This window comes from Larus michahellis, chromosome 5 (assembly GCF_964199755.1).
Source record: "Larus michahellis chromosome 5, bLarMic1.1, whole genome shotgun sequence".
Taxonomy (NCBI): domain Eukaryota; kingdom Metazoa; phylum Chordata; class Aves; order Charadriiformes; family Laridae; genus Larus; species Larus michahellis.
Genome location: NC_133900.1, coordinates 37,918,907 through 37,979,854, shown reverse-complemented (window position 1 = coordinate 37,979,854; position 60,948 = coordinate 37,918,907). Strand labels below are relative to the sequence as shown.

The 60,948-nt window shown below is 50.7% G+C and overlaps 4 protein-coding genes and 1 non-coding gene across 6 annotated transcripts; 2 read left to right on the top strand and 3 right to left on the bottom strand.

Annotated features, from left to right (window-relative positions):
* Window positions 1–2,316: 2,316 nt before the first annotated feature.
* Window positions 2,317–6,501, bottom strand: RPS3A (ribosomal protein S3A). Its single transcript, XM_074589650.1, has 6 exons — window positions 6,368–6,501; window positions 5,526–5,629; window positions 4,175–4,362; window positions 3,791–3,999; window positions 3,082–3,191; window positions 2,317–2,479 (listed from the first exon to the last, which is right to left on the bottom strand). Exons 1-6 carry the CDS (start codon window positions 6,427–6,429, stop codon window positions 2,358–2,360), a joined length of 795 nt encoding a protein of 264 aa, XP_074445751.1. The 5' UTR covers window positions 6,430–6,501; the 3' UTR covers window positions 2,317–2,357.
* Window positions 2,756–2,825, bottom strand: LOC141744276 (small nucleolar RNA SNORD73). Its single transcript, XR_012587387.1, has one exon. It is a non-coding gene; the product is annotated as a small nucleolar RNA SNORD73 (small nucleolar RNA).
* A 56-nt stretch (window positions 6,502–6,557) lies between the features above and the next one.
* On the top strand, window positions 6,558–10,519 carry LOC141744211 (ribonuclease CL2-like). Of its 2 annotated transcripts, none has more exons than XM_074589653.1 (2): window positions 6,558–6,830; window positions 10,002–10,519. In XM_074589653.1, the coding sequence occupies exons 1-2, from the start codon at window positions 6,816–6,818 to the stop codon at window positions 10,437–10,439; spliced, it is 453 nt and encodes a 150-aa protein (XP_074445754.1). In that variant the 5' UTR covers window positions 6,558–6,815; the 3' UTR covers window positions 10,440–10,519. The 2 variants fall into 2 exon arrangements, with proteins under 2 accessions (XP_074445754.1, XP_074445752.1); XM_074589651.1 differs by lacking the exon at window positions 6,558–6,830 and adding an exon at window positions 9,608–9,695.
* A 5,450-nt stretch (window positions 10,520–15,969) lies between these two features.
* Window positions 15,970–18,805, top strand: MBOAT4 (membrane bound ghrelin O-acyltransferase MBOAT4). The gene is made up of 3 exons (XM_074589367.1): window positions 15,970–16,085; window positions 16,638–16,853; window positions 17,140–18,805. Exons 1-3 carry the CDS (start codon window positions 15,970–15,972, stop codon window positions 18,050–18,052), a joined length of 1,245 nt encoding a protein of 414 aa, XP_074445468.1. The 3' UTR covers window positions 18,053–18,805.
* Window positions 18,806–21,134: 2,329 nt separating this feature from the next.
* Window positions 21,135–45,147, bottom strand: PRAG1 (PEAK1 related, kinase-activating pseudokinase 1). Its single transcript, XM_074589643.1, has 6 exons — window positions 45,067–45,147; window positions 42,183–42,577; window positions 38,964–40,798; window positions 29,909–30,066; window positions 25,936–26,654; window positions 21,135–22,468 (listed from the first exon to the last, which is right to left on the bottom strand). The coding sequence occupies exons 2-6, from the start codon at window positions 42,537–42,539 to the stop codon at window positions 21,431–21,433; spliced, it is 4,107 nt and encodes a 1,368-aa protein (XP_074445744.1). The 5' UTR covers window positions 42,540–42,577; window positions 45,067–45,147; the 3' UTR covers window positions 21,135–21,430.
* Window positions 45,148–60,948: the final 15,801 nt, after the last annotated feature.

Here is a 60,948-nt window from a genome sequence, read left to right as displayed (position 1 = left end):
AGAATTGTCCCTGGCTCTCATGCAAGATGGTGATGCTCTGCTGTTGCCACAGCAGGGTTACTTGTGATGCAGACATGGGCCGAGCCTGAGCCAATTAGCAATTCCACACATACTTTCAGCGTGCTCTGCTGATTGCTGCTACTCATACATCATGATTTTCCAGCTGATGCTTGTATAGAGAATACAGAGGATGCACAAAATTTTCCTTCCTGCTTACTTCACCCCCCCGAAATAATTTTGTAAAGCACACATTTGCCCAGAACCCCTATGTGGTAATGCCAGCAGGCTACTGTTCCAAAACATACATGAAAAAAACCTGAAAAAAAGCAAATTCTTGTTCTTTCCCCAAATCCTCTTGGACTAGCCTTTTTGCAACATATACTCCTCAGACCTACAGCTGAAGGAAAAAGTAACAGAATAAAAGACATGCAGGTTTTCAGAAATGAGCTGAGAAACGCCACCGTAGTATTTCTAACTCTCCTAGTCTGCAGGGTACAGACCAGTTGCACGTCCCTTAGGATTTGTTTGATGGAACTATTGCAAAGCAGAAAAAATACAGCCAACACACATCCATTACTAGAAAGCTCTGAAAAATCTTACTCTAATGGAGGGCTTGAATATATGCACGCACACATATATATGTGTGTGTGTGTGTATACGTACACGCCTGTTTTAAGACTTACTGTAGTAGGTTCAAGGATTTGCAGCCTCACCACGTGGTCATGGTTTGTTTTTCTAACTCCAGTGAACAGTTCTCATTTTTGTTAAGAGAAGTGAAGGGCATTTGTTGCAATTTATGTCTCAAAAATATGACTGTCTGTGACTCTTGGAGAATGACACGTGCCTCAGCAGTACAGATGAGAAGAGCAGAAGGTTAAAAGCAGCACTATTCCTTTCTCCTGCTTCAGCAGCATGGAAGTTCTGAGCACTCACTATCCCTCCACTACACAACCTGGAAAAAGCAGAACAAGTAGGCCTATATTTATGATCCAATAAAGATAGTTACCTCAATATTAAGTCACGGGCTATTCTAAATATCATCATTAAAGTAGTAACTTGAAATTACAACATGAAATTGCATCACTTGCAGTCTCCTAAATAAAGGGCTAGAGAACAACCCCTTCATTTTGCATATTATTTGCTCCAAACCAGAATTATCAATTAGGAAAAGGTGAAAATCCCTGACTGTGAAGAGCACAGCCCTCACGGGTAGTGTCCCTCTACTTTTCCCCTACTGTCTTTGTTGCAACAGTAACGTTTCATTACTTTCCTCCATTTCTTGTCCTAAGTGCTTTCCCAGCTGACTGCAAGAGCCACCAGGCTCTCTGTGACCTCCCCTAACAGGCCAGTACTATTCATTGTGTTCTCAGGTTATAAATCACAAACTTGCCAAAAATTTAGTAGCACAAACTTCAGGTTTGTTGCCCAGTTCTAAACAAAACATGCTGATAGTGCAAAATACTGCTCGTATCAGCCAGAGAGAAATTTTCTAAATTGGCATAAGCCAAACAAGTAGCAAAACCAATACGTGTTACTGTTATCGGATAATGGAAAAAGCACTCAAGTAATATGCTGGGTAATTTTAAGTGCTTTATTTTCAGAACATAGACCATTGCCCTTCTGTGGTAGAATTTCTGTCCCCCTGAAGTTCCACCAGTTTTTCAACTGGGATTATGGTTACCCCTGTCTGTTCTGATAGAGGTTATAAAACTACATACAGCCCTACTCAAGCATATTCTGCACTTCTGCACTCCTCAAAACTAGCAGTGCTTCCATAATCAAAATTACAACTTAAAACTTTTAACACCTTTTGAGTACCAGAGACTAAATCTGTCCCATGACAGGCTGTTTCAAATAAATTACCACCAAGGAGTTTGAACACACTTCTCAAGTAAATAGTGCGACAAATCCCTAAGACGTCCTTATAATAAAAAAATTCTGAAATACTAAGCTTCCCTGTGTGGCACCGCATTTGCCTTGTACAACGCTCCTCTTGGAAGCACCTTTCACCGATACAACACAAGCTACAACCTCTGCACACATCCACAAGATTTCTTTTGTGAGGACAAAAACTACTGGGAAAAACCAACATACAGAATCCTTGCTGTTGTACTTTCCACCTTTCAAGAAGGACAGCCCACCTTCTTCCACCCATCTCACAACATCAATCATGAAAAAATGGATCTCCAAAACAATTAGGTTTTTTCTTTTTCCTTCTTTTTTTAAGCCAAGACAATAGGTTTACCTTATTAAAAACCCATCCACATATCCAGTACCAATATTGTCCAGTAGCAATACAGGCAACAAAACATTAGGTCTGTATATTAAAACTTTTATTCTCCAATCAATTTTTAGTTTCAGACAGACTCTTGCACGGGCGGCTCGTATCCATCAGCTCGCTCTACTTTGGTGCCTGCCTCATCCCCAGAAGGTTTTCCAGCACCACCGCCTTCACCATGCAGTTCCATCAGCTTGCCCACTAAAAAGAAAAAGTATTGTAAACAGTGAGAGATGCACCTATTTAAAACAGTTTTACATTACTGAATTGCTCATCAAATACGAATTAAACCACCAGAACATCTAATGTAGATACAATTGAGTCCATTCCAGAAAGCTCATGCAAGGAGATGCTGCTGCATTAACTGACAGTCAGACAAAAACAAGCAGTGAAATAAGCTCTACATAATGAAACGGCAAATTGAACCTTTTTTTTGAAAAAGAGGTAAGTCAAGAACCTGCTACTGTGTTATATGGGAATGTCAGAAAATGGGAAAATGGAATCATTCCATGTCATCTGGGACCGAAACATTTTGTCATCATTCATTCCCAAGACAAAGCCTTTAAACGTTCAGCAGCAGTTTTAGGCAAGAATTCAAAAAAGCTCCAAACTGAATGATCATTGTTTTGCTTTCAAGCCCAAAAGCCAAGTGTCAGACTAGACGGACAAGCCTTTTTACTACTACAGCTACTTAAGCTTATGATGCTGCTTTAGTATCTTTATCCAAAAGCAAACACATTTTAAAGTAACAGCTTCCCATATCCTTCTCTAAGAACGCTAAATGCTTGCAATAATTGACTTACATTCAAACTTGGGCTTCTTCAGCATCTTAACCTTGCGGACATAGACATCGTGAAGAGGGTAAATGGACTGACACGCCTTCTCTATGTCTTTGCCAATGCTGTCTGGGATCCTGCAATATGAGAGGACAGATTAGTACCAGATCATTAAAAATTTTGCCTGCTTCTTCATCAGCAACACATGCTTAAAATAATTTTTAAGAATACATAACATTCTATGGAACTTTGCTTCAGTACTACCTTCACACTCTAACAATTTATTTTTTTTTAGATTCTAGTACATTTTCCTTGCAATGTTAGAAGGGCTGCAGTGCAAGTGTGCTCATTTTGAGAGCAAATTTGCAATCAAACGTTTGGAAGTAAAGGCCATACTTTGGAAAACTTCCTTCTGTCAGAAGAACCCAGACCAGTCACAGCCCCAGCTGATCAGAATTACAATTTTAGCCCGTAGAAACTTGAATCAAAAATCTCTGGAGAGCCTGATTTTACATTTATGCAAACATGATGGCTGATGGAAGTCAAATATGATGCAGAGACTGAGAGAGTATTCAAAAAACCGGCACGTTAGCTTTTCAACACGAGAGGCACCTTGCGTGGTCTCTGTCAAACAGTAAATGAAGCACCAGCATTCCCTAAGTACTCGGTAACAACTAACCAACCAACAACTATTTAAACCGTGGGGGAGAAAAAAGAAAACACAGCCAAAGCTTACAGCTTATTGACAACTTCTTTCAGGTCATTGGTTTGGACCTCTCGGGTCATGATTTCCATCATCTTCTTGCGAATCTGTCGAACCTGCTGATGCTGGGCATATGAGGTCTTGCGGATTTGGTTGTTACGCTTCTTCGTAAAACCCACGCAGAAGAGGCGCAGTAGGTAACCATCGGTAGTTTTGACATCTACATGGGCTTCGATCATCGTCTAAAAAAGAAACGGTCATTCATCATCAACATGACAGACAAGTTTCTCAAAACCACACACCTGACATTCATTTAAGATCTGCTGATGCCACTTCAAGCATCGGTTTACAACGCGTCAGTGGTTACCTCCTTTCCTAAAGGCACACGCAACAATGCAGACCTTGTTCTTTACGTACCTGCCATTTTTTGACCATGGAGCACATTTTATCCCGGGTGAGGTCCATTCCATGGAAATTGGTCAGACAATTTTTGCCCTGAACATCCTCAGTTATCAGTTTAAATTTACGGAAGGCCACCTCATCATTCTGCAGGTCAGCCAGACTCACTTCAAATACACGACCCTTCAGTCCATCAGAGGCAATTTCTGTATTATGAAACAAAATAAACCACCTTTTATTAACATTAGAAAAGTATTATTCAAAACAGATACTGAATTTCCATTTGACGTTTTCTAACAGTACGTGATGCGAAATCAACTCATAGAACCAAATACCATATTCTGTTAACTTTGTGAGGAACCTTTTTAAGATTATTGTATCAGATGTTGAACACAAGTAACAGTATACTGCAGATTCCAGCACGTGTAATAGTTTTTTGTTGATTTTTTTAAAGGGAGGGGTTAGAAAGTATTTGGAAGTTATGAACGATAATGAAAAAATAAAAAGTCACATTTGCTCAGCAGAGGTAAAGCAGCAACAAACACCTAAGTACAGGTATTTCACAGCTCTACCTCTAACAACCATTTTAACACTGGCTGGGTCATAGTTGGTTTAGAGTGACCCTTATTACACTTGTTTCACATGTATACAGCTCAAAATAACGATCACCTTTGTAACTTTTAAGTGCAACCAGAAGAGTGTAATGCAACTATTTAGCCACTGTACACAGCTAACCGTCCAAAAATACTGTTACCTCTAGCCGGATCACCCTGTGTTTTTAACAGAGGCTTCCTTTCCCTAAGGTGTGACAGATAACGTAAAAAACCTTTACCATTCACTGATACATGTACATATGCTTGCATTAAGTTAGCCATTCTAGCTCTCAACAGAGAGATCCCGTTACCTAAAAGCTTCAGATTTCAGTCTCTTAACACGATGGTCTTTATGACCCTCTTATGAGCAAGGTCTCCTGTAACACTGTCTCCATGTCTCCTTCTGTGATAATCAGAATGACTCCTTAATTCTAACTTTGATCAAACTTGTCAGGTTACCACAACAACAGTTCATTAGAAACTTCAGGCATATCCTGAATCTATCATATCCATGGTTTCATGCTCTTGTACAAACAAGGACCGCACCACATTAACTTCCCTGCAACTAAGCTCACTTATTTAAACAACTCTGTCAACTGAAGAAAACTCACCTCAAAGCAAGCAATTAAGTTAAAGCAGCCTTTTTTTTTTAAACTTCAGATTCATAATATTACAAGCACAAACTATTTGTCACTGGTTCTTTAATCTAGTCTCATTTGGAGCTAGTATATGAAACAAATACATCTCCCTCTACTGCATAAAACCCCACTACTCACTAGTTCCTTGAGTCCTGGTGACAAGTGTCTTCCCGATGTTTCGGATATTAAACATCGCTGGTGCTTTGACATCATACCAGTCCTTTTTGGAGAAAGGATCGACCCTTAATTTAAATAAAGCAGAAAAAAGTTTTAATTATTTTCTCAGATTAAACCAGGCTGAAGTAAGACACCTTCCCTCCCCATGCGTTTTGTGAAATAAAAATGCAAACGTCAACATTTTGTGCTTTCGAGTTTAACGTGGGCAGGTTGGCGAGTATGCGAACACAGAGAGTTATCATTTCCCACCACAGTGAGGCAGGCATTCATTCCAATTTATTTCAGAAAGAGAGAAATCAACCGCAAAAACATCATTAAGTTGACAAAAAAAACACTATACGCCGCTGCAGTCCCGGCTAACTCGCAGGAGCGATAGAAGCCGTGCATCTTAACTTCCCCATGAAAGCCACGTTTTAGTTCTTGATTTCTGCGACTAAAACGCACCAGACCCAATGAAGCCTGCACCCCCGCTCCTACCCTACAGTGAGCTACGGCCTCGGCCCGCGCCCCACAGGACGGCAGCCAGGGCCGGGGCTCTCCCCGCCACGAGGCCCTTCCCGGCGCCGGGGCAGCGGGAAGCCCAGCTGGGCCGGGACCCGCGCCCTCACAGCGGCAGGGCCCACCGCCGCCCCGGGCCCTCCGCCACGCCGTTCACCCCCGGGCCCGGCCGCCGCCATGACAGCAGCGGCCCGCTCCCACCGGCCGCCCGGCCGCCATCCGCCCCGCATCCGCGCCATCCTGCCGCCTCGGCGCCCCGCCCGGCACCTCCGGACCCCGTCCCCTCCCCCGCCGGCCGCCCTTACACTTTCTTCTTGGCGCCTTTCTTGCCGCCCTTGGTGAGGCGCTTGTTCTTGCCCACCGCCATGGTCCCGCCCGGGCGACGAAAAGGCCGGAAGCCGCCCCTCGCGCGAGATTATACGAGAGCGGGGCTGGCGCGAGAACTGTGGCAGCGCTCTCGCGAGAGCTAGGCCGCTGCCGCCGGCCGGGAGGGGCTGGGCCGGGGCGGGGCGGGACCGGGGGACGGACAGATTCTCCTTCAGTCTTTTGGGGCTCTCCAGTGGTCCCCGTGCACCTCTCGGGAGCCTCCGGCACCCGCCTTGCACCGCTGGGTGCTCCCTGCGGCCGGGGAGCCCTGCGGGAGAGACTGCGCTGGAGGAGCCGGTGAACCGGAAGAAGCCGCGGCGGCTCTGCTGGGCCCCACCCCGCGGCCTGCACAGGCCCCGCTGTCCGCACCTTCGTCTGTAACCTGCAATGGCTTTGGGAAAGGTGAGCTGCCGGTGGGTCCAGGGGTGAGATCTCTTGATCCTGACCGTTGAGACCGCTGGAATTTTAGCAGGACGTGAGACACGTCACCGTCAGCCTGGGCTGGCACAGGCCTGCGGCGTAAGGTTTACTTGAGACGTTCAAGTTTACGCACTATCTACATGCTGCTGCTTATTATTCTACCTTATTAAAGCTTTTCTCTCTTCTTAAGCCGTTTGTTGTCAGGCCTTCCTTACAGAATGAGCCCTGCACTGCCTCTCTCGCTTTCGGCCTCGCCCCACCACACACACCTCATGAGCTTCTTTATGAGGCACCCCAACCTCCTCCGCGGGCCTTACAATGCACCCCTGAGTCCCTAGGGAGCCAGTAAGGCGCATGGCACCCGGAGTGCACATAGTCCTTGCTCTGTGGCCGTTTGGACAAACACATCAGTACTTGGTGGCAGCACAGCACTGGGGATGGGGACACTGGTTATCAAACTTGTGCAGATGTGGAGCAGAGCCCCCCAGGGTTTCATGCTCTGTCACTGTACGAACAGAGCAAGAGCCCAAAAGGCAGGTGCTGTCTCCTGCAGGTTCTGTGCAGCCAGTAGCCCGCAGCGCACAGGTTAAATCTGGACGGGATTTTCCTCTGGAGGCCTCAGGTTGAGGATGGTCTGTGTTGCCATGGCAGAGGCCAAGGGTGTTCGTTCTCCAAGGGCTGCAGGGTTGAGATAGAAAGAGAGTGGAGATCAAACCCCTGTGTCTGCAGAGGCCCCAGGCATCTCTCCAGACAGCGCTAGCCCTCCCAGTGCTTCCCATGCAATGAGGAAGCTGGAGCCACAGGGACAGCTAGACGTTGCTGGTCTGGGTTGCCTCAAGCGCTTCAACTGATTCCTTCTCTCCCTGCTGCGCAGGGGTGCAGAGCCCACCTTGCCTGGGGCAGGGCACGCTGCCCTCGCTAACCCATGCAGACAGTCTGCAGCTTCTTACCCAATGCCTCGTGTGCTGCACAGTGAGCTGCAGGCACAGGCAGCCCATGACCCCTGTGCTCCCCAGCAGCACAGCCCCACCAGGCCATGACAGCCTGACCATCCTGCAGGCCTCCCTGCAGGCAGGGCTGGCCCTGGGGCTGTGCAGGACAGCAGCCGAGGGGAGTGCATGGGGCAGGAGGAGGCTCCCATCAGCTCTCCTGCATGGGCAAGGGTGGGAGAGGGAGATGCAGTGCCCAGGCCAGCGCTGGGCAGTCAGGACTCCCCTGTGCAAGAGGGGACCACAGGCTGTGGCTCACCAATGGACCTCACAGCAACCTCTGGCAAGGATGCCTGAGGGTCCTCCAGGTAGAGTAAGCGCTGGCACAGGTAGTCCTTGCTCCTGTACCATGCCAGCTAGAGACAGCACTGGGATGCAGGGCTGATGCGGACCCTTGCCAGGCATCCAGGCTTGTTCCTCCTCTTCCTGGGGACACCATTCCCTTCCCACCCACACTGGGACAGTGGAAGGCAGACTGTGTCTGGGGGTTGGTAATGAGAGCTCCCATCCTGCTTCCATGACCAGCAGGAGCAGGGTCTTGTCAGCCTCAGAGAGTCAGCAAGGGGGCTGTGCTGATCTTCTGTGTCTGCGAGGTTTTGGCCAGGTGCCTGGGCTGTTCCCACTGCAGGGGCTATGCAACTTTGAGGAGGATTTCTTGAGAGGCCTACAGAGCCGTAGAGATGGGGAGATGCCACCACAGCCTCAGGGCAGGGCACTCTCCACCTTCGTCGTGGCCAGTCTTAGAGCTTTTCCAGCTCTTCTGGGGAAGGTGGTGCCCAGGACCAAGCCTATCTCAGACTGAAGGATATGGTTGGCCCGGGGCAGACAGGGGGGCAGCTCTGTGCTGTCCTTGGGGACAAGTGGGTCAGGTCTGACAGTGACACACACCCAAAGGGTGCATCTCTCAGCAGCCCATGGCCCTAGTGCTGAGGCCCACCCATGAAGTGTCAGCATCTGGTGTCATTGTCCTCCATGAATCACTGGTGGGGTCAAGCTTAGTTGCTCACATGGAGGAGGAGCACCTGAGGACTCCTGTTCACTTTCTTCCTCATCCTCCATTTGCCACTTCCCATCACAGTCTCTGTCATGTCTTTGACGAGGAGGATGGAGACCACTTGCACCCGGTGGTGACAGCCTTTCCTGGGCAATGTGTGCCTCTCCCTCTGGAGGGGACACATTCCCCTTGGGGTTCCACCAGGTTCTGATGGTCGAGGCAAAAGGGTGTGAGCTATTGATGGGCTTAGGCCAGCTCCTGGCTCTTTGCTTATCTCTGCTCAGCAGAACAGCCAGGAACACGTGAGGTAACGGTGGGACAAAACGCATCCTGGCACTTCCCGGAGGTATGACCTTGCATGCCAGGAGGCCCAGGGGAAGGGACACATAGCTCCTGAAGCAATGCGAGGCAGCTGTGGGCTTACCACATCATCCAAGAGGGGCAGGAGTGTCTGTCAGCTGCCCCAGAGGTGATGCTGACATCCTGTCCCCTCACCAGGGAACTACGTATCTTGCCCTGCCACCCCAGGGGACCTAGGTGTCCTGCCCCCATGGGACAGGTGGCCCAGGCCAGAATGCATGGTTTAAGGCAACATGGCAAGGGGCACCCGAGGGGATGTGCATAGCCAGTTACATGGTTTGTTAATGACTACCTAATGACCTTGGGGGGCCTGCGAGGGGGAGTGGGGCCTCCTGAATGCCTGGCTTCTGCCTGCACATCTGCTGGACCTTGCTCTTTGCCCTGCCCCTCCTCCTGGATCCTTGCCCATTGGGCCCAGCTGGGTCCAGTATAAAAGCGGCGCGGGGATGTGGGAGGGATCCCAGAGACCTCGAGGCCGTAAGGGAAACTGAGGCACACACAGAGGTGCGGATGAGGGATATGTAGGGTGTCTGCGGGAGGGGACTCTGAGGAACCCCAGCATCCAGTGTGGGAGGGAGGGTATGTGGGGCACCCAGGTGTCAGGGCAGGGGGTGGATCTGTAGGGGACCCAGGTGTCCAAGGGGGTTGCTGTAGTGGACCCAGGAGTCCAAGGAGGGGGGTCTCTGTGCATTTAGAGGGGTTTTGTAAGGGTGTATGGGAGGGGGAATTTGTAGCGGAATCGAGCGTCCAGGGTGGGATTTCCAACTGGGGTCCCAGAACTCCAGATGGCCCTGACCCCACTTTCCACAGGTGCTCATGGCGGGCTGGGCCCTATGCATGGCCCTTCTGCTGGCCACACTGGCAGGGGCGGTGGGCGAGACCCGCTACGACAAGTTCCTGCGGCAGCATGTGGACTACCCCCGGACATTCACGCTGGCTGCCCACCGCTACTGCGAGACCATGCTGGCGCGCCGGCGGGTGACGGCCCCGGGGCGGCCCTGCAAGCCCACCAACACCTTCGTCCATGCACCGGCCAGAGACCTGGTGGCCGCCTGCAGCCAGATGCCTGACGCAGAGGGGTTCCACAGCACCCCGACAGCCATGGGCCTCACCGCCTGCCGCCTGCGGGGGGGGAACACCCGCCCCCCTTGCACCTACCAGGCTCGGCAGCTCCAGCATCACGTGCGGGTCTCCTGCGTGGGCGGGCTGCCAGTGCACCTCGCTGGCACCTACGCACCCCTCCAGTGAGGCTTGACATCGGGGGGACTTGGATTCTTCCTCCCTCTGGGGGCTCCATCAGGGGCCTGCAATAAAGGAGGTGCCACAGTCCTGGGCTTCGGCATCAGCTTCTGGGGGAACCCTGCGATCCTACCCTTCCCTGGGTGCCCCTGAGCCCCCTTGGGTGCCCCCAACCCTGTCCGAGGTGGACTTGGCCTGCCCGTGTGCCTCATAAAACCCCGGGTTTTCCCAACCTCCTGGGTGTCCCGTAGCCCCCCTGGGGTGCCTCTGACCTCTTCTGTGCCCCATAGACTCCCCCTTCCTGGGTGCTCCATAGCCCCCCCAGGGCCCCCCAATCCCCTGGATGTGGACCCAAATCTCTCCTCCAGTATCCTGACCCTTTGGGTGTCACATTGCTTTCCCAGATGCCCCATAGCTCCCACAGGGTCTCCTAACCTCCCATGTGCCTCATAACCCCCGGAGTACCTCCAACTTTCCCCATGCTTGCCCCATAAACCCTCACATGCCCCACGGTTCCCTCTCCCACATGCCTCTGACCCCATCTGGGGTCTCTCTGGGGCTGAGGCTGCTCTTGGGCCCCCTTGGTACCCCCATGGAGCCGAGCACCGGCTGGGGCCATACGCAGCCCTGAACCACCACCCCACACACACATGCACCCAGAACACGCACAAAAGCACAACACATGCACACAGGCAAACACACACTGCACTCAAAGCATGCACTGTGCACACAGCATACAACCACACACCATACCTGCAACACCAAACATGCACGCAACACTTAAGCACGCACACACAACACAAACGCTACATGCACACTTATACACAAACTAATATTTTCTTGGGTTTGGGTGAGATTTCATATGTTTCAGCTTCTGTTCGTCACCCCTGGTCCTGTCAGTGGGCGCCACTAAGAAGAGCGCAGCTCCTTTGTCTTCATTCCTCCCCATCAGTACACTCATAAGCTCCACCTGCCTGAGCCTTGTCTTCTCCAGGCTGAACAGTCCCAGGTCTCTCAGCCTTCATTCTTGCCAGAGATGCCCCACTCCCTCCATCATCAGCAGCCCTTTCTGGACTCTCTCCCGTATGTCCATGTCTCTCTTGTACGGGGGAATCCATCACTGGATCCAGCACTCAGCTAGTGCTGAGCAGGGGAGCAGGATCGCCTCCCTTGACCTGCTGGCAACACTCTGCCTACTGCAGCCCAGAAGGCTGGTGGTCCTCTTTGCTCTGGTCCTGTTACCGAGGGAGCCCTGATGACTCCGGTGGAAGTGCTGACACCCAGGCGCTGTGTTGCTGCAAAAAGGCAGCCCAAAACGCACTCAGAAATTGTAGCTGAGGAGGAAAAGAAACGCAGCACGTGGTCTTCCTGATCCTTTTCAATTACTCCCTGCCCAAGTTGTCTCTTCCTTGTGTGTCTTGAGTAACTCAGGTGCTCCTTTTCTGGAATTCAGCAGAAGGGGCTCTACACAGACTGGTGAGCTCCAGCTCTCAGCCCTGCCCCAGTGAGGAGGGCTCCACTCCCTCTACGCTGGAGAGGAACTGGGGTATTTCAAAGACATTTGGGGCATTCCTGGCCTGGCAGCTTCCAGCAGATTCACCTCTCCACCCTGCTCCCTTTTGGCCATAGGAGGAGCTGGATGGGCTGACCCTCTCAGGAGGGAATGCCTGGAGTCTCTGCAAGAGCAAAGATTTGATCTCTGCTCTGTGTCTTTCTACCTTGGTTCTTCACATCCTGGGGGAGGACTCCAGCCTCTCCATCTGTTCTCTGGCAGCTCAGATCGTCCTGACATTGAGAGAGAAAAATATCATGGCTCCGATTTACCTCATGAACCTTGCACTACAGGTTCTGAAGAGCATGGGGGAGGTGGCACCCATCTTGGGGACACAGCTCTGAGCAGCAGTCCCAGAGCACCGGCTGAGGCCCCAGAGCAGCAATCCCAGTTCTGGGATGCCCTGCATGCTGGGGCTATCTGAGTGTGCTGGGAAGTCTGGGTTGTTCCTGACATCTCCCCATTTCCTGCAGAGCAGCTCCACCCCTCCGGCACATCCAATCCCATTATTGCGCTGTTGGTTCACCCCTCTGCTGTGTTTTTCGCTAAGAAGCAACTCTGACTTTTCAGCATATGTTGGTGTTTGTTCTTTGTGAAGCCTAAAGGGAAACCACCTCAGCCACAAAGGGATTGGGATCATCCTGAGGGTGTTAGGACATCCACTCTTCCCGGCGGCCAGTGGCAATGCGGATCATACTTTATCTCTGAGGCAAAGTACCAGTTGATATTCTGGCTTCATAACAAGGATCAGAAAAGCTGTAGCTGCTCCTGCCACCTCCAAAAGGAGATGCCAGGGCAAGAACTAGCTCTCTGCAGGGCTTGCATATCATGTGAAAGGGGAGGGAAGGGGGATGGCATGCAGCCCGAGACCTTTTTTCCCCTTCACTATCTACTGTGCGTGATCCTTGGAGCTGCGTACCTCTTGTCTCAGGAGCTCTGTGGTGAGATTGAGGAGAACCAGCGTGGGGATGGTCTCCAGTGCTGTCAGTCCTTGTTCTAAATGTCCAAAAACCTAAGAGTACAGGTGGATCTGTCCCCATCTGGCCTTGGTCTCAACACCAAAAGAGACAAAGGAGTTCCTAATAGGATTCTGCCTTGAAAATAAATTACCTCTTTTGCCACCACTGGCGCAGGGAAGGGCACAGGGATGGTCCCTCACCTGCACCAAGTTCAGCTGATGTGGCTGAGCTCAAGAGTTGCAAGGCCATACTGCAGGCAAAAAACGTCACTTGCAGAAATTTCACTTAATTTAATTTACTGCCAATTACTATACCTTTTTAATTACTGATCTGGGTATCGAGAAGCACAGAAGATACAAAAAATTACACAAGCACTTATGGAAATGCCTTTCCTCCCCCTTCCCCGGCACAACTTCAGCCCTCCTTGAGTGGGGTCCCGGCTGCAATACGAGACTTCTGCACTGTCCTTAAACTACTGGGATGCAGCCCTTTACTCAGGGAGACAAAAAGGCCTTTTCCACAAGCGGCAGTGGGCCATCTACAGGCAGCGGTCAGCAAATCTGTACTGGCAACAAGCAGCAAAAAACCAGGGTGGGACAGGTGCCTGAAAATACGGGAAGGATTTTTGCATTTCAGTGTTTTAATAAACCGTTGCATTTATTTCTTAATTCCTTTCTCATTTAGGTACTTTAACGTCCTGCCTATCACAGCCAAATGTAAAGTCCCGAGGTTTGTGGTTGATTCTGCCTTATTAACACCGCAGGGAGACAGAAACTATCACCTCTGTTTTGTGGACGGTAGCTAAGCGGCTTTCCTAAGGTCGCAGAGAGTCTGAGGCAGGAGGTCAGTCCAGGCTTCCTGAACCCTATTTTAGTGGCCTCCATTCCTATTTATGTGCATTTTTCTAGAGAAAAGATAAACAGTGTCAGTCTGAATTTTTCTTTAACCGTTTTTTTTTACTTTCAATGTACACCTTTCACTTTGCAGTGTGTCCTGCAGCAGATCAGTATAGGCTGCATTACCACAGGCAAACAAAAGTATTCCCCAAACAGCACTATAGTCCACCAAGAAAGCAACTATAGGCTTTTTGAATACTAGCCTGAGGCCAGTACGTGAGTCATATCTGCTTGAATTTCATGCCCGGAGTTTGCTCTGACAGTGGTCGGCCTGCTCTTCTCACCTGCTGTACTACCAAACAATTAATTCCTTACCCAGGAACTGCTGCTTGTTTAGTACATGGAAATGAAGCAAATAATGCTCTCTCACATGCTTCGCTATGGCTCACACGCTCGCTCTAAGACCACGCTTCCACCGCCCGGCGTCTGATGGTATAAAATGAGAGGCATGAGCAGTGTGTTAACGTTTCCAATGCTGCTGTGGAAATTAATTTCTGCGTCTTGAAACGCAATGGCATTTTTGCAGAACCATAGCAAGGAATTGCTTAAGCAGGCACTGCAAAGGCCTTAAAAAATATTTACTCAGCAAAGTCAATACTGGGCTCCATGGATTGGGCAGAATGAGTCCTGTGAAACCAGGCTGTTGCTGCATGCCATGCATGCCAAAATTGACATGGAAAAAGCTTCTCTCCGCTGCTATCGCTTGCTCTTAAAATATACCCTGCACAAATAGAGCAAAATACAGCTGGCTTCTCTGCAGCATTTGCTCTAACGATTTTTTCCATGGGGTTTTGGTCCCCTACCTTCTTATAACCAAATAACCTGTCCAAACAATGTGGCAAGCTTTTCAACATCACAATAGCTTGAAAAGCTCAGTGAAGAGTAGAAGCATTCACAAAAGTCAGACTTGACATATTTTTTAAAATAAAAATTTCTTTTTTAAATGAGCACAGTTCTTACTGTAACTTTAGGCACCAATTTTGCTCTTTTTGTTGAATAACAGACTAATCTAAATATTTTGAAACGTTCATCAAAGGGAGGGGAAAACCTTACTTCTTCTCCCCCTTCAATATGTTGGGTTTTTTCTTCCAGAAGGAAATTCCAGGGTATTCCTCTTTGTACTCACACTGTTCATATGCCTAAAATAAAGCAGATATCAACTGAGCTTTTAAAAAAAAATCCACGAGCTTTCCATTTGAATTTGTCTGGTTTTTCTTAGCTGTATCTCGCAAAGAAGAGTCAGGTCTTATAGACTGATTTTCTTGGGGTTTTTTGGCTGTTTAGCATGAAATACTGCTGGTGGCATTGTAAGAGCAATAACAACTGGCTTCGTGTCACTCTAGAGATGACTCTTCAAATCACTTTTCAAGTCTGGCCCAAAAGAGGACCTATTGCTTTCTTACACGGCACATTTTTGAATGAATGCGCAGTTTAAACAGCTTAACTGCAATTAATTTCTACCATCACAAGTATCTCTGTGAGTCTGTTTTGTTTTTTTTTTTCTTTACTTATTGGAGAGAATAGCACTTTTCCTTTATCTCTGGTAGATGAAAAGGCCCAGTAGCTTGGTCTGAGTGTTGGGGCTACGGGGCTCACCTTCCCTTGTCACTGAGAAGTGGCAGAACCCATTCTTTCCTTTCTGTGACCAGGGGTTTGAAAACTGGGATGTCCCCACCGCTACCCTATAACAAGTGAACCAGGCAAAAGCCAGGGCTTTCTGTGAAGGACTGAGCTGAGAGGCAGTGAAGAGAAAGGACCAAGCCTCTGGGAGCACCTGGGGATTTTGCTCTGTGGTGCATCCCAGCACGGCACATGTGGCAGCTCAAAGAGGCTCTTATCTCAGCAGCTCACTCTTGCTGCCTTCGAAGCACGTGGTAATGGCCCAGGTGTCTGGCAGGGCAAATAACCAACCCCAGCTTTTTCCACCTGCACACAAACCTTGGGACAGAGGTGCTTGAAGGGGTCAGCACTGATGAATGCAAAAAACATGCTCTTCTTCCTGCAGATACCTCTGTTTCCTTCGCTCTGCTCTATTTTTTTGAGGTCCTGCCACATATAAAGAGGAGCCGGAGCAGCCCTTGGCTCAGTCCTTTCTCCAGGCATCAGAGACAGCTGAAGAAACAAGGTGCTCCATGTGCTGGGCAGACCTGCTTCTACTCCCTGCAGCCCCATACCGACTGGCAGCTTTCCCCTTCGCTGCTCTCTTCCACCATCTCTGTGCAACGGGGCACCTCTCTCTGACTGCCCGGTATGTGGTCATCACCCCTGCCACCGCGCTGAGGGCAAGTCATGCCTGTGGATGCTTTCTGGGGGCTCTCCTGGCCAGAGGTGCAGCGGGACACATGGTAGTAAGTCCCTGTTGACTTGGGTAGGGACGTTTGTATAGCTTGGATGTGAGCTGTCGCCATTCCCCTCTCTCTGCATTGGAGCCAGCTCAGGGTCGTTAAGGACAAAACAACCAGACCGGGCACTGCAGTATTGTGAGATGGGTTTAGGGCTGTACCAGGATGAGCACATGGGCCAGGGGAGCAGGGCAGGGTATGGGGACTGTCTCTGGTGTGATTAGGATGGGGGCCAGAGAGGGTCAGCAATATCTGCCCCAGTCCTGTCCCCTCCCCGATTCCTGCTTGCACTCAGGATGGCCCTGGTGTTTCCTCAGCCCCGTGAGAGGCCGAGGCAGACTACAGAGGGACTGTGGAGGCTGCAGGACCCAGACTAAGCTCTGCTATCAACACTGTGGTGGGAGTTTCAAGCTGCATTTGCCCCAAAAGGCAGCCAAAGGGCATCTGGTCTCTTCTAGGTATATATTCCTCCTCGCTGGAGGATGTCTCCTTGCTGGCACAGCCATGGGCAGCTACGCCGTGTTGCTCCTCATCCCTGCTGCTGGCTCCGTGCTCGTCCTCCTCTCTGTCAGCCCAGCTCGCGCCCACACCTGGGTCTTCGCCCTCCAGATGTCCTGGCAGACGCTCTGCCACCTGGGTCTGAGCAGACAGGAGCTGAACCTGCAGGATGCCAGGTAACTCCCCGGCTCTGCCTCCTTCCTGCTCTTCCCCTCAGTGGGCTGGGGGCCCTCCTGGTCATTTTGTGAGGGTGGTGGGCCCCCCCGGAGCCGCACTGGCTTGCTGTTCCATCAGTCTCCACTCTGGCTCTGGCCTCATCGCTGTGCGTGGCCGATGCTGTGGGCATGGCAGCGCTCTGGGGACGTGGGACAGCACATCCCACATGTGCTGCCTTGTGCCTGTGCCTCTAACGCTCCCTTCAAGGGACTCTCAGCAGCTCTCAGGTTCTCTCTCTCCTTCCAGGCCAGCCATCACCCTCTCCACCATCATGCTGCTCACCCAGAAGGCTACATCTCTGGGCCTGGACATCCATGAAGGGGTTGTGCTGCTCCAGCAGGGCCAGGGGCTTTTGCAGCGTGTGCTGCCCCTCTGCAGCTACCTGCTCTTTTTCCCAGCCCTCCTCGGAGGTCCCCTGTGCTCCTTCAGCAGGTTTCGGGCCCAGGTCGAGTCCTCGGAGGCTCTCCCCTGCCGGCTGAGGGCCGTTGGCCAGCGGTGCCTCTGTGCCCTGGCCCTGCAGGGGCTGCGGGCTGGGCTGGCGGCAGGGCTGGCCGGCAGGCAGGGCTGTGCTGGCCTGGGCTGCCTGCCCTGCCTCTGGGCACGGGCCCTGCTCCTCAGGCTGGCCTACTATATGCACTGGGTGCTGGATGAGGCCCTCCTCGAGGCGGCGGGCTTCGGGCCAGAGGCGGGCCAGGGAGACCTTTCCCTCCACGATCTGTGGATGCTGGAGACCACCCACCGCCTGGCCGTCTTTGCCCGAACCTGGAACAAGAGCACGTCCCGCTGGTTGAGGAGACTTGTCTTCCAGCGCTGCCCGGCCCAGCCGCTCCTGGCCACCTTTGCCTTCTCCGCCTGGTGGCACGGCCTCCGGCCCGGGCAGGTCTTTGGTTTCCTGTGCTGGGCTGTCATGGTGGAGGCTGACTACCGCATCCATCCCTTCCTCAGTGCCCGGGCCACCTCCCAGAGTGTGAAGCTCCTCTACCATGGCACAACCTGGGTCTTCACACAGCTCATCGTCGCCTACATCCTGGTGGCTGTGGAGACCGAGAGCTTCTCCATGCTCTGCCTGCTCTGGACTTCCTGCAACAGCATCCTTCCCCTCTCCTACGGCCTCACGCTGATGCTGCTGCTGCTTGTCAAGAAGCCAAAGCAGAACTGAGCCTCTCCCGGGCTAATTTGTGCAGCTGGTGGGGCATGTCCCTGCACACATGAGCATGCAGGGTGAGAAGTGCTATTGGCCAAACAATCTCATATAACAGCATCTCTGGAGAACCAGGTTGGCTTTTAGTCCTGAGATATCCCCCAGCTTTGAGGAATGCTCTGAAGCAGGGAGGCGAGGTCACCAGACCGTTGGGCAGGAGGGCTTCTAGCAGCACTGCCTTCCCAGAGGTCATCTTGGGGGTTTGGGTCTCAGCCTCATCTCACATAGGAAGCACACAACCTCACCACCAAACTCATCTGTGCTACAAATGCACCAGTTGGCAACTGTGTCCAGCTCCTGGGAATCTGCCCTCCATGGCAAGAGCAGGCACTGTCAGAGAGCTGCCTTGCCACCTTTTTTGTGTGCACGGACCACTGGGAGCCTGGGCACAGGGAAAGGGGCTGGCAGTCTGTCTGGGGGCAGCACAAGGCAAGAAACATCCCTTTCCCCACCCAGCAGTACTACTGAGATGCATGGGTCTGCTGTGCTCCTCCAGCAGTTCCCCCTCAGCACTGTCCCTGTGTCAGGTGGACCCCAAACTGTGTTCCCAATTAGCCATCTCTTGCAATACCCACCCCCCATCAAGTGGGTGACATGCTTGGCCCCCAGAGCACAGGGTCAACTGTGTCCCCTGCTACACAGGGAAGAGGGGGATGATCCATCCACTCCACCATTCTTGCAGAGGATCCTGGGCATGGGAGCAAGAATGCCTGCTAGGAAAAGGAGGGCTACTGCCCATGGTATGCTGAGGACAGCACAGGCAATGGGGAGTAAGCCAGAAAAGTCCTCAGGCTCGGCTGTGACATTCAGATGCGGCTTAGGTGTCACATTCCCCACGATACACAGGAGAAACCCTAATGCACTTGTCCAGTTCATGCCTAGGACCCAAAAGCCTAGGACTGTTCAGGCTGGAGAAGCAGCGTGAACTACCACAGGGGAACGTATCAGGAAAGCATCGACCTAAGAGTTTCTGTCTATATGAGAGTAAGAAGCCACCCACCAAATTTCAAAATAATATAGCTGAAAATGCTGCAAGACTACTCTTGGTCTCTTGTCTGCTGGACATGCTGCTGCAGGGTCCCAAGACCAACACCAGAACTGGTCTCAAGTGCCCAAACTCAAGGGAAAGCATTTTGATCAGGTTAACATCCCACGCTGTGCAGATTCTGTGCCAATACCTGTATCAGTGTTTGTCACTAAACTGAAACTAAGTACAAAAAATGGACCCAACCTTGGTTTATGTGGATTGGCTGCATGCTTGGCTACTTCTTGAGTGCCACTAAGTACCCAACGCAGGCCTTGAAAGCCACTTCCCCCACATACAACATTCCCGTTGCCAGCACAGCTTGGAATTGTCATGGCTGGGCCCTGTCTCCTTCAGTGCTGTCCTGCAGAGTTGTCTTCAACTTATTCCCTATATCCATACTTAGAAACTGAGTCATCTCTTCATCTGATCTCTGAAAAACATGCTGGGCTCCTTCGGGCAGGTTCTCCAGCTGTTCCATCACTCTGCTGGCCCACATGAGACCACATACAGCAACCCAAGGCCAGACTTTCCAGGGCGATGTGTCCAGGATGGTCCATGGGAGAGTGATTCCCAAGCCAGAAGGCTCCTGCCACCTATGTTGGAGGGAAGTGGACCCAAGAGTCAGACACAAGAAAACCAGTTTATAAAAAAAATTCCTGACGGCCGCAGTTGGAGTCGTCCCACATTCTTTCAGCAGGCAGGGGCGTGCATGGCCTCCTCCCTAAGGGGATCAGGGGAAATTCATTGCAAATGGGTGCCCAGCCAAGGAACCATCCCCTCCCATCAGCAGCAGCCATAGCCAAACAGATTGAAAAAAAAAAAAAGCCTGGAAAAGTTTCACAGAAAGTGTATGAAGTGTCAAAAAAACCTGAGGAATTAAAATTCCCCCAAGAAAGTAGGCTGGATCTGAAGGCGAATCAAGGCTGAAGGAAAGCCTTCATGAATTTCTCCCTGTTTCGAGCTGGGAGGGGGGTAGCTCAGCTAGTGACATCCTGCCTCAGCTAAGCTGATGCTGGACTCTCTCCATGTGTCCCAAACCTACCCCTTCTTCAAGGGCTGCAGAACTGGTGCCAGAGCAGGGCAGCTCACCTCTGCCTTGTTCTGGGGTGAAAAAGTAAAAGCAGCCCACAACCTTTTTGAAAATCAGTTTTTCTGAGTAGCAGCTTGGCCTCTCTGCCAAGCTGAGTGGCTGCTATATGCCTGGATGGAGGGAAAGGGGCCAGAGGGAGGCCAGGCCGGCTTCTCTTTCTCCCATCATGCTGCTCTTGCATCACATCGGTTGGAGGAGCATGTTCGCAGTGCACCCAGCCTTATGCATTTCTAATTCAAACACCAGCAGCAATAAGACCATCCCAGACCACAGGCCAGTGGCCCTGGCCTTTCACATGCCAGCTCATCTCTCGATAAAGGGCTAGACACAAGGGACAGGTGAATTGCCAGGTGAAGGCAGGGAGGCGGAGGGATGGGGAAAACAAAGCAACCTGGCCCTGACTTCCCCCCACAAGGCCTTGGGGGTGAATTGGGGATTTTCCATTTCATTAACTTTACAAGCGGTAATTCCCAGCACGCAGCATCACCCTCATGAACAGACCCATCCTGGGCTCTCTCTCACCCTTTCACAATCAACAGCCTGCGTGGCTGCACCACTAGACAGTAAAGCCACGCTGTGTTAGTATCCAATGAAGGTAATAGGCAGCTGATATTGAATTGCCCACAGTGGAAAATACAGCTGATACACAGAAACAAACAGTAATTTTTGTTCTTAAAGTGAGAAGCAAAACGGATGCCAAAAACCATGAAAGAAGTAAATTTGAAAGCCCCTCCTGGTTCTCCGTTGCAAAGGAGCATTATATGAATTGCTCTTGCTTCCCAGGAGAAACAGCCAACCGTTTGTCCCTGTCGCCCACTCCGGAGAGGGGTGGCGTTCCCAGGCAAAAAGGCTCTGATTCTTTAGGGGAGATGAGGATGAAAGGACTGTCCCACAGGCACAGAAATTAACTCAAGTACCTTGAGTTCATTAGAAACATGCACACACGCAGGCTGGAGTTTATTAGTCCACAGACTTACCATACCATACAAAAAAAGAATAAAAATCCCCCAAAATAGGGGCAGGTTCCCAGTTTTGCCTGCTCACAAATTAACAGTGCTGAGGGTACTAAACGTGTCTTGTGCCCTCTGATCGGAGTGCGGGGCAGGAGCTGAATGTGCATTCGCAGACGAGATTCAAGCCTCTCGCCTGTAAAGGGGCTGTGCACCTTTAGCCTCAAGGCAACCGGGAGCCCTCAGCTGCCTCCGAGACACATCCAAGGTCAGAGCAGCTGCAGCAGTTTTAACGTATGTGAGAGGGAGGCCGGCTCAGCAGATGCTAAGTACTGGCAGCACAGCCAGTCCTCCAGTTCGATGCTCCGCTCTGTGTCCACAGCCCTCTCTGCGAACTTCATCATGAGCAGGGCACGCTTCATGTCCACCCAGTTCTGAAGCACCCGGCGGAGGGCTTCCTCGTGGCTGAGGGACTGCTCAGTGAGGTCTTTCCGGGGCCCCCAGAGCAGACACTGCAGCATCCGCTTGGCCTCGGTGATCCGCACACGCTTGATGGGATCCGCTTCCAGTAGCAGGTGGGCCAGCTGCTGCAGTCCCCTGGAGTAGATGGACAGGCTGGGCAGAGCAGGGAGGTCCTCAGGGCTATACTCCTGCTCCCTGAGGTGCACCTTCTCCTCAAAGGGGTTGGGCTGGTGCAGCAGCTCATAGATGAGAATACCAGTCTGAAACTCGTCAAACTTCTTGTACTGAGAAGCCGACACAATCTCCGGGGCCAGCCGGGCCTGACTCTTCTTCAGTTTGGAGTCTCCAGTTCCTGACTTCTGTTTGGCTTTCAAAAAATTGCTGATGATGAGGCGGGGTAAGTGTTTGTCATCTTTGGCTTTCACACAGCTCATGGGGGACTTGCAAGGGACAAGCAAGAGGTTCTCCAGGCACAGGTCACGATGGATGATACCATGCTCTTTGAGATGCTCCAGGCCATTGCAGAGCTGGAGGAGCAAGAAGCAAACGCGACGTTCATACAGCTCGGGCTTGGCTTGGTGCAACATCACAGAGTCCCTCACAAAGTCAGCGGTGGTCTGGCTCGGCACCTCCCGGGTAATGACCACCACGCAGTCGTGCTCACTGGCAGTGCGGGAGGGGTGGAGGCCATCCCCAGGCATGCCTTTCCCCACATCTGAGGCCAGCAGCATGCTGGAGGGGACGGAGGCCACAAAATGCCCACAGTCCTGCTGGATGTTGAAGTGGACTGGCACTGCAGGGCTGCAGTACGAAGCTGCCACCTTGGACTCCTGGGTTTTACAAATCTGTAAAGAGAGTCCAAAAGAAAAGTCTCATCAGCCATTGACAGAGACAGGGCAGAGACCAGAATTTCAGAGGTGGGTTCCTAAACTGAGATTTACAGATGCTAAGGAAGACATTAGTAGAAGCAGGGTGCGTGTTGGTCCCTTCAGTACTTCAAATTATCTCTTGGCCTGAGGCTCTCTCCTGCAACAACCCAGCCCTAGCAACCAGATGGCTGGGTCACGTTTCTGGGCATGCTTCCTTTGCCAGGCAATGCCCACTACTTGCAGGAAAGGAGGAAGGTAATCCTCCCATGACTATCTTCTGGAGACTTTGTTTCATTGCTGATAGAAGCAAGATAGCTTTTACATATTGGATGTCTTTGAGATTCCCCCCTGCAGCCCAGGACACGTTCTGCAGAGGGAAAAGCAAAGGCTGTGGCAGATGATGTGCTGCCTCCATCTCTAGAGATGGTTAACACTTGCCTGAACAAAGCCCCCACGCGATGTGACGTGACACGACTGCGAGGGTGGCACCATTTGGAGTAAGGGGTGGACAGAGACCTCCAGCACTTTCTTCCCACCTAATCCTTGTCTGATCCTAAGCCCTGGAGCCACTTTCACATCCTCCTCAACCACTCCAGTTCCATGTGTCAGTGACTACTCTCAAACCCCTGATCAATGGCTAAGAGAAACCAGCAACAAGCTGCGCTTACCAGCACAGGGAAAAAACACCTGAGAGAACGCGGGAGCTAACAATAGGCTTAGAAATAAGTGAGAGTGCAGCAAACTCGAGGGGAAAAAGCTTTTTATAATCTGGATTCTCTTAAACCCACATGACTTATCTTCGTTTTGTTCTGTATTTTAGCTTTATGACTGCATTAAAGACTAAACAAACTCAAACTCAGGTTTATTATAGGACTCTCCATTAGCTTATGGGGCCTTCTGGCATTTCTATTATACAGTACTTTTTTTTTTTTTTTAATTTAGCAATGTATTTATATCTTACCCACAGGAATCAGCAACAGGCTGAAACTCAGCATAAAAGGCTTCAAACCCTGGAGCGTGCCACTGCCAGTCACAGCATGCGTGCAAAATCGGACAAGAAATCAATTTTGCCTCCAAGTTAAACTAAATGCAAGAATAGAGAGGAGCTGGAGAAGCGGGCTGCTTTTGTATTCCTCTAGCAAGGGTTTGAATCTAGCCAGTTGCAGGTAATTCACTCAGATGAGACGATACTGTGGAGACAGGGCATTTCAAATCCCTATTGTCCTCTCTTTTCTAAAGAAAAATACCCTGCTGTGGCTGCATGCTTATTTTGTGGAAAGACAATCTTTGGAGAGCTAGGCAGACTGCAGATTAATGCAGCGGGATGCAGAAAGACACAGAAGGTCCCCAAAGGTGGAGGAGGCCTTCCAGCCCACTGATGAACAAACCTGCTTGTTCCTTCCCACATAGAGAAGATGTGTAAGGCTTAGAAAAGGGGGAGGAACTCCTGCAGGAGAGAAGTCTCTGGAAGAACAACTGCAACCAAATGAAGACAGGGAGATCGTCCCCAGACAGCCATTCTTCATGACTTTGGCTGCACCAGAGACATCCTCCATGCAGCAAGCTCCAAGTAGGAGCCTGGGGCTCGCTTAGTCACGCATCTTTAAGAGGAGAAAGAAGCCAAGGTGTGGAGCATAGCTTGGCTTAATTTCTCTAAAGCTATTTCATGTAACCCTGGCTCCTTCTGAGTGTTTTATACATAGCCATGTCTGCTTGTACACGGCCCAAACTCTGGCTCCTGCTCCTCAGCAGGCTCCTTGGGCTCAAGTCAGATCCTCTGCCCACAAGCGCTCCAAGTCTAATTTTAACTACAGGTCTCTGATCTCTTTCATGTTGGAAAATCTGTATAGGAGCCAGGAGGGATAGCTAGGAATCAGCCAGTTGTAAAGTTTCACAATTATTCTCTACTTTGGCTTCCAAAAGGAAGGTGGCACACAGGAACATTGCAGAAGGTGTATGCATGCATACGTGTAAACACGTACACAACTTCATTTTACCCTGGCGCAGAGTACGGCCCTGTTGGAATGGTTTTGGCTTTGTTAAGGTGCTTTGCAGCATACCAAGGGCACAGAGTAATCCCACATCACATGCAGGGACCCAAAGCGCAGTCCCATTAAGAGACTGAAATGTGCTGTTTCTGCCTTGGCAAGAATTCATGCACTACAGCCATAGAGCTGAGCCTCTGAACCCCACCTAACACAGCAGGCAAAAGCAAAGGTGTGCGAGTGCCACAGGGAACCGCAGATTGAAAAGGAGCGCACCAGTTCACCACGCAGTTCTCAGGTATCAGGAGGAAAGTTGCAATGCATTTAGGTATAACACACAAGAGAAGCTGCAGCTTTGAGTGCTGGACTAGAGGTATTGGTGCAAGATCTCATTGAATACCATTCTGGTTATTTACAGCCCCTCTGTACTTCCTTTAGAATATGAACTGGCTTTAAAGCTATTACTTAACTAAAACTTCCCCTTGGGGTTCTTAATGGTGGAAACGATTCACAAAAGATATATTTTTTTCCTTGCTTAATGCATCTCTGACAGTGCTTTTTTGGGAATTACTTTAGGTTTTGAGAACAACCTGAAGAGTAGGCAGCAATGAGATGCCCCTAGGGTTAAGACAGAATAGAAATTAAAGGCTTTGTATTCAAGTAGTAACATGGGTCAAAACCCCCAAGTCCACAGGATGTCCATAGAACAGGTTGGATAAGCTTACTTATCCAGGTTTCAAAGAGCTGAACTATTGTACCTCAAGTTTCCATTTCAAACATGGATTCCATAGAGTTACAGGAAAATATTTCAGATCTGACTTCACACAGCATGTCTGGGTCAGCCTCGCATTGTTTAATTGATATCTGCCATACCCTAATGCCTGCAGTTTCAAGATCATGTATGCACTCACATGGTTTCTGGGTCAGACTTCACTTAAAAAGCAGGCAGAGGCAAAAATGCTGTCTTTTGAACATCATTTCATCAGTTTGTGTCATCAGAGGCAAATGCCTCTGAGTTTACAACATAGTATTTGCACAAAGTTTTTTTTTAGAGAGAACCTGGTTGGGTTTCAGACCCTACTGGTCTGCAGCAACATGCATCTGACTGGCATCTGTTACAACGAAAATTACTTCTCCAAATTAACCTTTGCAAGTGGTACGGAAAAAGTGGCAATTTTGGAAGGGGTTTTGCTTGCCAGGCTTTACCCGTGAGAAAGACAAGCAGAGAAAACAGGCCACTGGGTGCTGATGGTGCTTCTCAAAGGCATACCCACCTAAGTCTGCTTCCCACTCTTTCATTCAAATCCATATACCAGATAGGGGGAAAAAAAAGCTCGAAGGTTCAATCCCAGCTCAGCCACACACTCCCATGCAGCCTTGGACCCTGCAGCTCTTTGCCTCATCCTCCCCAACTGGAAGATGGAGATAAGCCTGGATGCTTCCTGGGAGTGGGCTTACCTTCACAGCATAGGTGGTAGAAGGGTCCTTGGAGCAGGTGGCACAGTAATATATTGCATCCCCCGAATCGCAACAGGGCTTGTTGCACGTCAGCTTGAAGAGCGACCAGTTGTTCTCGCTGAAGTGCAGCTCATTCTTCTGCTCCCGCATGAAGCAGTCCTCACATTTGGCAACCAGGCGGCGCAAGGACTCGGCGTAGAGGGCCCCTAGCTTGGCATACACCCCCTCCTTGCTGTCCATGTTGCTCAGGAGGTTGTGGAGCTGGAGACTGGAGCCCGATGACACCTGGCTGGACACACTGAGCTGCGAGGAGGAGAGCGACTGGAGGTTCCTGCTGGGGACGCAAGCCCCTGTGCTTTTACCAGTGGCTGAGCCCCAGTAGCCATTTCCTTTGGAGCCTTTCTCCAGGGACTCGGAGGAGGAGAAGGCAACAGGGCGGCTGCCCAGGCTAGCTGGGTAGACAAAGGGAGACTCCTCTCGGAGGCAGACATTGCTCTCGGAGTGGCTGACATTCAGCCTGGGGCTGGCAGACACCTGTCCCCCAAAAAAGCCATCTGGGGAGGACACCGTTCTGCTCACTGTCTTCTTCTGGGGCAGAGGGGGTGGGCAGCTGGGGGCAGAGGAGGGACCATCCTCACCGGAGGCAGGAAGGAAAGGGACAGGAGGAAACACTTGACTCTCAGCTGGAGGAGGTGAGTGGTTCGGCTCAGACGAGTGCCCTAGGAGACAGTGACACACAAGAAGATGCCATGAGTGGCCCTTGTGGGCTGGGAGCGCAGGTCCCTCTCCATGGCCCTACCACCCCCAAAAGCTATATCTCCCAGGGCCCTGGCCAGGAACAAAGCAGCCAGCCAGGTTATGTCTAAGCCCAGCGCACAGTCCTCACCTATTCACAACTGTAAAGCTTCACTGAAGGGGTTAGGGATTGAATCCAGTTTAATACAGCAGGTTTGCAAAGCAGGCTGCAACCAGCCATCTAGAGGAATTCCCCCCTTGAAACCACTCCCCTGTGAACTGCATACAGAGTAGTAAAAAGCCAGTAGAGGGTAAATGTTTAAGCTGTGATGTCATCCACAGGGAGATAAGAACGAAGCATTCGGGATACGAGGACAATCTCTTAAACACAGCCTGTCTCACCTGGGAGCTGCCAGCCAGTACTTCAGCAGCACGGCAGGATAAGGAGGGAGTGACTCACACTACACAGCTCCGTCCCTCCAGCTGTACCAGAGCAGCCCAAGAACTATATTGAACCTGTCTCTCTGCCTCACACTGGGTAAGGGTCACTGGGCAAGGCCTGGGATTTTGGCAATTTCCATCCTCCTGAAAAAATCTGGCCTCCCTGCTGCTGCCTGTCCCCCAGCTTATTGCTGGACCTCTTTGCTCAGACAGCAGCCTGGCCCCACTACATACCACTAAATCCCAAGCAGCTCCACCTGCCATCTGCACATAGATTGTGTTGGAATGGCTGGCTCATTTCAGGAAGCTGTAGCAGCTCTTTTCCTACCCTGGCCAGACTGGAGACAAGTAACACAGGCGGGACTCTTGATAAACTTGAGCTCTGCTAACACGTTGCATGTAAGTGTAGACCTTGAAAGTTGTATGGTGGGGTTTCGCTCCAAGCGAGCTCAGCTGATGGCGGGATCTATTGCTTTCTTCGAACCCTGCTTCCAAAGCTGCAGAGAGGTAGCAAGCCATCCTTCCTCCTCACAAGGCTGCTGGTGAGGGTTCAGCTGTCAGCAGGTATTTCCTCACAGTGGCTTTCTGCTTTCTCCACAGGAACGCCCTGGGGCAGTTTCATGTCAACCTGAGGCAGACGCTTGTCTCTGTCACAACCCTAGTGACTCACCAGCTCTCACGCATAACCTCCAAGTGCAGGAGCGCAGATCCCTGAGCTCCCAGCCTGTCCTGGTGTGCCACATGCAGGCTCAAAGCCATACCAGCTGTGATAGAATAGCAATCCCTGCTAGCTGCTCACCGCCTGAGCCCACACGAGGTGAGGGCAGGTCATCTCAGCTACCAGAGTGGATGCTGACACAATCTGTCCTTGTCCCTCCCCACCAGAGTTTGGTAGCATGACATCAATTTTAATTTGTCCCCTCCACTGCCAAGGCTGCCTGTATGCTCCTGCTGCTTTACATCCCATCCCAAGCAACAGTGTTGAGACACCCCAGGAATGAGCAGCACTGATTTTGGTTTCTGTAGAAGATGAGTTTCCCCATGCAAGGTAGTTTCAGCATCCCATTTCTGACAACATGCTCTGTAGGAACAGCTCTGTAGGAAGTGTTGTGAATCACCACATCTTTTTTGCCCCAGTTCCTGGGTGCCAAGCTATCTGACTCCTGTTGGGCCCTTGCCCCAGGTGTCTGCCTGCATTGTACACCCAGTTGCTGAGCAATTGACTGCTCTCCAGTTTCAGCTGCTCTGCAGCTGCACAGGTAACTGTGGAGCCCATGGCTCAACATAGATGCATGCCCCAAGCTTTAATGAAAACCCAAACACCTGCATCACACCCTACTTGGTCCATGGGAAAGATCCCCTCTATTAAAACCAAGTCAAAAAGCCACAGGTAGGAATCGTTCAGCATGGCATCTCTTGCCACTTCCATTTCAAGGGGCTTTGACAGAGGATACAGCCAAGAGAAATTCTTCGGCATGCAGCCCAAGAGCAACTCAAGAGAGGCATCTCTGCCAGGACACGCAGCTGAATCCCCATTTCAAGAGGCAAGATTTACTTGACAGAGTCTTACAGAACAAACGTCAGAGCTGGAAGCTTTGGCAACCGGTCCACACACCTAGCCCACAAATGCCAAACTGCTCTTACCTTTTTTTTTTTTTTTTTTTTTTTTTTTTTTTTTAACGTGCTGATGGGCTCTGTCCCAAGAACAGGATAACGAATGAAACCCTTTCACAGCTTTCCCAACAGTGCTCTGCACCTTCAGCTTAGAGTCCTTCTGCATGTCAAGGGCTTAAAAGCTCCCGCTCATTTCGTATTTTAACATGTGACAGCATGGCCAATTAATTTGAGCTCACCTCAGTCAGTGATTGACTGCATAGCTTCTTGCCTGCATCAGCAAGGAAAATTGCATTTGCGTTATTCATTTAAAAACTCAGCTTTCCCAAGATGAGTTGAAACAGTTGCTTCTGTTAGTGGAGGCAGAGAATCCTCTTGTCCCATATCATTTTTGACAGGAAATTGCTTCTGTGCCCAGCAAGTAAAGATCCAACATATGTGAGTTTTTCTTCCCTCTGTACAGTTTCCTGGCATGGTCTCACTCTCGGACTCCAAGTTAGTGGTGGAAAAATGGAGTTTACAGAGCTCTGGCTCTTAATTTTATTGCTGCACATTGTTGCTCTTGGAAAGACAGAACTTCCACTACACGAAGGCTGCTTTTGCAAAGGAAATACTTTCTGAGCTGCTGAACACGTTAGTGCATGTCTAAGTTACGCACTGATGAAAAAAGTGACTTCATAGTAAGTACTTTTTAATCTCACTTAAACGAGTGCAGGCAGATTTTTTTCCCCTTCAAGAAATGACTGGGAACACAATGAGAAGGAGAGATCACCTCTAGCACAAGACTCCTTCTGGTACTCCTCAAACCTATGGAAGATGTTGTATGGCAGGACTACTTGTTACCTCATGCAACGCATGAAGCACAAGCGGGATTAGGACAACTGCTTTCAGATGGAGGTTTTATCCAGACAAAGGATATATATGTTTTATACAGGATGAATGATTTTGGCACTTGCCAAACGAAAGAGGAAAAAGTCCGCGATGCTGGCCTGACTCTGCCACATTCATCTTAAGTGCATCAAGAGGCAGAAGGGTAGGAGAAATGGAAAGATGAAGGCTTGCTAGGTGATCAGACCCCCATGATCCCTGCTCTGAAGATGCTGCCCCAGCAGCAGGCCTCAGGATGGAGGTAACTCCTTCCTCAGGTCCGATGCTACCTCTCCCACACCCAATTGTCACTTACTGCCATCACTGCCAGTCTGCGTGTCTGAGTCGAGGCTGTCGGTGGAGCCAGCTGTGAAGCTGACGTGGACGCTCCTGAAAGGTGGGCTGAGGCTCTCGGCAGAGCTGTTGCTGACCCTCTCCAACTCAGCGTTATTCGGGTTCATTTTTAGAGCGTGCCTAGAGAGAGTGAAAAAGAAGAGTCAGGAGACAGATGGCAAAAGATACCCTGCCAAGAGCAGCCTTATCTTGGTCCCTGCCCATCCATACAGACACTGTGCAGCCTTTTACTGTGACACAGCACCTCATTCCTGTGCACTTGTCTTCTTTCTCTGTCATCTGAGGATTGCATCCCACTGACACCGAGCAGGTTATAGCCTTGCAGCCCCCGTGCCAGCTCGCCATGACAAACCAGCTGTGCTTGAGCAGAGAGAACCACTGAGACAACAGCATCCAGCCCCAGTTTGTGCCACCTTTGCCTGGGGTCCTGGATCACATCCCATCTTGTCCACCGTCCCTGGTAAGCGGGGACCCACCAGTGTTCACCTTCAGTAAAGTTCTCAAGGGAAGGGAGTGGCATCACTCCTCCCATTTTACAGAAGGGTAGGTTGAGGCTGGGTGTGACAACCCAATTCCTTCAAGGTGGAGGCATAAGTGGAAGAAGAGGCCATTCCTAGCAGCTGTTGTCTCCTCAGTGCATCGCAGTAACAACTGACACCTTCCAAAAGAAGAAGCGCCTCTGCGGAAAACAAGTGTCTGCCAAACTCAGGGCCTACCATGCAGCTTTTAATACAAGATCTACAGTTTTCCATGCAGCTTCTATCTAAAAAAAAAAATTAAATAAATAAACCAACCATAAACTGGGCTTATAACCTGCCAGGTCACAGTTTAAGTGACCAGTTGTAGGCAAGCAGGACTTTTCGCTAAGATAAAGAATTTCCCCTGCATTTTCTTCATTTTTCTCTCCTTGGAAAACAACAAGAACTGTTGAAATCGGGCAGCAAATCAGAACAAAAACACTCCTAGCTTTGGCACGGTTCAGACTCTCTATCGGCCAGCAAATGAAGGTTATCAGTCCACATTTTTTAAGTAAAACTGCCAATCTGCTGATAAAATTCAACACGTTGTTGATTAAGAACATAAAAAGGTTAGTGGCAGACTTGTAAAAAAGAAAAAGGACTTCCACCAGCTATCTTGCTGGAAGGTATCCGGCGTTTCCTAATCAGACGGCTGAACGGCTGCTGAGAAAGACAAACAAAAGACATGCACGACCGTTTTCTTGTGGCACCCTGTCCACGCTCACAATCTCTCCTCTTCCAAAACCCCCATGCACAGCAGATGCCATGAACAATTTTTATTTGAAGACTGAGAAATGCTTAATTCCCCATCCAGACAAAGCACTTACTCGTGTCCACACCACCACATGGAGAGCAGAGCATATGAGAAGCCCGGAAGAAACTTCTGCCAGACTTCCTCATTTGCCTCAGCAGCCTCGGTCTAAAAATACTCAGGGGCTGATGAAATAAGGCTCTAAAAACCACCTCAGGTATAACTCGTCAGAGACACTGGTCTTGCACCAGTGATGAATTTACCACAGCAAGCCTCTTGGGGATGATTTACAAAACTTTGCAATGCACCACACAAGTCACAGTTAAAAAATAAAAGGAGAGAGAGAGTGAAAGAGACACATTGAGGTTTTTAGCTCTGTTATGATTAACGCTGTTGAAGGCAACCAGCTGGACTTAAATCTTCTTCTTTTTTTTTTTTTAATTTTTATTACAAAGATATATCTTTATCCTATAACTTTCTTAGACGTTTTAGCAATCTGGAGGGGAAAAAAATGCACGGGCGCACACCCACGCGGGTGCACTGTTTGACCTGGCAAGAATCAAGGAAGCTTTTGAATCTATAAGAAAAGAAGAAGATTTTGCAAGAGAGAGAGTCTCGATTTGCATACATGAGAGATTTTCTAACGCATTCCTCCCCTCCCCACTGCCCCCACCCCCACCCCTTCGCCCCATACAAAAACCAGTTGGTGCATTTCTGTTTCCTTCCCATCACTTAAACACAAATCCACAGAGCTGCCTTACCATTCCCGCACTCAGAGAGAGATGGGACTTTGCTCGGTGCGGTCCAAGGTCCACCGCGCGCGGCCACACCTATTCCTCCAAGCAACCTGGGCGCAACGCGGCGCCTGTCAGCACCGTGCTGGTTGCTGCCTTTGCCAAGCCCAACGTTGCGGTGAAGTCAGATGTACAGAGAGCCCCGTTTCCTCTCTGTACCGTGGTGACTTATGTAAAATGCAGTTCCTGAATAGGCACACCGAAATAGAAATTGTTTGCGGCTTAAACGACATCCTGCTCTTGTTTCAGATGTTACAGCCGGGCCAGCTAAGACCGCCTGGAAATATCTCAGCTTTACATCTCCTTCTTTTCCTACGAGCTGTTTGAAGCCCAGGCTGCAGCCTGCACAGATTAAAATACTGCCAACTATACCAAGGAATTACTCAAAACACTTGCCAGGGACAAACTCTCCCTTTCCAGTAAAATTCCATCCCAAGAGCTGAGCAGCCCATCACTGCGACAGCCCGTGGGATCCTGATTTACAGCTAACCTGAACTTTGCCTGCTTTGCTACTGTTCCTTCCCACCACGCCTGACTGCAAGGGCACAGGTTGCTATTCTCCATCTTGCCCTTTTCACCAAAGGATATTGGAAATAAAGAGCATCGATCCATCTTAAACCTGAAAAAAATCAGTGGGATTGCCCCTCACTGGCTTGCTAACATTGGTGGGCTCCAGTCCCCTTCAGGAAAACGTAGCAGTGGTTAATTTACCTCCATTTCAAAAATCTGTGTTCAGCACCTTAAATGTAACTGGCAACTTCAAATGCAGCATGAGAGGCTCCTTCATGTGCCAGTGCATAAAGAACAGGTCACAGGAGTCAGCTCTCCCAATCTAGTAACCTAAAAAGACAGGATTTCCAGCTCTCCAAATTATTCTGATGGCTTTAAATACACTTCAGTTACTCAACTTTCTCCATGCAACACGCTCACATATTCAGGCAAGCCTTCCCATTCACTATTCCCCAGTTTTCCCATGATGAAAACAAAAAAAACAAGTCAAGTTTGAAAACAGTGGTCCTGTAAAAAAAAAAATAAATCAACAGAACAAAACAAAAAAAACCCCAGTTTGGAGTTCTGTAGTATTGCAAAGGGATCCGGATGATTTGCCATGCCTCTCATTGCATCTCCAGCCGTGCCATGCTTCATCTTTCCTGTGATTCATATCGGAGTGGTAGCCTTGTGTTTAGTTTCTTGCACTTCTCAGAGGGAGAGCGGAGATGGCACCAAAGCACGGCTCCCCTAACCACAGCAGACACATGTGCCTTGGGATATTGCCCCAGGAATCCCTCAGACTCCGGGAATGCCTTCGGCTTGAACTCCCTGCCCAAGATTTGACACGCAGATCTGGTTACCTTCCAGAAGTGCAAGGGGCAGGGAGGTTTTGAGAGGGGGAGTCGTCCACTCAGATGCAAGAATTGCAAGGCTCCCGCTTGCTCCTTTCCAGCGGCCATCACACGCACAGCCTGTTGGCAGCAGTGGAGGATGCTGGAAGCATCTCTCCCCATGCGGACACCTGATCACAAGGAGCGCCTGCTCTGCAGCCCCATTACAGGGGTTTCCCAGCCTTGCAGTGCCGGCAGGGGAGGGTCACTCCTCAGCACAGATGACAGGACTTGAACAACAGAGATGCTAGCCGAGATGCTGAGCTTTATAAATCATGCCACAGGGGAAGGAAGCAGAGGAGAGCAGAGAACACACACAAACCACCACAAACCAAACTGTGCTTCAGGAGAAGGCCAGTGATAATGTCAACAGGACACCCCCTCCCAAAACAAAATACTGAAACTAATGCGCAGCACAGAGAAAAATCCAGACTGCATTATAGCATCAAACACAACATATGGCTGGGCATAATGATTGCACAAGAGGAAGCACCATTGTACCATATGCTTGTCTATCATGAAATGTGAATAATTATATCTTCCTCCTCTCTCCACTGCTGTTTCTTCCAACATATTCTCATGGATGCACAGAGCAGTTAAAAAAAAAAAAAACAGCATATAGGAGCTTACAACATTTGAGGCTTGGATTTGTACTTATCCTTCTGCTACCAGCTCGTAAATGTGGGGAAACCAGAATCAAGGTGGGGGAAAGAGATTTTGAAACACTCCAAGCTCTGTCCAGAGGACTACACTGCTCCTCCCTGTACCTAAAAGGTTTTATGTAGCGCAGTTTAAGTTGAAACATAGGTTTGGAGTCTGGGGATGCAAGGGGAAGTTCGGATGGGGTGCAGAATTAAGATGGTAGATGGGTCAAAAATTAAATCACTGAATGCTCTGATGTGGTGAAGAGGACAATGAATGTCATTTCAATTTCCATCTCTGTGCTTTTTTAAGAGGCAAGATAGGAAACACACAGAAAAGTGAGTGACGTTCATTTTAAAAGAAACAATCTCTCCCAAAAGATTGGCTGACAAATCACAAACTTTTAGAAATTACCCACTGGCGGAAGCAGCATGAGAAATTCCTGATTAGCTTCAGACAAAAAACACGGGGGGAATCCAAAAGGTGTATTCCCTCCCTGTCCTGGAGCGTGTTTCTCTCTCCTGCTCAAGAAGTATCCTCCCTTCTTTGCTTTATTAACTTATTTAATTATTAGTTATGTATTTAAATAGACTCCATCCAGAGTTTCTTATTCATTTCTTTATTATTTTAATAATAATAAATCTGGCTTGTCCCAGACCACACAGCAAGTCTCTGCTGTCATCCAGTCAAAAAGAACGGGGTAAAAATTTGGGACCCGTGTGACTTCCAATTCCATTTGTAATTGCCACGGCATCTCCATGTAGCCAGGTTGCTTTTGTCACCGAGGTACATCCTGACACTGAGCTCCAAAGAGAAACGGGTGCCTCAGGAATGGTAAGAAAATGGAAATGCTCTGCCTCAGGTGCAGCGCTGCTCTGTCAGAGACCGATTCCTGGCAAGGAACACACAGCACAGCCCCACCAGCCAGCAAGCACCACCTCCCCAGCGAGAAACAAACCTGGCTCTTTTCCTGGCAATCCAATTCCCAACACGGTCGGTTTTTGTAACGCTCTTGTTTTCTGTTCCCTCTGGCAACAAGCGGCGGCAGCAGCAGCACTGCAACATGCAGTCTTGGCACATCGCAACTTTAGTTGTCCTGTTTTCAGTGATGGTGAGTGCCAGGATGCGCCATGCTACACACGTTTATTACCCCAAGTGAGCACATTCAGCAAATTTCAGAAGCTATCTATGGCACTGCCTTTTGCAAGTAGCATTAATTATGATGAAAACAGCTCAAGAGCCAACAGCTCAAGATGCAAAACAGCATCACTGTTTCCTTTTTTTAAGAGACACATGAAACAAATTAACCATCAAGGTTCTGCAGGCTAGAAGAAACCATGAGGATCATTTAGCCTGACCCTCTGCATAAGAGAGGCATAAATTTCAGCAAGGATTCATTCCTTGTGCCAAGAAACTAAAAGCCATGCTAGAGCATTTCACACTGAAGAACCTTCAAATCATCACCGCACACGCAAGTCCTAGGAATCTTAGTTCCTCTGGTGAGCCCTTTCCTTGGCCAACTACCTTCCCAGCTTTTGGAAAAAGACCAGCCACCATCTTCCCTTTCCAATCTCTTTCCTCTTGTAATTAAACTCATTTTCCATTTCATTTCAGACCAGGCAGACCTTAAATATCTATAATCTTTCAAACAAGCAGGGGAAAAAGGACTGTATGAAGAAACAGTTGCAAGAGGTCCAGAGCAGCTTTACATAGGACGAAACAGGACAAAAATCCATTATTTTACATTTTTCCGCCAACTTTAAAAACTCTCTAAAATCACTCCTTCTGCCATGCTTACTGCATGACCAGAGTTTCCTCAGTGCCTGGCAGGAATTTACCCTGTAAAAATTTTTTTCCCCTTTTAATTGTTAGAGCTAAGATGAAAAAAACAAAATCTACAGACTCACTTTTTCTTTTTCTGCTTTGAAACCAGTTTGAACACACATGCAAGTTTTCTTTAAAACAAACAATTAAGTTTAATTAGGAAAGTCAAACAGGCAGGCTTCATTTTCCAGCATGAAATCAAATACCTTGCTGCAGCTTGAGATCTAGAAGGAAAAAGGATGGTTACACGCCTTTCCTGCAGCTGAAATGAACCCCGATTTGCTAAGCCCCAAAACTGTGCCACAACCAGGTCTACACTGACTTTATCTCCATCCATCTATCAAAGGAGCCTTTGCAGCTGTGCCACCAAAGAACTTCTTGGGCTGAAGTGCTCTGTCTCGGCGAGGGACTAAATAAGCCTAACAGAAATATCAGTGGTTCTGCCATTGTGGATGAGCATATGCCCACAGACTGCCCAGGACTAGGAGAGTATGGATGTGTCCGAGCCATCTTTGTGTGCAAGACCTCCTCCCTTCTTCAGGCATTTGGCTGCACCTCAGAAGGACCAGAAGAGATGTTCCTCCAGCACCAGGTCAGAGTCATGTCATGACCCGAAGCTGCAAGCAATGGCTGCCCAGGGTATCACAGTTCCGCTATGGTGATTTTAACCAGTTGTGCGTGTAGCCAGCCATCCCTCTGCCACGCACAGGTAACAACACCCTAGTTCCTGCAGCAACATGCTCAGAGAAGCCACGCTTGAGATGAAAACGAGAGCATCCTCAAAGCAGACAAACAAAGCAACCAGCTGGGTTTGCATGGCTTGCGAAACCTGCCATCTGATCAAATTGCTCCTCAGGCCGGCTGCACAGCGGTTTTGTAGCTGGAGGGAGGAATATGCTTTTTGATTAAGGTGCCCTAAGGCTCAGCTGCAGGCACCAAGGTGTTCAGAAGACAAATACATGAAGCAGAACACATGGCCTACAGCCACAGAGGGTAAGAGCAATGCCAGCACCTACCTCAACCACCCGCCAGGTTTTATGGCTTTGCCAGAGATCCCAGTCATGGATGCCACATGTTCCCCAACCTCAGTTTCCCTGCCTGATATCACACAGGCTTTCTAGCACACAGATGCTTTCAGGATGACTCAGAAGCAACTGTTAACAATTGGCATAGCCCAGTCACACCAGGAGCATGAATCAGCCCCTCCAAGGAGGGGAAAATGCTCCACACCCCTCAGGACAGATCGCAACTCCATGTGGATGGCAACAGCAGGGCAATCTCCTGGCTTGAAGCACAACTGGTCCAAGACACCCAGCCAAGGAGACGCCCTGACACATCAAGGAGCCCCCTGTCTCCACTCCCAGCCCTCACGAAGGCGGAAAGGAGACTCCGGGCACTGCCAGGGAAGCATCTTTGCCCCCAGTACAGACAAAGGGCTCTCCATGGCTGCTCTTCGATGAGCAGAAGGAGGTCCTAGTACTTCAAGTTGCTGGGCTAGATATTGCTGAGTTTGAGTGCCACCACCCTTCTGGCCTGCCCAGTGACCTCTGCTCTGCAGGGAAAGGAATTTCAGCAGGCAATTCAGCATTTCCTAAGTAATCGCTGCTCGACAGCATCGTATCATCACAGCTCTGCTGGGCCTCAACAATACCTCATGTAGCAAATACAATCCCAAGCCACAGGCTTATAGGAGACACCAAGTGGCAGCAGCCATGAAAGTTCACAGGGTCAAAACTAAAGCACATCTTTGTGTTCTTTTTGATTTTAAAGGCAATAAAGCTCACCCGTGTGTTCACTTGCTTGTGGTCCTTTTCTTTCCTCTGACTCCAGCAGGTGTGCAGCATCACAGCAGGAAGCCCAGCATCAAGGAGAGCTAAAGTCTCTTGTTCATCCCTTCCCTTTCCTTGAGAAACCTAATTTGTTCATCACTTGGCCAATTTAAAACGCTAGTTCCCTGGGCTAGCCAACCCTAAAAACATTGAAAATGTAGTGCGAGAACAAAACAGAGGATGGGCCAACTCAACCACAGTCTCAACCCAGAGGTCTCTGATGCCTATGCATAAGTTTGACCATGGACCCCAAGAGCAAGTTTTCATTCAAACACCCATCCCTTCTTCTCCCAATGTTTAAATCAAGGAGCTGGAGTCAAATCTGTTGTGCAATGCACAGTTTCAGGTAACAAAACTGATGCACACAATAAAGCAAATACAGGACACACAGAGAATGGGAAAGTATCCCTCCCCACCATGATCAGACAACCTAATCCATTAGTTGCATGGCAAGGAAATAAATTTTTCTTCCTCCATTTTTCTTTTTTTTTTTTTTATCCACACAGCTGCAGCTACTGAATGCACACACAGTATCGGAAGCCTGTTTTTTTAATTGCTTAGCAGAGCTACTTCCTTCCCAGATGGACAGCTCTCCCTCATTCACATTTGTTTTGTAGGGCTTGCTGCCACCCTGCCTGCAAACCTGACTTCAGGACAGCAGTGCGGGGAAAGTCTGCCTGAAGCCAGGCGGCTCCCACACATGGTGAGCACACGTTAGGCGAGCTCCAATTACCTGCTTGCCTACAAGGAGTCCTCCCTGGGAAACCGCAGCTTCAAAAGTTAACCTCGGAAACAAAAAGATAGTAGAGCCAAACTGAAAATGAGGATTTCAGAGGCCCTTGCTATTAGCACCAAGTGAAGTTGCCCAGTTCCACCTACAAAAGCAGCTCACAACCCCAGGTTCTCTATCCTATTCAACATTAGGGGACTATGCCAAGACAGAATGAAGCTGACCTGTGAAACACCAGTCATTCCAAGCACGGACCTTGTTCTCACTTGAATATTGGGACCCAAGGCCGTAACGTGCAGCCCTGAAGGGCTGTTGCAAGCACGCACGGCATGTGAACCAGGACTTGCAAAGATATGACAGCTTTTCAGAGCAAAAAAGTATGTGGCTTTTCAGCTGTGCAGTCACCTCCCATGCTCCTGAAAGCCCACCTTTGAACAGAAAAGGAAGAAAAGAACAACAAGCACCTCCTAGTGAATCAATCCCTGCAGCAAACATCCCAATTGCAAGTAGTTAACAGACCACCACGCACACACTCACAGGGCTGTACCTGGACTGCTTTTTTGGCGGCGGTGGCGGTGGTGCAAACTCCACACCACTGCTCTTGTCTTTAGGGAAATCAAAGGAGAAAGACGATGATTTGCTGATCCCAGTCTGGCTCTCCAGCATCGGGCCATCATCCACAAGGTCGGCACCAGCTCTTCCATTCTCAGCTCCCACTGCCCATGTGTGGGTTAAGAGCTCCTGCTCCTCTTCCTGCTCCTCCTCCTCCTCTATCCGGCACTGCTTGGTCCACGTTGGGGTGTAGTATTTCTGCCTCCTGTCATAGGATGAGCCTGGAAGGCCTCTGCTGGACTCCTCTGCAGAGGCCCCGTTGACATGAGGGCAAGGAGAAGGGGACGCCCCAAAGGCACCTGTATCCGCACAGCTCCGTGGCAGCAGCTGAACACCAGCTCCATCGTGGCTGTTGTCATCACCAAACCTTGCCACATGGGAGCTTACTGGGGACACACGGTTCCCCTCACTTCCTGGCTGGCTGTTTTTGGACATCTTTGGGGGAATGGCCGGACCCTCAGTAACTGAAGTCTTAGCAGGAGCTGCCAGATGAAATCGTGTGCTGTTTTCACTTCCAGATGCTTGAAAAATGTCTCCAGGCTCAGTGGCAGGTGATGAAGCCCCAAAATCAGTGTGGGAAGTGGGGCTGATGCATGGCCACTGAACTCCCACCGCTGAGTCAGGGCTGCTGAGGAATATTGTCTTGTGATCATCCTCAGTGTGTGCAGTCATTATAGTTATCTTTGCCGCCACCTGGCCAGTGGTGTCCTGGAATTCCTTCTCACCACCCAAAGCCCAGCCGCCATCCCTCCATGTCCCATCAGCTTGCTCCTTGCCAGTGCCACGGGCCAGCTTCTCCACTTTTGCCTGTCCACCAACAGCCTTCATCTGTGCCTTCTTCCTCTTGGTGCTCTCGGCGTAGATGGGATCACCGTGGGCTGGCTCAGCAAGGCGAGGGCGTTGCGGCTCCACCAGAGCCTGCTGAGGAGTACTTGAATCCTCAGGCCAGGGGCCTCCGGTGACAGAGGGGTCTCCAGGGAGAGGTGAGTCCTCGTCCTCCTGGGACAAAGCAAAGGCAGCTGCCTTGCTGCTCCCGGTGCTCTCAGGGAGGGCAGCAGGCTCAGAGCGGAGAGCCAGCTTTTTCCTCTCTGAACACAGGGCATAGGGGAGAGGATCACCCTGGTCTTTTGTGATGCAGAAGGCCACGTTCACAGCTCTACGCTCCTCTTCGCTGAACTTGACTGCCCTGCCACTTGGCCTGGGAATCTCTGGAGCATCCCACTGCCTCCATCCACAGGGAGCAGAGTTCTCCTTCTCACACCGGCCACCCTTCCCCTCCGCAGAACGTGGCTCCCGCGAGACGGGGTGCTCTCTGCGGCAGTCTGTGATTGAACAGTACTCACCCCCTTCACTTTCAAAGCCAGAGGAGAGACGACCGCAGTCGCCCTCCAAGGGAAGCACTGCTCCTTCTCTGGCTTGTGAAGAAGAGTTTTTGCTGGAGTTTGTGGCGCTTCTGTCTCCCAAGGCGGATGGATTAGGACAGAGGGCCCGATGCGGCAGGGCAAATTTGTCCTTGGCTCTGTCCTCCTGCTTGCCCACCTCACCCACAAGCACTAGGCTGTGGATGGAGACATTTCTCTCCACTCGACTCTCCAGGCTGCGCAGGCCCACCATGGTGTAGCTAGGAGGACAGCAAGACAAGCAGTCACTCGGCGGGCTATGAAGGAAGGGCTTTCTCATACCACTGTTGCCAAAATCGTCGAGGCAGATCCGCTGTGTGTCTCCTGATTTCAAAAGGAGGTGTTTGCCAGAAACCATGCCCCAGCTGACCTGCATGAGCCAAAGAGACAAGTGTGCTGTCAGGATGTGCATGGGCAAAATGAGAGAGAAATATTTAAAAAAAAAAAAAAAAAAAGAGAAAATAACCCAGCTCCACAGAAAAGTCCTCTGGTGTTCGGAGTCTGTTTTGCTCTGTGCTCACCCCACTAATAACTACTGCAAACCTTTTCTACTTAAATTACACTTGCCCTATTTCCTGGACCATTTTCAATCCTTGCATTACCAACAATGGCAATGCACTGAAATAAGGCATTCTCCTTTCTCTTTCTGTGGGTTTGCTGCCAGAAACGTGTCCAACCTGTCATCCTGTCTGCGAATCACCGTGCAATTAACAATTCAGAGAGCGAAGGAATATTTGCACCTCCCTCTGCTTATTTTCGTTTCATTTCACACTGCTGCTCTGAAGTCGCGCGGTCCAGAGCACAGACACAGAATATCACAGGTTATCCTGGGATAGCAGCTTGGCTACGCTGAGCAATAGGGACTGGGGAGCAGGCGGGGAAATGCATCCGAAATTTCTTCATCTGAGGGACATCTATCCTGCTTGCCAAGGGAGAGGAGCAGCAGGAGAGGCAGGGGGTAATGCGTGTCAGCAAAGAAACGCCCCCTCCCAGGGTGGCAGAACCTGGTCCCGTAGTGCAAAACTCAGCCTGGGGCCAAAACTGTGCACACAGCTCAAACCCCACCGACGATGGCACCCTGCACTCGTGTGCCCTTTATCCCTAGAAGAGAAGCGGGGGAGAGCAACGGGAGGCTAAGATGACAGCCAGCTAGCCCTACCCCTCCTCTGGGACAAGGGTGGACATACCAGCACACCTACGTCACGGGCAGGGTGACAGCAGCCCAGGCTTCATCCTGCATGGCTGGGGCAAGTGCTGATATCAACCGGGCAGGGAGAGGAGTGAACCACCCACACCACCAGGGCTTGCCAGTTTGCAGGCAGGCAGCAGTGCTACACCCAGAGGGCACTACTGCTCTAGCAAAGGTTGGGAGCCCGAGGAGCTGGGCTAGGAAGGTAAGGCGCTTTCCTCCCCACCCATGAAGACCGTGGATCTCGTTAGCACCGACTGCAACCAGACAGGATTTCTTTCCAGTGTAACTTCCCAGGAAAATAACTTTAACCCGCATCCTCATTTAAAATCCGGAAGTTCCTGAACTAACAATGTATTTTTAAGCTCCTTTGCACATGCCTTGTGAGCAACAACTCATTCGGCTTCAGCCAAAGGTTCTTTGAGAAGCCAATATAAGGCTTAAAAGCCCGAGTCAAGACCAGAAGGAAAAACAAAGGGAAGGAAACCGTTTTAACAGATATTCCTAGCACTCCAGAGGAGAGGTAAGTAACGGGAAGTCATGCTTTGGCTGGATTAATCATTACCTGTGACAGATCTGCATTCATATTCACATCTGCCCACGCGTCAGAAACATCTGAGTTTATCATAGTTGGCTTCACAGCAATTGTTGGCTTTGAGAAGGGGGAGGTATTTACACCTTCGTCTTCCAACGTGGGGCTCTCAGGCTTGGTCCTAACTCCATTCGGGAGCGCACCACAAGCTCCCACGTCTGGGGGTGTTTGCAGCCAATGGGAACTCTTTGGGTTGAAGCAGTTTTTGCAGGAGCCGGGCTTCCAAACGTGTTCCACAAAGTCACTGCACGCAGACATCTTCAAATCCTTGTGGCTCAGACCAAGAGCCCTCTGCGTCTTCTGCACTGTCCTCCACTGCTCATTTTGCATTTGCTTCCCAGAGCCACTCTTAAAGATCACCTAGTTATCTGGAAAAGCACAACACTGTCTGATTAGTTCGGTTATGCCCCAAAATGCCAGGATTTTTAATAGGACAGGTGATAATTACACTTACTCTGCCTTCATCACAAAGGCTTATTGTTTACAAGGTTTTTTTCGCAGCTTAGCTAAAGCCCACACAATCACTTAAAAAGCCTCAACTTCTAAGCATAGCTCTGTAATAGAGAAGACATCAAGCAAGCAGCATTCCTATGTGATTTAATTCCCTGTTTAACGAGCATGTATAACGAGCCTCGTGCAATGTTTAGATCAAGGGTAAAGGAAAGAGGTCTTGGAAATAGCTGTTCACAGCCCCACAAGCAGAGCCAGGTGGGGAAAATTCCTTCTCCAAAGTGGCATCCTCCCTCTGGAAAATAAAAAGGCCTGGGGATACAAGGACTAGAATCAGTGGTGGTGTAACCAAGGGGACCAGCAACAACCTTGCTTCACCCAGACGCACCACTGTGATTACTGCCGTGGTACACAAAGGCTTCTCTCCCACCCAGTGCAATGGAGAAAGGCAATCAGCAAGGCTGGGGCTGGCACTGATTTGAGCAAGTGCTTGGCAGAAAGCTCTTATCTGGTTTGCCAGGAGCCACAAATAACAGTGTCAGCTTGCTCAAACGATTCATTGTCTGCAAGGGGAGAAACGTTTTGCTGTTGGATTACTTACAGACAAGGATCCATTCCCATCTTCCTTCCCCAGGAGGAAATGCCCCAGGAACAAGACATTCCTGCATTCCTGTGCCCCCCCTCCCCACACAGCCAAGTTTGATCGCACTCAGCCGGTAGCTACCTGGAGCTAACAACTTTGGAGACACTTCAGACAAGGTCTCCCACAAAGCTCAGTGGATTAGGGAAGAGAAGATGAGAAAATGCAACTAGATCAGGAAAATTGCAGCTGGCTGCTATGAGTGTCAGGGCACACAAGTCTCCCACATCTCTCCACAGAGTCCTTCCCCACCCAACCAACTTCAGGTCATCATCTCCCGGTCAATTGATCCCAATGCAAACTGAGGCTCCTTCCCTGTGGGTCTCCAAGTGAACAGGCACTTTTACACCCAAATCCTGATGGCACAAGAGCAAAATTTAACAGCCTGATCCTTCAGGGCTCCCTCCACACAGGCATACCGCAACACCACCATGGCTATGGACACCTTTGCACCCTCATAGACCTCTACACCAGCCCACGTCTCTGTAAAGCCTCTTGCCTCAGGGCTCAGAGATGCCCTGGGCAGCCTCTGCAACAGCCACCCTATTGCATGGCAAAAAGAAAGAATAAGAGCTTGGATGGGACAAAGCGATGAGGGGGTGGGGGCGTGGGCTGTGAGAGCCACTGACCCACAAGCATTATCTGAATGCAAATGCCACCTTTGGGAAGGGAGGCTTTGATCGGCTAAAGCATTAGTACCTGCAGACTCGTTCTGTCTGGCAGGCTGGTAAATTTGGATCTACCTCATAAAAGAGCAGAAAAAAAAAAGGGGGGGATATCAATGGGATTCACAAATCAGATTGGTGCACGCCTCTCTCTTTTTAGGGAAGAGACTGTATTAGAGAGGTTTTTCCACGGACTTCGCAGAGTCTAAATTAACCAAAGGACAGCAACTCGCTCTTGGACATACCGCGACATATTCAACGAAATTAACACTATTTGCTGGGGGGAAAAAAACATCTTGAAAAAAATATTCTGTTCTTTGTTTCTTTTCAGATCTAGCAAGCAGTGTCCGGCATCACCCAAAGCTGAACAAGTGTCCTGATGAGAGCCAGCAAAGAAAAAAGAAAAATCAAAGGGAGGAAAGCAGGGACCGGAGCCAGAAAAAACTCTTCACTTCTGCTTTAACAATCGGCGCTGCCAACTGCCTTTTAAAGGCCGGGATTTCCCTTTCTGCAGCTAAACCAGCCGTTGCTCCTCGCTGCCCAGACAGCGGGGCGGCCCCGTGTCCGCACACCGGCGGGGCTGCCGGTACCCAGCCCACACCAACCCACGCGGTGCCGTGCGGGGAAACTCGACCCCCCCTCGCCCCGGGCGAGCCGAGAACCAGGAGCTAGGTCTAAGGCACCCCCGGAACCCCCGCGCCTCCCGGGGCACCGGCAAGGACCCGGTATAAAGGCTACCTGCTATCTAGGAGAGAGATGCTAGGATGCGGCACCAGGATGCTCCGGCCCAAAAAGAAACCCCCAACCCTCCAAGCAGCTCTGGCTGCCGGACGGGCCCCCCGGGGCGCCGGGCGTCCACCGGGACCGAGAAAAGTTAACCGGCAGGGCCCGCCGGGGCTCACGGTGCCGGTGGGGACCGGTGCGCACCCGGGGCCGGCTTCGTTCCCCCCGCCCCACATTCCGCCCGCATGCTCGGTGGGCACCGGCACGGCCCCGGACTACCGGCAGCCCCGCCCCGGCCCCGAGCGGCGGCCGGGGTCCCTCCCAGCCCGGCTTTGTCCCGGGAGGCGGAGGCCCGGTGCCCGCCCCCGACCGCACTCACCAGCCTCCCGCGGCGGCGGCGGGGCTCGGCTCCGCTCCGCGCTGCACCCGGCCACGGCCGCCGCCGCCGTCACCGGGCGAGTGGCAAGCGGGGCCCCGCGTGGGCCGGGGGGCAGCGGCCGCCCCGCCCCGCCCCGCCTCCCGGCCCGCCCCCTCGGGGCACGGCGTGGGCAGCAGCGGGGGCAGGGCGGCAGCCCCGCTCCCCCCGCACACGCGTGTCTCCCCTCGGCACAAAGCACACCCCACCCGATGCAGGGACACACGCAACACGCAGCGACACCCGCCCCGCCGCCTTCCCCAGCAGCTCCCACGCAGACACGCACCGTCTCAGGGACATCGCCCGTGGGTACCAACCCCCGCGGGGGGATGCAGGCACTCACGTACCCCAGACCCCACAGGGCCCTACACACACATCCCACCCCTCGCAAGGACACAGCCAGCACACGCACACCCCACACCCCCGACACCAGGCTTGAGGACGGTCCTGGACCCAACTGGAAGACACTGGGAGCCAGAGAGCGCACTCATCGGCGCCGAGGCTGCCAGACAAGGACATGGTGAAGTTCAGCCCGAGGGGATGCTGTGGAAGGAAAAAAACTCTGCAGCGACTGAAAGCAGGATTTGACCCCACCATGCAAACAATGCAGATGGCATCTCTGGAAAATCCTAAACTTCTGTTGGCCTGGGAGGCTGGGGGGGTCATAAAAAGGGAGCAGGAAGAGGTTTTGCTCCTTGTAGTGTCTGTACAGGCTGGAAAAGGAGTGGTCTTCCCCCACCCTGGTGCTTGCTTTGTGGGTCTAGTTTTGAGCATCCGAATTCTCCGAAACTAGGGAAAAAGCCCCCAGGTTTCCCCCTGCCCTGGTCAGGGCCTTAGATCAGTTTCTTGCTTAAGCCACCTCTCCTTTAGTGCAACAAAGCATTCCCAGTCTCATACATTTCAGAAGAAAGTAGTGGATTAAAAAGGCAAATAGGCTTGCATAATGGGAAATCCAAGCCCCGAGTAGAAAAACTGAAGCTGGAGACGTGCATGGCACTTATCATAGAAAAAATTTGCCTCTTGGGAGCCAATCATCCCAGTAAATTTTTCTCCTTTAGGGAATTTTGGCAGTACCGCAGCTTGCAACCCTTTTTGCTTGCAAACATCCCGGCTGGCTGGTCTTCCACCGTTACGGCTGTCTGCTTGTGCTCTCCCTTCTTTTTTGATCAGTTATTAAAATAGCCCAGAGACCCCACAGTAAGCAGAAACACAGGAAAGTATGGGAACTCCTCCACTTAATTTGCCATATTGCCGTGAAGACATCTGCTTAACACACCTCCCGCTTCTTCTTTCAAGCAAACCACTTGCAATCAATTTGCTGTATCTTTTTGCACGCAGGATCCCCGTGCCAGCGCGCCCAGTCGAACAAGTAAATTAGCTCTCTGAAATGCCTTCATCATGACAGAAACCTCTCTTCTTGCACAGAGCCACGACTCATCTGTGAGCGGGGAAAATGAGCGGCCCAAATTTCTGACATTTTCCCTATTTTAAAAGGTTTGGATGAAAGAACCCACCTTTAACCAGCCCAGCTGAGGCTGTAGCTGAGGTCCGTATGGCTGTGCTAATTTTGGGGGATGGTGAACTTCCCCGAATTCAAGCAGCTGAATTTCATACCTGTAAATTTAAAAAGAGCCTCCGCTCTTTCCAATAAGAACACTATAATTTTCTAATAGCTGAGGGGCTATAATTTTCTCAGCATGCCTTCTTAGTGAAGAGTCAGGGACACCTTAGGGAAGGAAAACCAGATTTAAAATTCATCCTAGGTTCACACTGGAACAGCACTGGACCTACTGAGCGTGCTGAGATGTTCACCTCAGGTAGAAAAGCCTTTCCCATGCCAGAGGCCTTGGGATTATGGGATAAGAAAAATTCATTTTTTCTAGTAAAGTTGTCTTTATGTCCAAACATTTCAGTGGAAAATAGAACAACCTCAATTTTTCATAAAACAATTGTTCTGTAAGGTCTGAGACCAAGAATGATGGCTTTTTGCATGTCTGTAAATGCCCATGGCTTCTCCAGTACAGTTAGTCATCATTGTTCGGTTTAGGTATTTTCTCAATAGCCAAGAAAACTTGCACTAGAGAAGCCCTCTCAAGTAGAAAACAGTACCCAAAGCCCGCTAAGAAGTGACCACAGGTCCTGGCCAGCCATAGATCTTCCAATGTATTTTTTTCCAGAACGCCGACTCAGCAACAAGGCACATGGCTCAGAGCAACCCTGATGGCACAAAGGGAAACTTCAGGCCAACTGGAGCTCCAAGCATCATCCCTCGCTGGCAGAAGTAAGACCATCACCGAGCCTTGTTTTCAACATGCCAGCTGTAAGAGAAACCCCCCGAGAACAGGAAGACAAACAGGCACAAACCCACAGGGAGTTTCTCTGTGGGCAGACAAGAAAAAGCAAAGCTTTCTTGAGATGGGTTCAGCATTGCTCATGGCCAGCAAAGCTGCCTGGTTCCCAAGATTGGTAGTGCCAACAGTGCCTTTTACTCCAGGGGACTGAAAAAAAACAACAGGAAAAAATGTGACACCTTTTTATCAGTTATGCTCCACATGGTGTGACTGAGCAAATCTTAGTTTCCACCTGTGGTGCACAGATCTCCTCCTGGCCATGGTCCCCAATGTGCTGGGGCGTCTTCCTATCCCTGCCAGGACCCCGGCTTCACCCATGGTGTCACAGGTGGTAGATTTTTCGGGCGGGGTGGCATTGTCTGTGCTGCGACTGGTCTGCCTGCTCATATGCATCAAGAATAAATGCACCCGTGATGGAGCCAGGGGCAACCAGTGCCAGCACCTACTGCCTGGCGAAAGAGCACAGGGCCGTCCTTCAGCAGGCTCTTGGGATGTTAATACCTGCTACCACTCAGCAAGCTGCTTTGGTCAATGCTCACATCCCTGGAAACTGCTTCTCCGTGCACTGCAGACCCTTTACCTACTCCAGAGGTTGGTGCCTTTGTTTGCCGTGCCCCTTTTCTCCCCCAGCCCTCCCTTTCCTGCCGGAGCAGAGGGACTGACTGCCCCCAGCAGCACCTGTCCCCCACCCCTGGGACTTCTCTTTGCTGTTGGGGTGATTGTCACCACTCTGACACCCCATCTTGCTGTAGGAAGAGAATGTACCTGGGGCCATAGGTGACCCTTTTGTTCAAAACACCACCATGAGACCCAGCTCCAAAAAAACCTCCAAATCCAGCCCCTCTTTCCCGGGAAGAACAGATTAAAAGCATCATAAAGATGCCATAAAGATCGAAGCCCTAATGTGGTCTCTTAAAAACCCTCCATGGGTGTTACCCCCCTGCTAACATCTGGGGAACCAAAATAATATCTCTGTAGGACCCGTCTACCTTGTAGGACCAGAATAAAGCCTTTAATCCCTAATACAGCCCCATGTGCAGCCAGCAGACCCCCATCCCACCCTGGCCACTGCGACGGGCTGCAAATCAGTATGCCAAACAGCGACAGGCACCGCTCTTCCTTTGCTCAGGGGACTGCGTCAAAGGGGGAGCTCGGTTCTCTGTACCCAAGAGCAACAGTGGCTGTTAAGAAATCATGGGATAATAGCCCTTTTGATGGATGCTCAGCTTGTGCTTTCGGGATGTAGCGGTTGTGGTGGGGCTGGGAAGGGAGAGGGGGCAGGGAGGCATATGACAGTGCTGATAACAAGTGGGCTTTGTACGCCGTGGCCAGGGGCTCCCACAGCTGCTCCAGTCCCCTCTCCCGCTTGAGGTAGTTTGAGTGGGAGAGGAGGCTACAAAAGCTCAAGCAAACGAGCATGACATGGATAAGATTATAATGATTGACTCCTTGGCTCTCTTTAAAAAGCAAAACTGTGGCAGAGCATCTCCTCCTGCCATTCAGGCAGGGGCTCTGGAGAGGAGAGACTGCTCTGGGCTGGTGGTCTGGCTGCTGCGGTGCCTCCTGGACAGGGAATGCCCTTGACCCTGTCCATCCAGTTTGTTTGCTTTCCCCATGTAGCTGGTGAATACTTGCAGCCCGTGCTGGCCAGGGCCCTCACCTGCTTCTCGCCATCACTCCAAGGGCCTTGGTGGTGCTGAGGTGGATCCTGGTGGTAACCTGGAGTATCCCCCTGGGAAGGGGCAGGGCAGGCCATCGTCTCCAAACCAGCCTGTCCCAGTGGTCAGTGCAAGAAAAGGAACAAGCCTGGAGGTGGGCACCATGGCAGAGAGAGGACCACCAGAGCACACGCTATCTGATACTGAGTCCATGTATCCCTAGTTTTACTTCACTTGTCATCACTTCATGACAGCGTTTTTTTCTTATGACGCATATTCTCTGTGGATGGGGAGATAGTAATGATGGCAGCTGGCTACAGATTGCCAAAAATAATACTCCCCCCCTCCAAAAAAAAAACCCCAAGCAGAAAAACCCCACCCCAAAACCCCCACACACTTTGTTTCTGTAATCCCTGTCCCAACAGGACACAAGCACAGCCTCCCAGCCGGCATGTGTGGTTGCTCTTATAAAGCTTTGAACAGCTGGGGGATTTGAGGATGGGATTAGCTAATACAATCCAGGCTCAATTAGCAAAGGAAGCATGGAGATTCCAGCTCCCATCGGGACAGATGTGGGAAGGACCCCTCCAGAGGGTTAATCTCAGGGCAACTTGCACTTCATCCACAAATAACCAGGCTGCCTGTGTTCCCCCCATCCCACCCACAGCTGCCGTTGGAGTGGGAAAGCTTGCCATTGCCAAGCACTGCCTTACCCCCTGGACCCGGCTAAAACCCGCTTTCCTGCCCATGGGCTGGGAGAGGGAAGGACTAACCGCAGCGGGGAGGGAGAGCAGGCGTGCACGCAGGTGCAGAAAGCTGGCAGCCAAACAAAGGGAGATCGCAGGAGCAGATACGGGCGCATGCAGGCTACGGTGCTTGTCAGCACGGCTTTCTATGAGCAAGACCAAAGGCAAGAGGAGGGGGGGGACAAAGGAGAGGGTTTCTTGTTGATGGGAAGATGCTAAGATGCACCAGCAATGGGACACCAGTGCTTTGTTCAAAACTGGGACCCCTGGGCAGGGCTTTTGTTATCACAAATGCTCTTTTTTTTGGCCAGCTGAGAAAAGCAGTGGGCTCACTAGGCTGCTGGGGCATCCTTTGGGACAGGCTTCCAAGTGCTCCCGGCCACCTCAGGATGAAGCAGAGCCACCATCTCCAAACAGCTCAATGGGTACTGGCTTCCAAACTTCCCCCCACACCCATCTCCTTGAAAAGCTGAACTAAACCCGCATGGATGCCTGATGGGCATCCCCAGCTTCAGTTGGTTCCTCATTTCCAAAAGCTGCCCTCAAATTTCTCCTCTGCCTTTTTGGGGCATTTTATAGACACATAGCCCTTCATGTGCTGAGACATGGAGACTCCCTCGCCAGAGACAGGCCTCCGCTTGCAGAGCTGGTGAACCGGTTCCCGGGGTGCGAGTTGCATGGGCAAGCTCTCCCACGCATGGATGGGTTTTGCATAGCCCTGTCAGAGACTGGCTGCTAAACGCCAGCTCTCTGTGGAAAGCAGACGGACTTGGAAAGATTGGGGGTGGGGGGGCCAAGGCACTTGGTGCTTTGGAAAAGGTTGCTCCTGAAGCCAGGGCTGAGGGCTGCCAAAATGCAAGTTGTTCATTGATTTTTCAGTTCTCTGAAGACAGGAGTCAGGAATCAGACCAGGGAAGGGTGGTGAGGGATGGTGCTTGGGCCAGTCAAAGCGACTGGCATGGGAGTTACAGTGAACCAGACTCGCTTTCCCAGCCTTCCTCAGATGGGGAACCAACAGTCTTGCTGAGCGAGCTAATGGTCCTTGACCAGTGCCAGGTGAATGCAAATATATGTCAAGCACCTTCCAAAGTGACAGCTTGGGAAATAAACCCAATAAACCAGCCTCTTCTCAGTCCAGTTGCTGGGACTCTGACGGAAGAAGCAGTAGCCTCCAGCGCTGTGGAGCAACTTTGCAGGGGACAGCAAACACCACCTGGTCTTCTGTCAGAGTACCCCAGGGTCTGATGCTCCCACCGCACCCAGAAGACATATCTAGGTCTGTAAAAGCCATTGCTACAGAAGAAGCAGGCACGCAGACATAAGGCACCGCGGGAGAACACATCGCTGTTTCTGCCTCGCTCCAATAAGACTGGCTTTTTCCTTGCTCCTCAGCGGTGTTTGGTGTTTACAGGCGCTGGGAAACATTTGCTCCTTGCACTCCTTCCAATGGAGCGTGGGAAAAGCTCTCACCCGAAGCAAAAAAACATGGGAATTTGCTTTCAAGTCTATTCTTCTCACTCTCTTTCTCTCTAAGTGAAAAGCCCTTAGCTGGCTTTTTTTCTTTTGCAAGGCAAGTTTTCTGGCCAAGGCAAACTGGCGTTTGTCTCTCATGCTGTCAGCAGAGTGACAGGCATCAGTACAGGCTGAGAGGCACGGCACTAGCAGATCAACCAGGACAGAGGGAGTGGCAGCAGGGCAGACAGGGCCTGCGCGCACCTTCCCCCCCTTTTAGTTAGGGGAAACGGCACATTTCCACTTCAGTAGAAAGAGATAAGGGCTTGGTTTGGGGGGCATTTTACTCCCGGAGGATATACACAGCCCTCGGTTTGGTGCTTGGCTCACTGAGGCAGGCGAAGAAGAAAGGAAAATTAGCATGAAAAAAAAATGGAGGTTGCCCTCCCTGCTTGCTGGCTCTGGAGCAAATAGGCAGCAAGCAGAAATACAAAAGCATCCTTCCCTGTAAGGAGCAACAGCAGGCTTTCTCCCATCCCTCATCCAGCTGCCATGTGCTGGATCTGTCTGGCGAAGGCAGCCCCTGCCCCAGCACCTGGCACACGTGTTGAGTGCCATCAGCCCCATGCGCCGAAAACTCCCGAGGGCTGGGACAGGAACATGTGCCAGTCCAGCAGCTTGGTCCTTGCCGGCACCTCAGGCTCCAGACAGCTGGCAGGAGGAGGCTTCCCACCCTGCCAGCCAATGTCTGCCTTCTCTTCTGGCCTCTGCACCTGGTCCAGGAGGCCTCTCCTGGCAAATCTGCAGGGGGGCAAGTGGCTTCGGGTGGCCTATCTGCAACAAGGCTAGGGTGATGCAAGGAGGCAAGGAATTTTCAAGCAAAAGAAAGAGGTAAAGTCATGCATTTCCTTGCCTAGGGGGGAACAAATAACTCCTTCTCAGGAAAACAAGGCTGAGGGACACAACGGGAGTCTGCAGAACTCAGAGGACAGTGACAAACCTGGAGAAAACGGAGCCCTCAGGGAGCTGGCCTCTCCCCCATTGCAGGTGGACACTGCAGCAAAGGTGCTCCTCATGCCCAGGGATGCTACTAAGAGGCGAATAAAGGTACCCCTGCCCCCTTGCCTCCCCCCATAGCCCTCTCTCCAGTATTAGAGGGCAAGCCTGGGGACCAGCAAAAGGACAACTGTAACCCCTGATATGCCTCAAGAGACCCACTCTATGCCCAGGCAAAAGAGGCATGAATACCCTTTATACCCCAAGGCTGAAGGCAGATCTCAGCTTCCAAACTCCATCCTGCAAGTAACCTGATGCCCCCAGCACAATTTTTCCTGTGTGAAACTCCCTCTGCAAGCGGTGCCTTAGGTGAGCAGCTGCAGAGGCAGCCAGATCCCGGAGGAGGTGTTTGCTTTCTCCATCTTCCCCCTGCCCCACACCCTCTTTTTAATTGTTTGCACATCAAGAAACGACTTGCTGTATTGCAACCTCCCAAAGGGAGGTAGACATTGAACTCGTAACCTGAAACTGCCTCTCAGGGAGACAGCCAGCACCCACCTCCCGCTGTTCCCACGTCCTCTCCCTGGCTCATCCCCACCTGAGCAGCAGCCATGTCCTCCCCTCGCTCTGCTCCGCTCTTTAGCGGCTACACCCTTCACCGTTAATGAGCACAGAGAAAAAAAAGCACGGAGCTGCCATTCAGGGCCTCTCTCAAACACCAAAACATCTCTCTGCATTAATAATCTCTTTCAAAAGCCCCTTCCTTGCACACATTCCCCCTCTCCCTCCCCCAGCCCCCAACGCTTTTCAGAAGCGACTGTGATTCATCTGAGGTGCGGAACAGCACGGTAAAATTTTAATACAGCCTGAACATGATGTGAGAGCGCTCAAGTGCCTTTTAAGCAGCCCGCCTGTCTCCAGCAACTGCTTTGAAGGCAAGATCGCTTCAACGCTGCGTGAAGAGCTTCAAAGAGAATATTTGGGACTGATTTTGACATGACTCAGAGAAGGCAGGAAGCCTCCAAACACAGTTCCCTCAAAGAATGAGCACCAGCAGAGGAGCATGCTGGCTCCTGCCATGCCTCCCCGCTGGGGGTTGGTCCAGCTGGACCATATGGGTGAGCCCGGGAGGACCAGAGCTGCGTGTACCTATAGGATACCTACTGAGCGCTGCGACCCGGACCTCCTTCTCCAGAGACTCCTGTGGGGAAGAGATTTCCCTGACCACTTTTGGTCATATTGCATGCTAATAGCCCGAGGACCCATGGTCTGCCCCCCGCTGTGATTTCCAGGGCTGGAAAGCAGGGGAGAGTTTTCCATGCCTCGGGGTACATGTGTTGATAGGAAAAGTATGAAAATAAGGCAAAACACTTGGGTTAGCCCAAACAAAAAGATATGCTGATAGCACCCAAGGACTCCTCTACAGCCAGTAAACCAAAAGGAAATCAAACCAGTGCCCCAGAAAGTGGGGCTGGGAGATGAGTGAACAGGAGGAAACAGCAGAGGCAGAGGATGGTGCTTCCCAAGAGAGGCTCCACGAGCTCAGCCAGCAAATATCCCTCACCTTTGCTGCTTCTCATTGTCACACGCTGTTCCTTGTCTCCCTGGGCTGCTCCAGACCTGCAAGCAGCACAGCACTGTCTTCATGCAGGGAAATGCTCTGGCCCTGGAGACCTTCGAATGCAGCTTGGGAACATCGAAGGCCAAAGCAAGAAGCTGAGCTCCGCATCTCCAGGCTTCCTGCCACAGGGCGGGTGGCAGGTCCTGGTGATCTTGTAGTCTCTGCTACCACACCACGGGCAGAACATCAACCAAAAGCACCTTGTCCTGACCAATGGGGATCTGTGTCAGTACTGAGCAGGTTTCACAGCTCCTTCCCGGACCATCCATTCCTATTTACCTGCCAAACTGGCCTCAGTAGTATATGTCAGCCCACAGCTCCTGGAAGGATGTTGAGAAGCTGCAGACTGCAACCCTGCATATCCTGTACCATCACGAAAGGGAGGGTGAAGCCTCTGAGAAGAGGGTAGAGTAGGTTGGAGTTGGTAGCAACGTGCCATTGAGTTGAACAATGTGCCAAAGTAATCTGCCTCCTGGGCCACCACAAAGAGGACTTGGAAAAGCAGGAATGCCTTTCTTGAAAATTTGAAGGCAAATCATATCGATATCCACTCTCCATGCCCCTCCATGGGCAGTGCCAGCATGCAGGGCTGGTAGGGGACAAGATCCAAGACCTGGCCCCAAACCAGGGTGGCCTGACTCAAGTGAAGGGGAGAAAAGGGTGAGCGACAAACCCAAGGTCTGGGAAGGACAGCTGTGGGCACGCAGGCTGGAAGTGGACAGGCAGGGAGGCTGTGGAGGACAGGGACAGCAGCCCTCACGGTTTGGAAGAAAGGACTCTTTCAACGTCAAGGGAAGTCAGCCCCAATGCCTGCAGGGGGGATGTCTGGGGGAGTTCAGGGCAGCTGACCTCTGCTGCCTTGCAGAGGCAAGCCTGAGAGCCCCCCAAAATGCATAGGCCTGCACAGGGTTGAAAGGAACACAACAACCTGACCCCTAGGTTTACATGAAGGTAGTGCAATTTTTGAAGGTCATTCAGAGTCTGGAGCTACCCATGGAGAGGGGTCAACCTCAGGGTCACTTCTCACTCCAAAAGAGACCATTCCCCTTCCCAGGGCTACATTCACGATGAAGTTTCCCTGAAGAAACCTCTCCACTTAGCAGAACTAGTGCCTGTGCTGACACATCCTGAGCATCTGCACTTACTCAGAGGAGAGCAGCTGAAGCACTTGGCCTGGCTGTCAGGGAGCAACAAGTGCAGCGAACACCCCACCCTGGGCTGCACCTAGACTGAGAATTCCCAAAGCGGGGCTTATCTAGGGGAAAATCAGTGGATTTCAGAGCTGAGCTGTATTTGTAAGAGATTCAGCAGACGTACCTCCTAGGACATTTTTGAAATGAGAACTCTCCAAGCCAAGTGGGAAGCAAAAAAGGCACGCGTATCAACCTTTTACTGGAGTTAGCCCAGAGAGAGAACAGAGGCACCATCCCACCTGCAGCAGGGCTGGTTAAATGCAGTCATCAGCCGCTCAGCCTCCAGCAGGACTGTGCCACCTCTGGAAACATATCAGCAAGGTGTCCAGAGGATGAAGCTTCTTATGCCCAGTTTGTGCTCTCTCAGTTGCAGGAAGATGCAAGACAGTGACCCCCCTGCTTGCTGGAGATCTGTTGCTCCTAAAAGGCTGCAGTCAGCAGTACCTCACAGGAGAATGGAGGCAACAATGCAAATTACGTCTACACAATTTAAGAAAACAGCAAAACTCAATTAGCTAATGGGCACACTTAGTGTCGGCTGACACACCCATGAGCACAGGCATGTCTGTGAGGAAACGTCAGAGTTTCAGTGTGCTCACACCCCTTACGTTTCAAAGACATCTTCTGAACCAGGAAGGGCGGGAGAGAGAAAGTAGCCAGCAGTTCTGTGAGGGAACGACAGAGAGGATGGCTGAGCAAAGGGTGGTGTGCCAGGAAGGGATCACAAAATCAACAAAATGGCCCTCAAGCGGGGTCACTGCCAGCACTTGTGTGTAAGCAAGGAATTGTCTATAAGGCACCATTGTGGAGAAATCCCCCGAACCGTCTCCAGGAGCTCAACATGCTGGGGAGCCTCCCTAACATGTCTGTACACTAATGGATGCAGTATGGGGAAAAAACACGAGGAACTAGAGATCTGCGTGCAGTTGAAGGGCTGTGATCTTGTGGTAGGATGACTCCCATGACTGGAGTGCTGAAGTGTTGCAACAGAGGGAGGGATACAGGCTCTTTAGGAAGGGCAAGATGGGAAGATGAGGAGGGGGAGTTGCCCTTCGCGTGAGAGAGCAGTTGGAGTGCATGGAGCTCTGCCTGGGGATGGATTAGGAACCAGCTGGGAGCTTACAGGCTAGGACTAAAGGGAGAACAGATAAAGGTTATGTTATTATAGTGGGTGTCTGTTATAGGCCACCTGACCAGGAAGAACAAGCGGGCGAGGCCCCTACAGAAAGGTGCAGCTTCATGTTCACAGGCCCTGGTGTCCTCATGGGGGGCTTCAACCATGCTGATATATGCTGGAGGGACAACACAGCAGGACATAAGCAATACAGGAGATTCCCTGAGTGCATTGATCAGAAATCCCTCTTCCAAGTGACAGAGGAGCCAACAAGGAGAGGTACTCTGCTGGACCTCATACTCATCAACAAGGAGGGGCTTCTTGTCGATGTGAAGATGAAAAGCAGCCTTTGCTTCAGTGGCCATGAGATAGTGGAGTTCAGGATCCCGAGGGGAGGCAAGAGGATGAGAAGCAAGCTCACAACCCTGGACTTCAGGAGCGCGGACTTTGGCCTCTCATGATCTGCTTGCAAGAGTCCCATGGGATAAGGCCCTGAAAGGAAGGGAGCCGGGGGAGGGAAGGCAAAAAGGCTGCTTAATATTCAAGGGTCACCTCCTCCAAGATCAAGAAAGCTCCATCCCAATAAATACATAACCAGGCAAAAATGCCAGGAGGCCTGCGTGGATGAACAAGGAACTCCTGGCCAAACTCAGACACAGAAAGGAAGCATACAGAGGGTGGAAGCAAGGATGGGTAACCTGTGGGTATACAGAACCATTGTCTGAGCATCCCTGTCCAGATTCAATTCCAGTTGGGCTTTAGCTTTCCTAACACCAGAGTGTGAGGGGGATTGAAAACTGGCTGAATGGCCTTGCCTGGAGGGTGGCAATCAGTGGCAGGAAGTCTAATAGAAGTCTAGTCGCTATTGGTGTACCCGACTAGTCAAGATTGGGCCCCATCCTGTTCAGCGTCTTCACTAATAATAGTTTGCTGATGACACAAAACTGGGAGGAGTGGCTGATATGCCAGAGAGTTGTGCTGCCATCCAGAGGGACCTGCACAGTCTGGGGAAGTGGCCTGACAGCAAATGAAGTTCAATGGCTTCATAAAGTTCAACAAAGAGAAGTGGAAATGTATGCACCTGAGGAGAAACAGAAAAGGCAGAAAAGGCTTACGGTATCCTGGGCTGTATTAGGAGGAGCGCTGCCAGCAAGTGGAGGGAGGTGATCCTTCCCTCTGGTAAGCACTGGTGAGGCCACACCTGAAGTATTGTGTCCAGTTTCTCTCCCCCCAGCACAAAAGAGACATGGTCATAGCGGAGAGAGTCCCACAAAGGACCGTGAAGAAGATGAAGGGACTGGAACATCTCTCCTATGAGGAAAGGCTGCAAGAGCGAGTTTGTTCAGCCTGGAGGTGGGGGGATCATATACATGTATACAAATACCTGAAGGGAGGGTGTAAAGAAGGTGGAGCCAAGCTCTTTTCAATGGTGCCTAGTGTCAGGACCAGAGGCAATGAGCACAAACTGAAACACAGGAGGTTTCGCCTGAACATCAGGAAACACTTTTTTAATGTGAGAGTGACTGAGCACTGGCACAGGTTGCCCAGAGAAGTTGCGCAGTCTCCATCCTTGGAGAAACTCTGATACATGATGGAGACTGACTGTCTGGAAGACAGCTTTGCTGTGAGAGTAACTGAGTACTGGCACGGTTGCCCAGAGAGACTGTGGAGTCTCCATCTTTGGAGGTATTCCAAATCCAACAGCCATGGCCCTGGGCAGCCTGTTTTAGGTGGCCATGCTTGACTGGAGGAATCAGACTAGGTGACCTCAAGATGTCCCTTCCAACCTCAACCATTCTGTGATTCTGTGAAGCTCTAACCCCTCACAGGAGGGCACACTTATGCCATGGGATCAGTTGTGCTGAGACGATGCTGCTGGACAGCCACTAAGTGGGAGGACAGCACCCCAAGTGAGGTGACAGAGTGAACCAGTTGAACTTTGTAGTCCAGTTTGGCTGGAGGATGCACCTCCAAAAAGCCTCTTGGGACCTGAGGTCTGTAACACCTTACAAGCTTCCCGGCACAGAAGGTGTGATGGATAAGGACTCAGTCCAAAGAAACATACAGGTACAGGAAAGTACAGCCATGCTGACCAGATCCCGCCCTTGAAACCCGTGCAGAACTCCTCAAGATTTATGCCCCAAACCCAAGATAACCAAATCTTTCTATTTCTTGGAGCACAACCACCTGATAATACTGTTGTGCCTCTTCCAGGGCCCACAATAATGTTCCTACTGAAGAGCACTCAAGGTCCATGAAGGTCATAATCATGTCTCCAGCAATGTCCAAAAAGCACAGGCATCTAGAGGTCTCCTGGTCTCCAGCAAACTTGCAGGGTTTCTTGGGACAAAGTGTCTTTGGATTCAACATTTCCAGACTTCCATGAATAACTCCAGTTTCCCCTGGAGCACCTAGAAGTTGTGGGAGCCCCTCTGCAGCATCCTGCAGCAAGTAATTCTGCAGCTGTGCACTGGCCTGGGGGAAGAACCATCTCTTATTGTTTAGTTTGAACCTGTCACTTGCTAACTTTATTCAACACTTTCTAGATCCTAGTTCTTGTGTTGGAAAGGCAGTGGACACTCATGCCCTCTTCAGCATACATGGATTTATCGACCTTTCTCGTACTGTCCCTCACACGTCTCCTCTTTCTTTCTTTCTTTCTCCCAGGCACTGCATCAGGCTGTTGGTGCTCCCCTGTGGAGTGTGTTCACAGTCTAAACAAAGCAAGAGCTGACAACAAACAGCATGCAGGGATGAGACAAGGCACTGCACATCAGAATGACACTGACAAGAAGACTGGTTTATAAGCAGAGTGCAATACCGTCTGTCCCAGGGTGGGTATCGCCTATGGAGAAGGCTCATACAGAGCATGGTGAGAGTCCCAGCGGCACTGAAACAGCACAGGGACAGGGGACACCAGTCTGATCACTGCCAGGAATGCTGAAATGCCAAGGTACTGTGCCAGGCTGTAATGTGCAACAGGCGCAGGACCTTGGTGTCGGTACCAACTGGCTCTTAGAGTAGTGCAGAAAAAAAACCACAGAGGGGTGGGAAGATATACCATATATTTCTGTGCTATCCCCTTTCCCAGGGGCTGTTTTTGCTAAGATAAGGTTTGACCTCTTAAGAGCAGCATCAGACAAGCCCAGTCCCCCTTGGTATTTTATCACTGGGCAATGATTTATGGAGCAGTCTAGGAGCAACTCCAGCCAAGGTAGAAAAAAAAAAAAGCAGGATCAGAACTGGATTCTGTTTGGCTTTGCAGCTGTAGCTGACATCAAGTAGAACATCTCTCTAAAAGGTCAGCCCTGCAAAGGCAAGCCTGCTGGCACATTGTTGGCCTGGAGGCACCAGTCACTGAGTGAAACTCTCTGTCTGCTGTAATGTCAGAAAAACTCAGAACCAAAAGGGAACCTCTGCCTTGAAAAAGCACACCTTCTCTAAAAACAAGCATCAGGGACAGGTACCGGTCTCTTCCTGAATGGAAGGGAAAGACTTGGTCCCTGAGTGAGATTTTACAGCTGCTGACCTTGTCTTCTAGCTATGTGTCCCTCATTGAGATGGGTCAAAATACATCCGGGAGTGGATGCATATATTGTAGGTAGAAAATTTTCAGAGCAGCTGAGAGCTGGAATTTGTGCTGTGAGTAAGACGAGCTCCTACAGAATGAGTTAGCGGATGTTTGGGGTGATTCATTGTCTTCTGATAACTGCCCAGCTCCTGAGGCATTGCTGGCATGCAAAAACAAGGTAGATCTCAGTGAATCAGAGGGCTGAGGGAAGAATATCAGTGGTAGTTAGCAACGACATGCCTGAGTTTATTCAGGGACCAAGCTGTAAACTGCCACTACTTTCCAAGGCCTGCAGTGAACTTCCTGGAAAAACTGGGTCTTCTTCGCCACCAGATTTAGGGACCAAGCCCCTTTCTCCATCCTCTAAAGGCAGGCACTGGTGTGAAACGCTAGAAAGAGCCAGGCTGAGCCATCTCTATGTGATACCTTCTCCCCATCCTCCAAAACATGTCCAGTGGGTCCTCTGTGCCACGTAGCAAGAGATAAGGTCTCACTGGTGCTGCCTGGATGATCCTGGGTGTCTCCAAAAGATGGGAGCACCTTTTCTTCCATCTTATGCTGGCCTCCAGGACACATCTCCTGATTCTTTGGCCTTTGTTTCTCCACCAGGCACCTAAGCTACAATAATTTGTTTGCCTCTACAACTGCCAAGAGTATTTGACACCTCGAGTACCCACTGGTTACTTTGGAGAGGCCAAATGAATGGCAAGGTCTGGCGGATGAAGGAGGGAGCAAGGAACTCGGCGCCAGCTCATATCTACATCACCACTAGCTTCTCACTTTAAACCAGAGGTCAGGCATTTGTCACAGAATGAAAAGGAGCAGAAAACACAGAAAGCTTCACAATGCAGCTCAGTGGCTTTGCATATGTCCCAGGGCAAACTTTGTAATTATACCTTATCCTAATGATTGCCGTAGCAGCAAAGACAGCAAAACAACGGAACAGGCACCGGCACCCAGGGAAGTCCTGGCCATGGAAAAGGATACAAGCATTCCCAGCCCTAGCTATTAAATCCCAAATTCTGGTGCTCAGGAAGCTCAGCAACAAGCTTGCAAGTTCAGACATTTCAGTAAGGCTATTTCAAACACAGTGGCAGACCTGAGGGAGGAATACAAGGTCAGCTCTTCTGCTGGCACTGTGTTT

Bases quoted from the DNA above. Each gene is read 5' to 3' on its own strand.
- PRAG1 (XM_074589643.1), bottom strand. From the start codon at position 42,539: ATGCAAAATGAGCAGTGGAGGACAGTGCAGAAGACGCAGAGGGCTCTT. The intron at 26,655-29,908 runs GTAAGTGACAAT...ACTGTCTCCTAG, and splicing joins GCAGACTGGCAGTGATGGCA to GGCACTCGTCTGAGCCGAAC. The intron at 22,469-25,935 runs GTAAGCCCACTC...CTCTCTTTACAG, and splicing joins CTACCACCTATGCTGTGAAG to ATTTGTAAAACCCAGGAGTC.
- RPS3A (XM_074589650.1), bottom strand. From the start codon at position 6,429: ATGGCGGTGGGCAAGAACAAGCGCCTCACCAAGGGCGGCAAGAAAGGC. The intron at 5,630-6,367 runs GTAAGGGCGGCC...ATTTAAATTAAG, and splicing joins AAAGGCGCCAAGAAGAAAGT to GGTCGATCCTTTCTCCAAAA. The intron at 3,192-3,790 runs GTAAGCTTTGGC...CTCATATTGCAG, and splicing joins AAAGAAGTTGTCAATAAGCT to GATCCCAGACAGCATTGGCA.
- MBOAT4 (XM_074589367.1), top strand. From the start codon at position 15,970: ATGTGCTGGGCAGACCTGCTTCTACTCCCTGCAGCCCCATACCGACTG. The intron at 16,086-16,637 runs GTATGTGGTCAT...GGTCTCTTCTAG, and splicing joins CACCTCTCTCTGACTGCCCG to GTATATATTCCTCCTCGCTG. The intron at 16,854-17,139 runs GTAACTCCCCGG...CTCTCCTTCCAG, and splicing joins CTGAACCTGCAGGATGCCAG to GCCAGCCATCACCCTCTCCA.